Genomic DNA, 72,089 nt, shown 5'->3' on the forward strand with positions numbered 1-72,089 from the left:
CTTCTCCACATGTTCTTCCTTCTACCTTTGTCATCCCTCCTCCTCGTTTCCTTACTACTTCGTCTCTCTTGTGCCATGACTGGTCCTGATTATTTCATTTCTTTTTTTTTTGCGGTACACGGGACTCTCACTATTGTGGCCTCTCCCGCTGCGGAGCACAGGCTCCGGACGCGCAGGCTCAGCGGCCATGGCTCACGGGCCGAGCCGCTCCGCGGCACGCGGGATCCTCCCGGACCGGGGCACGAACCGGCGTCCCCTGCATCGGCAGGCAGACTCTCAACCACTGGGCCACCAGGGAAGCCCCTGATTATTTCATTTCTGGTGGATGTTTAATTACCACTCAAGGACTGTAGGGTATTTGAGGAATGGTGGTGAGGGAAGCCCCCAAAGGAAACAGACAAAACCTAGGCTAACAGTATATCCAAATGGGCAAGTTGGATGTCAGGTGTAGAGTCTGCCCACCCCAAAGCCTGGTCCCTTCCCTTGTCCTCATCTTTTCCGTTCACACCCACTCCTGACCACCGGCCAATGGAGAAGGTGCTTCCATCACGGTGGCTTTGGTGGCAATTTGGGGACCCCAAAAAAGCCCATGCATGAAGCCCACATTCTTCTCACCTGGCTTCCTCTTTTCCATCCAAAGAATTTCCAGGTACGTTTTCTTTTATCTCCCCTCCATAGGTACCTGTAGACATTTCCTAGCACTTTGATTTGGCTGTTGTGTTTAGGAGGTGTAATTTTCTGATGTTCACATGGGCTTATCAGCTCCCTTTCTCCCTGCACCGCCAAGGCGAGTGTTATCAGCACAGCTCTGGAAGCAGCCTCAGATGAGAGGAGCTATGTTGCCACAAAGCTTTCACATGATGGAGTGGCCGGTGCTGAAAGACACATCAAGATAGGAGGAATCCTGAGAATGTTTTCTGTAAGATTAAACAGCAGGAACAGGTCAGACCAGGGACCCACAAGCTAAACATGTAGGGAGAGGAGAAATAGAAACGTGTGATGTCCTTAGTGATGAAGGTGTCAGAGCCCTGTCACTGTATGGCAGTCCTTGGAAAGGATCTTCTCATTTTAGAGATAAGTAAACTGAGCTTCCCTGGATTTCTGCCAGGCTCTGCACCTGTCTGTGTTCTTGAAGGGATATCGCCAGAGGCTTGCAGGTGACCTGAAGGCTTTAACTTTTCTTCTCAAGAAGTGCCACCATAGGCGGGCATGTGGGGAGCAGCTGACAGAGCGAGAGTGTCTGAGAGGGTGTTCAGGCTCATTACCCTCCAAGCCCTCTTGGATGCAGAGAAGACCAGGTCCTGCCCCAGCCTTGAGGGACACTCCTGAGCCCCACTTGGGTCCATTTCAAATTCTGGTGACACTCTACTGCCAGGAAGAGTTTAGGAAGGAAGGGCAGGGACTGGGGACTCTCACATCTGGTCCCATTTCAGTTTGTTTAGGCTGGGGCTGGGTAAACAAAAAGGGAATACTCCCAAGCTCTCAGGGAGGGCGCTTTCTGACCTGGCGCACAGAGACCTGTGTGGGCCCCACAGAGATGGCCTACAGAAAATCTGGGAAGTCCATAAAATTGTATGTCAAATGTTATTGGTATGAGAAATGTACACTACCCCAGGAAGGGGGGCATAGATTTCATCAAATTCTAAAAAGGAACTGTGAGCCCCAAGAGGTTAGCTGTTTTCCTGTACTGCTTCTGAGCTGGGATCTGAAGTCAGACAGACCCGGCTGGAACCCCGGCCTTGCACTGACTGGCTGTACAACCACGGGCACGTTCTCCGTCCTATGTGAACCGCAGGGTCAGAAAAACTGGAAGAGAGATCCTAACACTACTACCTCAAGGAACAGTTTTGGGGTCGAGCAACGCATTGCCCGTGAGACGATTAGCCAAGTGCCGGGTACGCAGCGGTCTTCAGTGAAAATGCGAGTGTGGCGGTGGTAGGGGTGGGGTGGGGGGAGGCAGGGCTCTAGCCTGAACTTGACCTCAACTTGAAGCCCCTTATCTCAGAACCATTCGCCTAGCTGTAGAATGGGTACAGTAGACCCAGCCTGCCCGCTTTACTGGGCTGCTGAGAAGGTGACAAGAGACAGTGTGTGGAAATGGGCTTCGGTGAATGTAAGGCCAGAGTAGTGACACAAGTGGCCTTCACAGCCAGGGCTCGCTGAGGGGTGGGTGTGGGTGTGGTTCCCGGGTCCAGCTTCCAGCACAGGGGTGGGGCTGACCTCCACCAGTGCCAACTCCGCCCTGATCTCCAGGTGGCTTCCCCCTGCTTCCCCATCTCCAGACCTTCACCTTTGATAAAAGCTCAAGGGTAGCTGGGGGAGGGGAGACTGCATGTAATTTAATAGGGAAAATAATTCACGTGCTTATAATGAAATGCGACAAGCAGAACATAACAAGTAAATACACTACAAACTATGTTGCAAGCCTCTAAGGTAACAGAAAATAACTAGTTTTAGTTGCTTTTTTATCTATTATGAAGAATGTCAAGCATCTGACAACAGATTATTTAATAAAAAATACTATAATTTGTGTTTAAGCGATAGCAATAGATATTACATTTATTTTAGTTCTATCCAAGGAGACAGGTTTGGGATTTCTTCAAGGAATTAGGAAATACAAAGTGAGAGGTTTAATGGGCCTGGGAAGAGCGGGCCAAGGGCTGGGTTTCCCTGGGTCTTGCGTGTGCAGACCCCACCTGTTAGGAACACGCGGTGTGCCCAGCCTGTGCCAGCCTGTGTGGGAAACCGAGGGAAATATGAACACATTCCAGGAAAAATATTAGGCACTGGCTGGGGGCTGTGCTGGACACCTTCACACCTCGTCCCTGCAGGCCCCCAAAGGCCTCAGTGCCCCTAGGGAGAGAGACCCAGGACACGTCAGAGAACAGCTGAAACACTAGAACAAGCCTCATTAATGAGCCCCAGCAGAGATGCACAGGTTGCCGGAGCTTCATCCTTGGTGACTGGGGCTGGGTAAACAAAAAGGGAATACTTTTTGGAAACAATGTACATGCCCATCCAAATTGGAAAAATTGGAAACAATGTACATGCCCATCCAAAGGGGAGTAGGGAGACAAGATGGTACATCCCTTACGGAATGCCTCTTGCGTGGCTAAGTGGATTCCCAGCCGTGGGTGCTTGGACCTCAAAAGTGCCACGATGATGGAATAAAAGCAAAGATTTACACTTGCATGTAACCACACAGTATATAAAATTTAAGAATGTGTGTACATGTATGTGTGTGCACAGGTGTGTGTGCATGCATGCTCTGTGTGCTCTGGGTTACGTGCGTGTGCGTGCACATGTGCAAACGTGGATCAGAGGGACGTACAGCAAAGATGCTGCCTCAGGAGAGAGAGGATGGAGTGGAGTCGGGGTGGTGCCAGGACCTGAAATGTATCATGTATCATGTACATGTATGGGGACCTGAAATGTATCATGCAGGCAGCCCCCCAGGACAGGGTTCCGGATTGTTGTTAGTTTTCATATCTGCACCCAATATGGCCAATGTTAATATTTGCTAATTCTGGACGTTGAGGAATCAGGTCTTTGGCTATTCTCTGTATTTTTTACGTTTCCCCAAAAGAATGAAAAATGAAGGGCAAGAGAGAAGTGTACTCACATAGCAGCATAGTTGGGAGACCTCACGGGCGTGGGGAAGGTGTGGGTCGGTGACGTAGCCAGGCCAGGGCCCCGGCTGGCCTTGACATTTGCCTAGAAAGGAAGGGTGCATTCAAATATCACCTGGGGCCCTTCAGGCTCTGATGTGTTCCCTGTGTCAATCAGCTGAGAAGTCCTGTCGGAGCTTAGGAAGGAGGAGGCCAAAGAGGGCTAACTGAGGGGCTGGTGAGCCAGCCTGAGCTGGGCTTGAAGGCCAAGGAGGACTTGGACGAGGAAGAGGAAGGTTGGCGTGTGTGGCAGTGATGAGTGTGCGTTCCCGGAGGAGGGAGCAGCATGAGACTGGGCTCTGGGGAGAGGCCGGCTTGGCCAGTGGCCTATGTGGGAAGGTCAGCGGTGGGTCATCAGGGCAGCAAGATGAGACATGACTCAGGTCACTCTCTCCATGTGGCCGACTGGCCAGGATGAGTCTTAGGCGCCTCTGAGAGCTTCCGCCCATCTCCTTTCCAGCACTGCCATGATGGGATGGCAACCCCTCACCAGACTTCAAGAGGTTTCTCCCAAGTTTCAAGAGGAAACCGTAATCCCTCCTTTAAATGAAACCTCTTAGTTTTCAGCTGTTTGCTCAACTTCGTTGTTTTTCTGTGTTTGAAACACAGTGCATAGGTCTGGGGGTTGCATCGGACCTCCAGAGATGGGCAAGGAGACTTAGATTTGGACAGCCTTCCATCTGAGCCCTAAGAGAACCCCTAAATGACCCCATCCTTTCTGCCCTGAGCAACTAGCTGGCCTGGCAGCTGAGCCACTTTCCAGCCACCAGATGTGCAAGTGCACCAGAGGGGCAGGTCCTTCAAACTCTCTGAGTCTCAGTTTCCATAGGAGTTGAATGGGTGTGCATAGCCCCCACTCCTGGGCAGTTGGGAAGGTTAAACAATATCACATAAGTATGGGAAAGCATTCAGGAAGCTGTGAAGTGCTGTGCGCACACAAAACATAGAGCTACCATCCACGTCGGACCTTGTGAGTTTTCACAAGCAAAAGGCCAGTGTTGAATCCATTCAGCATCCTCGTGTTTTAACTCCAAACAGACAAATGTTCCTAAGAATTTCTCTCACGTGGCTCAATTCAGGCCATGGACTCTTCATCAGACATGACCCTCATGCAGATGGGAGCCACACCTCCCGTCCTGCCCCAGGGCTGTTGCCAGGCAGCTGCACTGAGAGAGAAGCTGGTCACCCTTTTCTCTACCGCAGGACTCATTTCCACTAGCCCTACTCTGCCTACAGCGGCTCTGCCTACAGCGGCTCTCACCTGGCTGACATTGCATGGCAGAAGGAGACTGAAAGTGTGAGGGAACTGGAAGTGATGCTGTCAGAGACACATGCAGAGGACCTCTGGGGAGAAAACAGCCACTGTCCTCAGGTGCCTGAAGAGCATATGTGGGGGGGAAGGGGGACGGCACTTGAGTGGTCCACATCAGAGTTTTGCAATGTGAAACGGACAGCTTTGCAGGTGAAGAGCTTCTGCTCATGGGAGGTGTTCACGCCAAGGCTAGTGGCTCTTGGAGGAGCATGAGTTTCCATCCGGGGTGAGATCTTACTACGTGCCTTGTGTAAGGCTTCCCCCAGACCAGTCACCTAGGACGCTCCAGCAACCAAGCATCACAGGCAGCCCTGTGTATCAAGAGGCAGGGCCCCCTCTGAAACCCAAACAAGCAGCAGCACCCTCTTTGGGCTGGCGGACTCTCTGCAGCTGCAGTCCCAGAACAGGACAGTCACAAATGCAGGTGTGGCTGATTCCGCAGCTCCCGTCCCATGGTCTGCCCAGGTAGAGCCCGTGGCACAGCCAGAGCGATTAATAACCTTGGCACCTGGATGAGAGGCCCTGGCGGGTTTCCCCTAGTCTCTATTTGCCTTCCCAGTGTCTGCGATTAAATTAATCCCCTAATACATAATTAACTCAAAGTCGAAAGGTGAAGTCAAACTTAACCAATTTACTGTTCTGGAGCTGGTTTAGTTCAGATCATGTGATTTTAATTCTTTCCGTGTGACCAGGTGATGGGGAAGGCGGTGGGGGGAGAGGAAAATGCACAGATTAATTCCATTCCTTAACCTCCCTAATGCGCCTGCTTGCTCGCATCGTGTTGCAGACAGCAGATCATCACATGATTTATGGGACTGACCGCTGCTTGCATCTCTCAGGCTAATGACACACACACTAGAGTCATTGATTTGTATGAGTAGCCCCCGCTCTTCATTTATCACAATTTAATGTAAGAGTTTGCAATGCAGAGAAAAAATCCACATGGGAAACATGGGCCCATAGGCCCAGTGCCGCCATCCAGTTATGAGTCATTTGCTGCCTTTTAATATATAGACTATTCCATTCTGGAAAATGCCCCCATAAGGTCATATTCTTCTCCTGAACATCCCGACAATTAAAGTCCCCGAGAAGCGGTTTTAAGATGCATGACCTACCGGCACCTTTGTTAGCGCTCTCTCTCCTGTAATGCATGCTATCGATTGCTCCTGAACTCTCTGGAACCCTTCCTAAGCCATAACCCACGAAAGTTTCCGAGGGCAGCGCTGTACAACCCAAGTGTAGGATGACTGGAGCTCCCGCCACAGGCCAGCCAGGCCCCGTGTGGGCATAAGTCATGGCCCCTTCCCACACAAACACTGTGGGCAACTCCAAGGGCCTCATGTCCCCGAGGGCCAGACCAAGATACCAAAATTAATGGCATTTCAAAGGAGAGCATTTAATTTCTGATTATAAAAAGTAGTCATGAGTCAGTAACTTGGAAGATTCAGAAAAAGAACAAAAGTTCTGATGAACAACAAGAGTAAGGAATTCTTGCATTTCTCAAAGCAGAGAATTTCTCTCGCCCACCTGGGAGAATTGTCAGGACATACAAAGCCTCAGGACAGCCCCGCACATCTTCCTGGAGGGACACATGGATTCCATATTTTAGGAAGAAAAACAAAAGTTTACTTAAAACACACGGACATATTATATAGTAAAATGGAAAATGCACAAATTTTTCAAAATCAAATAGAAGCCTTTGGATAGATGTGCTGATGCAAGAAACTTGACTGTGTCCCAAAGCTGCTCGATTGTGAAGGGGTAGTGGGTGTTTCTGGAAGAAAGTTGGGGAAGTGTGGTTGGTGTGAACCAGGGTCACAGACACAGATGCCTCTTGGCGAAGCCGGCCATTTAGGGGCTGGAGGAGGTGGGACCTGGGGACCCGGGTCTGGAGGACAGCACTGCTCAGCTCCCTTGGGAGAATGACAGGTCCAGTATGGCCCCATCTCTTAACTTTTGAACGTAGCATAAGATTTTGATGTAAAAACAATATGAGAAATCTATACTGTTAAATGACAGAATAATGGAAAGAACATGGCTCAAACAGAATGCCAGAGCCAGGCACTGGCTGTGGCCTGTGGTGTAACTGCCTACCCTGCACACCTGAATTACATGGTCCCCCCCTACCCAGCCCCCCTCCCTGGGGAAGGAACTTATAGCACTTTGGAAAGCACTATATTCCCTGAGCTGCAGTAAGAAGAGTGGATCTTTTGTGGATTTCAGCATGGACAGGAGGTCAGTTTCAATTCCAAGGCCAAAACCCCCCAAATTAGAAATTCTGGGCTTGGAATAAGGAAGAAATAGTTATCTATTCACCATATTAAGAAAAAAAACAACAACAACTCTCAAAATCACACTAGGGCTTTTATCAATCCTTGAATGAATTATTGTTTAAAATAATCAGTCTGAAAATGTCATCTTAGTTCCCTTAGCATTTTCCTGCCGGGTTGGTTTGTGGTGAAGTCCACCTATAATGCCTTACTGTTTTCCTGGAAGCATCGCAGCCCCAGATCTTAGAGAAAGAAGACAGAAAAAATAATGAAACTGTGAACTGAACTATTTTCTTCCGGAAAAGTTCTAGCCTTCTCAGGATTTGGCTATAACATACAGAAACCTAGACCATGAAATGCAGGGTCTGTGGCTCACCCGTCTTTGTGTCATGCCCTGTGCTCTGTGACATGGTGAATGAATGGATGAGCAAATGGCTGAATTATGGCTCAAGAGAAAAGCCAGCAGCATCCCGATGGGAGTGATGGCAGCGATGGGGAGAGGACACCACTTCCTGGACGCCCCCTAGGGCTCACTCTGGTGGGCGGGGCTGGGTGTGGAGTATCAGGGAAGTAGCCCAGGGTGAGGATACCAGTGTCACTGGCTCCAGGCTATCACTCTTTGATTCTAGGGCCTCATCAGTTACAGGAACCTGCCCTGTCCTCCACTGCCCTATCCTGTCCTGAGGCTGTTGGCTGGTGAGACCACTGATTTGTTTTCTCATTGACTGGTTCATTAATTCATTCAACAACTACATACAGACATCTCCTAGGGGCCAGGCTCTGTGCCAGCACCTGGGAATGTGGGGATGGGCAAGGTTCTTGCCCTCATGAAGCTTATATTCTGGAGTGGGGGCAAGGGACACAGAGTTAAGAATAAAATACATCAAATAATTTCAGATGGAGGGAGAGGAACGTGATTCGACTGGGTGGTCAGGGAAGCTCTCTAAAGAGGTGACATGTGAGCTGAGACCTGAGGGGCATGAAGATCTGACTGAGGGCATTCCCAGGAGGATAAACAGTAAGTGCAAAAGTCCTGGGGCAGGAATGAGTCTGACACACCTGGGGAACGACACTCAGTCCCATGTGTCTAGAGATGAGCCTCATCCATTTGAAGGAAAGCTCCAGGCTCCTCTAAACCCCTCTCCACCCAGGGCAGAGCAGACCAGCAAGCTAGGGAGATAGAGAGGTACCCACATACGCAGCCACCTGCTCAGGCTTGCAGTGCAATGCACTAAGGCTAAGGTCTCTCAGAGATGCGCCTCCCACAGGGCACCAGGGGACGCTTTGTGCACATGGGGTTTAAGTTGGCTATTGAAGAGAGAGGAAGAGTCTGCCAGGAAGAACAGAGGATGCGAGCTGCATGCCGAAAGACAGAGGGCTGTCGGGTGTGGCTGGACCACGAACTGGATGCACGTGGAGGGGCTGTAGGTGGGAGAAGAGTTCAGGACGAGGTGGTATTCATGAGGCAGAGAAAGGAAAATTGGGAGCACTCAAGCCAGAGCTGTTGAACTCTGCATGGGAAGAGTTAGGAGCTGTCATCTCCAGTGGTTTTAGGGGCAGCCAGGCAGGGAGCCCCATGGAGCATTTGTTGGGCAAAACAGCTGGATAAAAACCTCCTGGGGCTGGACCTTCCACCCTGAGACAGGACAGTCCAACATCTCTAACAGTACAGACAGTTGGCCGGCACCCAGGACACACCCGGTGAGCCCCTGCTCAGGGATCATGGAATCTCACCCTTGCATACCCCACCACTGCCTTTGGGACGAAGGCTAGTCTCCAGGCATCTGGATGGGCTACTTGGATTCAAACCAATAACAACCACTGCCTTTTCCTTCAGCTGTGGCTACATACCATTGTATCATTTAATCCTCCTACCCACCTTGTAAGGTAAGCACAGTTGCTGCCGTTTCATGTGAGGAAGCAGCCTCAGAAACGCTCATTGGCCAACTCCAGGTTTCACAGCTAACAGGTGATGGAGCGGGACTGTAGGATTCATGCCTTTGGTAGTGCACGAGCTGACTTTGGGTGCCCCAAAGACACCATGTTTTAGCCTGGGCTCTCCCAAAAGCAGAACCTGGGACCAGGGCTTGTGTGCAGGTGGTTTACCTGGGAAGTGATCCCAGAAAGCAGAGATAGGGGAATAGGGGAGGGAAAACAGCGAAAGAGGGAAAACCAATCTGATCTGGAGATGTGATGAGGTGCCCCCGACCAGAAGCAAGACTGGAGGTCTTGGCCGAGGTGGGAGCTTTAGATCAACCTGCTTGCAGCCGGAGTGAGGGCAGGCCAGAGAGGTAAGGCTGGGGCTCAAGCTGGCAGATGACACCAGTTCCCATGGCAGGAACATTATTTTCTTTAGGTTCCTCGTTCAATCCTGGGGCTTCCTGTCACCTAAGACCTGCCTCAGGCTGGAGCCGGGGCAGAGGAGTGAATCTCACCATGATGTATAAATACTGCTTTATGGCATTGTATTATTTTACTATTATCTCCTACTTATGTCAAATGGTTCCCCACTTATGATAGCCGTAAAAAGTTTCTTTTAAAAACCCCTTGTGCATGTAAAAGAAGTAAGTGGATGTAATGAAAATAGTAGTAAACAGTGCAAGAGATGGCCAGGGATGTGGTGAATGTCATGAAAGAGACCCAGGAACCCCAGAAGGAGGGCCTGTGGCCCTGCACTGTGCTTGCTGAAATGACCAGGCAGCAGAAATGACTGTGTGTGTGTCTGATCGCAGCCCTTTAATGCTTGTCAACTGCTCGTGTTCACACCTCTTATGGTGTTTGGGTTGGGTCTCCTGTCTGCATCTCTCTAAGAAATCACTTTGGCCAGAGGAGCTCTGGGCTCTCAGAACATGCACAGGGAACAGCTATGAATGGTTTGATTGACTGATTGATCGGTTATTAAACAGTCACAAGAGGCACTGGGGAGAAGCAGGCCTCTTGAGTAAGTCCTGAGCCCAAGTCTCTGCTCACTCACCAGAAACCAGTGATTATATAGTTACTTCTGCTACTGATTGCTAAAATGCTAATAATATTTATCTGCTAACTCCTCTGGACTGTTATCCCTGTAAGTAGGGCCTGTCTCTTCTCTGCCTTGTTCACCTCCCCGGGTCCCAGTACACAGCGGGAGCTCAATACGTACTTGGGGTATGAGTATCACTGCTTTTAAAAGATGGTGCCTCCTTTCTGTAGGTCTTAGGGGGATGCTGAGTGCAAGGAAAGGGCTTTGATTTGCAGGAGCTCATCCTTCATAGCCAGGGCCTGGGTGTCCGGTGGACTGTTTGGGGGATTCAGTGCAGCCATGAGCATGACAGAGCTCTGGACATTTTAAATCACTGTGCAAACCTGGGGCCTTGGGTGTGGGCCATGATTGTGCTACTGTTACAGTCAAGTCACATTGTAGAATTATAAGCTCGTCTAACCTGCACACATTCAACAAATGCAGGTGCAGAGGGAAGGAGGGCAGAGAGAAACTTTCATATACCACCCTCCATCTGCTGCTGGCACCCCCTGCTAAATCACAGCTGCACCCTCTGTTTGGTCCCTGTGTGTCTTGTCCACACAGGCTGGCTCCCTTCCTGTCCTCAAGCTCCTTCCATCTTGGCAGTCTGAACTCCCAGGTGTGAAGGACCATTCTGGTGGCCCTGTCCTTTCTGGACATCTTGAGGCGGCCTGCGGCCTGTCTGCTGGGACACAGCACCAGCTAGTACTTCTCCGAGGCTGGCCCAGGCCATGGGACTCAGTCTCCTTCTCCCTGCCTCTGCCACTGATAGATCCTAAAAAGCCACTGGGTGGCTGGAAACAGGGCCCATTTCTCAGGGTCCCTGGGGGCCCTCAGGCTCTGGTGCCCCTTCCTGAGCTCCTCACTGCTCCAGCTCAGACAGTGTTTTCCACTCTGGCAGCACACGTTGCTCTTTGGCCTCCCAGTCTCTCCCAAATTGGTACTTTGAGTCTTGCCCTTCCTGTTGGGCCTAGGGTTTCTGGGAATCTAAAGTCAGAAAAAGACACCTTTGTATGCTTTCTACATCTTTATTTCTGCCCTGTGCCTGACTGACAAGAGCACGATGAACTGAGGCATAAAATGAAAGAGAAGGAGAGACAGGAAGGTATTAGGTAACATTTCAGAATATCATCACGCTAGTCTCCTTAGCTAAAACACGCTGTGGTTTAGTTGCTCAAAATAAATTTCATTTTTCTCCCATTTTATAGGTCAGGGAACAGAGGGTTAGTGGGGTTAAGTGACTTCCCCAGGGTAACAGTCCGTGAGTAAGAGGCCATGATTCACAACTAGGTCTGTTTGACCTTAGAACTTACCGTCTCATCGTGCACTAGCTCATCCCTCCAGATGAAAGCTAACAGCTCAGGAAAAGAGGCAGCCAGCAGGGCCAGGAGGCAAGCCCATAGCCTCCATTCTCCAGCAGGCATCCTACTTGGTGTCTGTAGACAGAAGCCCCTCAAGCTCAACATCTGGGGTTTACAGAAGCAAGTTTCCTAAGTAACCTAGTCCTAGTGATTCAGGGAGTTCCCGTTAAGTAGAATTGATTTTTAATTTCATTTCCTTCTTGGGGGAAAAAAAAAATCAGCTATGCCTGCTGGTGTCAAAACAGCTGGGCTCCCTCTGTTTGGCACTATGGTTCATTATGGCATCTGCTGTTGTCTTCTGGTGTCACAGAGAATCAGATCATGAAGACCAAGCAACGGTGTGTGCTCAGAGCTGGGAAACTGTTTACGTTCAGCTCTGAGAGCCTTTTTGTGTTTGCTCCCCAAGGCAAGTTATGTCCCCCAGCTCCATTTGTGTCAGGTGTGGTGGGCCACACACATCATGCCTTATTTCATGTATTCATCACATCACACCTGTTAGTCCCATTTTGCAGACAATGACACTAAGGAACAGATAGGTAAAATGATGTATCTAAGGTCTCACAGTGAATAAATAATAGAGCCAGGATTTAATCATGGACTGTCTGATTAGAGGTACTTTCTTGGCCCAGAATCTTCACACAAAAAGTTAATAATAAAAGGAATACAATATATGACAGCAATCACTAAAAAGGAAAGGAAGAAATGTAAGTGTTCTATTGTAAGATTCTTATAAAATCTGTGAAGTGGCATGAAATTATTTAAAAGTTAACTGTGATAAATTAAAGATGTATGTTGTAAATCACAAAAAAATAAGACCAAGAGGTAGTGGAGATAAAATGGGGATAGAAAAAATTAACCCAAAAGAAGATAAGGAAGCAGGAAAAAAAGAATAAAGATAAATGAGACAAATAAAAAACAAATAGCAAGATGATAAACTTTAACTTAAGCATATTGATAAGCACAATAAATGGCTTAAGCATTGTAATTAAATTAATTTAAATTGAATTAAATTAAACTAAAAAACAAATAGTTTTGGATATAAAACAATATATATTGTCTCAAAGAAGTACGCACTAAATATAGGGCACAGAGAGGGCAAAAGTAAAAGGGCGCCAAGGTGTCCTTCAACAGATGAATGGATAAAACAAACTGTGGTATAATTATACAGTGGAATGACCCTAGTCAACAATTTATAAACGCACATTAACTAAGCCTCAGACTTTGTATGTCTCCCCTGAACTGGATGACTTAGTCCTAATGAATAGAGTATGGAAAGGGGAGGACACAGTGGAGAAACCTGGTAGATATCATCTTAACCAAGTGATCCAAGTTAACATCACCAGTAATGTCACTTGATATCATTTACCCCCAATATGATGTGATGAGAAAGGCAATTTATCTTCTATAATCCCAGTATAATTATGAGAATATATCAGACAAACCCAAACTGAGGATTAGTCTATAAAATACCTGACCAGTACTCTTCAAAAGTATAAAGGCAATAACAAACACAAAAAGACAGAGATTATCTCAGAACAAATGAAATGAAGGTGACAAATGTGAACTTTTGGATTGGGTCCTGGGACAGAAAATACATTAGTGGAAAAATCTGGGAATATTTCGAAAAAAGTCTGTAGTTTCGTTAATAATAATGTAATTTCTTAATTTTGAAAAATATACCATAGTTATGTAAGATGTTAACATTAGGAAAAGATGAGTGAAGGGTATATAGGAAATTTCAGTACTTCTTTCCAACTATTTTGTAAATATAAAATTTTTCCAAAATAAAGGTTTTTAAAAAAATGTTAGAGGATTAAAAATGCTATACCTAACCACTAATCAAAAGAAAAGCTATGGTAGCTATATTTTATATCAGACACACTAGATTTCAAAATAAAAAATATTACCAGGGTTAAAGAGGTACACTTTATAATGTGTGTGTACACTTAATAAAGTTTTAAAATACATTAAGACAAAACCTGAGAGAACTGAAAACAGGAATGGAAGAACTGACAATTATTTTTAGAGATTTCAACACCCATCTATCAGTAATTGAAAGAACAGGCAGACCAACAAAAAAAATTAGTAAAATATAGAAGATTTGAACAACATTATCAAAGTGCTTTAGCCACTTCTGAAAGTGATCTATGTGCATCTCCTCCTAACTCCACGTTCACTGACATCACATCAGTAGCTTAAATTTGGCCACGATGGGAGGATATTTCTATAGAAGTCATCAAGTGCTACAAAGCAAGGCTTTTTCCCTCCAGGGGTTCAGTTAAACATTTTCCAACATCAATCAATCAAAACTAAATGACATTTAGGGCATTTAGAGAACACCCTACAACAGTAGAATACATGTTTCTTAAGTGCTTTTGAGATAGTCACCAAGACAGTCCATATACTGGGTCATAAAACAATCTTCAATAAATGTAAAAGAACTGAAATTGTAAGGAGTATGTTCTCTGACCACAGTGGAACTAAACTAGAAATCAATAACACAAAGGTATCTGGAAAATCCAGAAACATTTGGAAATCAAACAACATGCGTCTAAATAACCCATGGGTCAAAGATAAAATCACAAGAGCAGTAAGAAAATACTATGACCTGAAAATATTATCAACTGATGAACTGAATGAAAACATGTAAAAATAGGTAGGTCAAAGCTAAAACAGGGATTGAGGGAAGTTTATGACATTGAATGCTTGTGTTTGGAAAGAAGAAAGGAAACAGCTATGAATGGTTTGATTGACTGATTGATCGATTATTGATCTTTACTAAAAGAAACTAGAAAAAGAAGAGAATTGAAACCCAAAGTAAGCAGAAATAAAGGAAATAATAATAATATTGTTTTTTTAAAGGATAATGAAATTGATAAAGCTCTTAGAGAGACTGATCTATCAATCAAAAAAAGATGCACATAAATCACCAATATCAGGAGTTAAAGAAGAGACATTACTACATATCCTACAGGCATTGAAGGAAGAATAAGGAGATATTATGAATAATTGTGTCAGTAAATTCAACAACTTGGGTGAAATAACAAGTTCCTTGAAAGATACAAACTACCAAAGTACATTCAAGAAGAAATAGATAACCCGAAGAGCCCTATATCCATTAAAGTACTTGAATTCATAATTTGAACACTTCTGACAAAGAAAACCTCAGGCCCAAAGGTGACTTCAGTGATGATTTCTATCATCGATTTATGGGATAAGCAATATCGATTCTGCACAAAAACACCAGAAAATACAGGAAGAACAATGTCCCAACTTATTTTCTGTGGTCAGCATTAATCTGATATCAAAGCCAGACAAAGGCATTACCATAAAAGAGAACTATACATTAATACACCTCATAAATATGCATGCAGAAATCCTTAACAAAATTTTAGCAAATTAAATCTAGCAAAATATGAATATAATAATGCATCATGATTAAATAGGATTTATCCAAGGAATGGTAGACTAGTTTGAAATTCAAAAAGTAATGAATGCAATTCACCTTTTTAAAAAACTAAAAAAAGAAAAAGCCATATGCAGACAGTTTTGCTGTAACACTTGTCTTGAAATTTCAGTTTGTTTCAACACAATTGACATATCAGGGAACAATTTGAGCATAAGGTGAATTTTGTGTTAGTTTATGTACAATTTTGTTTGTGAGAAACACTAGGTGAATGCAGAAAACTGCACCCAGCTGAAGCGAGCCATGTAGGAATACACAAAAAGCACCAGGCACACACCTCAAACAGCTACTAACTACTATAGTTTACCTCGTATGTTATGTCACACCCATCCTCTCCGGACCAACTGCAGGTCACCTGCTTTTGGTCATTTCCCATTAACTCATAAGATACCCACTTCCACAAACAAACTTTAGATCTTTTTTCAAGGTAAAATGCCATATTTATGGTAGTATCTGTGTGTTTCTCAACCATTTAGCACGAGTAAAACAGTGCTAACATTTTCATTAAGTTCTCGTCTTTTTGTGTGTATCTCTTATAAAGTTTGGGGTGTTATGCCCCTCAATTTTCCTGTAGACTTCCTTGCAAGATTTTGAATAGCATGGCGCTTTTTAGAGACACAAGTCTTGTGTTGTAGCAGAATTGACTGCAATCATCTCAACAGATGCAAGAAAAGTCTTTGAGCCAATTCAGCACCCATGCATGACTTCCTCAGATTAAGGGCATCTATGAAAGGTCTATAGCTAACATCAAACTTAATGATAAAAGAGCAAATGCTTCCCTCAAGGTTAGGAAGAAAGCAAAGATGTCTCCTTTCACCATTTTATTCAAATTTGTGCTAGAGGTCCTTTCCAGTATAATAAATTGAGAAAAATAAATAAAAGGCATACAGATAATGATAATCTATGAAGAAGATCCAAGGCATCTACAAAATAAGATATAATTAATAAATGAGTTTAGCAATGAGCAGGAAATAAGGTCCATATATAAAAATGTAAAACAAACATTAATAAAGTAAAACATTAAAAATATCATTTATAATAGTATTGAGTATTCATTAGGGATAAAATGAACAATGTGCAAGACATATGTTTAAAACTACAAATACTGCTGAGATAAAGTAGAAAAGACAGACATAAATCAAGGGATATACCATGTAAAGATAGAAAAACTCAATATTGTTAATATCCTCTTCCTAATCAGATTGACCTATAGATTCAGTAGAATTTCAATCAATCCCTGTAAGCTTAATTTAGTTTAAAAATTAACAAGCTGAGTTGAAAGTTTATATGGAAATGCAAAAACCCTATAAATTAAAAATAGCTCTGAAAAAAAGTTGGAGAACTTAAATTATTACATTTTAAGAATTCTATAATGCCACAGTAATCAAGACAATATAGTTTTAGTATAAAAATAAATGGACTAGAATAGAAAATTCAGAATGGAACCATACATATATAGTCAACTGAGTTTTCACAAAAGTACCAGGGTTGTTCAATGGGGGAAAGAATATTTACAATAAATCCTGCTAAAATAATGATACATCCACAGGGAAAATATAAATCTCATCTCTTACCTCACACTCTACACAAGAATTAACATTGCTGGAAGAAAACAGAAAAGAAACTCTCTGTGACCTTGGGATAAACAAAATTTTCTTTTTCTTTAAATTTTATTTTATTTATTTTTTATACAGCAGGTTCTTATTAGTTATCTATTTTATACATATTAGTGTACATATGTCAATCCCAATCTCCCAATTCATCCCACCACTACCCCCCCCAAAAAATTCCTTAAATAAAACACGAAAAGCACAAATCATAAAACAAAAAACTGATAAGCCCGACTTACCCAAATTAAAAAATTTTTAATCCTTGAAAGACACAGTTAAGAAAATGAAAAGACAAGCCACAGACTGGGAGGAAATATTTGCTTAGTATATCTGAAAATGGACTTGTATACAGAATATATAAAGAGCTGGTATCAATCAAATATCAGAAGATAAGCAAACGAATTTAAAGACAGGCAAAAGATTCAAACTGACCCTTCATCATAGAAGTTCTAGGGATGTCAAATATTTAACACATGGCAATACCATTAGTCTTTAGAGAAATAAAACCATAATGAGATACTACTACACACACGAGAGAAAGGTAAAATTAGAAAGACTGGCGATACCAAATGTTGGTGAGGATGTGGAGCACCTGGAATGTTCCCTACGTTCCTGGTAGGGATACAGTTGTTTTGGAAAACAGCAGTTTCTTATGAAGTTAATATACATTTATCATATGACCCAGTAATCCCACTGCTAGATATTGACACAAGGTGAATGAAAAGATGATACAAAGACTCGGACCTAAATGTTTATAGCAGCTTTATTCATAATGGCCTCAAACTAGAAACGACCTAGATGTCTACAACTGGGGAATAAAAGAGTGTGTGATATATCCACACAGTGAAACACCACTCTGCAATAGAAGGAACAGGCGAATCAAACACATAAAATGACTAAATCTCAAAACTTGGCTCTAAGTAAAAGAAGCCAGATATAAAAGCGTATACACTGCATGATTTCTTTTACATGAAATTCTACAAAAGGCAAGACTACAGTGACAGAGGACCAGTGGTTGTCAGAGGCTGCGGACAGGGTAAGGAGACTGAATGCAGGGGGGCATGAAGGCATTTGGGGAGTGATGGAAATGTTCTAAATCCTGATCATGGAGGTGGTTACACAGCTGTATGCATTTTCCAAAACTCAACAAATGATAAGCACACTTCAAACAGGTCATACTGCCTGTGAATTATACCTCAATAGGGATGATTTAAAATAAAGCATAGCGGTTGTTAGGAGAGCTTTGGAAGGGGACTTCAGACAAGGACCTCCTGGAACCTCTGTCTAAACAGATATTTGCTGTGAAGAGATCAGCCTTAAGGAAAGCTGTTTGGGCAGAGAGGCAGGTCTTAGATGGCTTCAGGCAATGCAACAAATGCTGGATTTTTCCAGATGAGCTGGTCTTAGAAATGGCGTGTGTGCTGGCAAACACCTGGGCTTTTCCGAGCTTGTGTTTTGTGTCTTCACCTGCAAAATGGGCATGGAACCCACCCTGCCCAACTCACAGACCGTTGTACCAGTCAACTGAGTTAATAAGCAGTAAACTTTGAAGTGCTGTCCATGTGTGAAAGGAGGAATGGGGAGGCCAGTGCTGAAAATGGCAAAGTGAGCTTTAGGTTCGAAGTAAGTACACACAATTTTAAAATTACTGTTGGCATTGAGCAGGAAAGGAAGAGGGAATCTCCTTTCTCCCGACTGGATGTTTTGACCACTTATCTTGAGGCTTCAGTGGGTTTGTTTAGATTTAAAGATATGCTGCCTGCAACCCTCAAGATCAAAGAGAACAAAGCTCCTATGGAAGGAGGCCCTTATAGGCCAAACTAGATAATGTCATTATCCTATAAACAGGTGATAACGGCAGAGCCAGGCTCATCTCAAACTAATCCAGTTCTAATCCCATCAAGGGTCTGGAAAGATGTCAAGGAATAAAAGGCCACTGCCACTTAGCAAGTTGTATCTTGTGAGTGGATTTGTCACCCTTCAGGCCTGAGCATCTGTCTGGTTGTGCAGACATGACAGGCATGGTGGGTGGGGGTGAGCGAGTGAGAAAGTGCTTTCTCCTCTTATGACCGGAGCTGGAGCAGTCTTACATTCCCTGCCACTCCTTGGGACCTGAACTTGAAGACAGATAGCTGACAGCTCTTAACAACCAGGACAACTACAGCAATGAGAATTACTAACAAATACTGAGCTCGTAGCAGCATGGTCTCCTGTACTTTTTTCTATCTTTGGTGAGTGAATCGAGGTTGTGAGAGGCAAGGTACCATCCAGGATCACAGGGAAGTAAGAAGCAAAGCCTGATCCCAGGCCAGGCAGTCTGACCCGGGTGCTCCTGCATCCTCCGTCCCCTATGGGCTGCCGGGCACTAGGCATTCCTTTTTCTGAGCTTCAGTTTCCTCTACCGTAAATGGAGCTAAATTAGGAAATAAAGGGGATTAAATGTGATAATGGATGTCAAGTGCCTTGGAATGCACGTGGCCCTTACCAAATCACTCAAAAAATGTCAGGTTTCATCCCCTCTCGTTAGGCAGGCAATTCTCCAGCCCTGGGGACAGTGACTGTGGGTCTCTAAAAACCTTTGAGCAGAGGTCATGTAGGACATGGAAGGAAGCTGTCCTTCCTGCCGGCTAGACATGGCCAAGACCACTGCCAGTAGAGCTTGTGAACATGAAATTCAGTCTCCACTGTGGGATTTCAAGGCTCTCACTGCCCAGACTGTGACCTCCGTGTCGACAGGGATGCTGATGAAACTCCCCTCTCTGTTCCAGTAAGAAAACACTGTCTATAGCATGGACAGTAGCAGGGTCAGGCTGCCTGGGAAGCCTGGGGGTCCTGCTCTCAGCTCAGGTTTGGGTGCCCTCTGGGATTATACCTGCCAGGCTTCATCCACCACTGGAGCAGGGGCCAGGTGGGGAGAAGAAGCCTCAGTCTTCAAAGACCAGGAATAGGAGGGACCTTCCTGGTGGTGGCTGCTCCTGGGATGAAGAGGAAGCTCACATTTTCCCCTCTTGACAGGTCCATCTGCAGTGTTCAGAAAAGAAGAGGAAGTGACTGGGGCTCCGGTGGCCGTGGTCTCATGGCGGGGGTGGACACAGGTCCTCCGGCCCATGGCCCCTGGCCACCGAGAATCCCCAGCTCTGTGCCGTCACACTAACTGCCAATCTCACCATCTGCAGTTCTGTTCAGTAACTACAAAATGAACATCATCTCAATTAACAGCGTACCTTTAGGGCGTCTCTTCGACAACTCTTCCAGCACAATTGTCCACAGTGTCATCAGGGCCTAATCAACTAATGATGGCTGAAAATGAGGGAGGCCAATCCCAATAAATTCGAAGGCAAGTCATTTTTCTCTTTTAATGCCCCTCTCCCTCCTTCTTCCTTCTTCCCACGGCACAATGCAGTAAATTAATGTCACTGTGGTTATTACAGCACTGCTGCTATGGCAAGTATTCAAGCTACGGTCCTAGAATATTTTACCTCAGCATTTATTTGTCCATAAAATAAAACAGGATTTATGGGATGACTCTCCAGTTTGAGGGCTGCGTGGACAGCAGCTGGGCCACATCCTTACCTCTTCCACAGGTAAAGATATAGGGATGCTCTTGGGAGCAAAAGAAGCCAGGTGGACAGGGTGCCTGAGGCTGGGGAGGGCGAGTCCCCCCAAAGGACCCACTAGCCTCACCTGTGGGCAAAGGCTTCAGTTAAAAGGACTGAAGATGTGGGATTCAGCTGCAGAAGTATGCAGCTTTCTGAGGGAAGGACGCAGACAAATAACTTGCTCCCCCAGCATCCCAGCATCTGGAACCCTGCTGCGCAGGCTCCAAGGAAGCAGGAACCGGGATCCAAGGGTACCGGCCAGGTGGTGGCTGCCCGCTTGCCCACCAGGACCCCACGGTCGTCTCTATTGTCCTCTGCGATCTGCTCAGAGTGCCTGGGTGCTAGCAGAGTCTGCAGCACCAGAGGAAGCAAGGTCCTGGCTAGCAAAACCTAGAAGTGGCATTCATTAAAACACACCCACGTGCGCAAAACTCTTCCCGGGAACCAGAGGCTCCACATTTGAGGATGCGCTCGGAAATTATAATTCATTGATTCTGAAGCCAATCATTTCGTATTTGACTGCTGGCTTAGGAATATTCATATTTTCCACTGCATTTAAATTTCCCTGTGCCATTAAAATCTCCAAGCTCTATAATTAGGCCTCTCCTGATAGATATGGATGAGGTCTCTGTTCTGGGGAGAGCAAGCAGGCGCCTCTGGGAAGCTGGGACTTTGCCGGGAGGGCTTCCCCTCGGCACTGCTCCCATCCTGTTCTCTCTCCAGCTGGAACGTTCCCACCGGCCCACCTTCCACCTGGACTCAGACCAGGCTCCTGCAGACGAGCCACAACCCTCCCCTGCTGCCCCTCTCCCCTCCGACCCTCCGATGCAGGGCACCCAGCCACTAAAATGTTTACTCACTTAAACATAATTTGCATTCCAAAAGCTGTATTCCCGGACTCAGATGATATTTATGAAATAAAGTCCCGCAGGTTACAGCAACCAAAACAGATGTGGCCGGCTACACCACTACATGTATACAAAACTGTGCTCCCGCTCAAAAACAAATAAATAAATACGCAGAAATCTTCTCCAGAGGTAAATGTTATTTTACGAAATGCAATACCACACATACGCCGTTCCTGCCTCAGCGCAGCCCTGTAGCTGGCAGAAAGCCTCCAGCCGCTGTGTGAGTCTCACTGGCCTTGTCCCCTTGACCAGATGCTCTCTGTGAATCACGGAAGTCACCAAGCCTCATGTCCCGGCCACATCTCACCAGTCAGGTTTCTGCTGAGATCGACTAAAATATTGGGTAATGAAGATGGAAAACCAATAAAGGATGGGGGAAAAATAAAGAATTGCTTGGAATGAATTCTGTACGTAATTACTTGCGTTTTTGCTAACTACTGTATAAACAACACTTTTAACAAGGCAAATTGGAATCCTGAAGACAATTCTGCTTAGGGATATAGCTTCAATTTATTATACGGGGATAACTGAAAACTTTGTTTCTGCTGCGTTGCAGTCAATTTCCACCACACGCGCATTTCGAACGTGTGATTAATCATATGAGTGCAGGGGTTGCCAATAGATACCAAAACTCTAAAACTGTAACAACTTGCTCATTTTGTGCGGTCATTCCAAATAGCCAAACAGCCCGAGCCTGTCAATGGGCACCAGGATCAATGTTCTGAGGTCTGCAAAAGATTGATTTTGCTCTCAGAGGATTTCATTTTGCTCATCAACAAAAATACTTGGCTCCCTAAATAATCGGATTCTGGGCTTTGTTGCAGGCCAGGAGAGCTGCCGCTGCCCACCACTGCCCAGGCTGCCACGGAGGGCCTCAGTGCGTGCTAGAACCTCACCACTTGTTGACCAAAAGAACACTTTACTCAGAGTATGGCCACTCCCCCCCCCCAAAAAAAGGAAAAAAAATCAATATCTCAGAATAGCTTACTTTGAACAATTATGCTTTAGTTTAAAACTAAGATGTTTGAGGATGGAGGTGAGGAATGCTCTCCTAACTTAGCTTCTATTGTATTCAGTTTTATCATGGTTGTGTCTCTATATTCCTTTCCTGGTTTATGATCAATTCTCGTTTCTTATGCATAGTTTCTGGTGAACAGCTCAAAAGAAGTATTTAACACGCCTGCTGTTAAATGGCCATTTACTAATAACAGAAACTATACACTGTTCCTTGGGTATTTATCCCTGAAGATAGGTCTCCCTAATAGTGGAGAATGTGGAAGAGCAAACACATTGGCACAAGGGCAAAAAAAAAAAAGGTTTCTACCTAGTGTCTACACAGAACCTTAAAATGTTTGCTTTACCTACTAATTAGTTGATCCTTTTGCTGAGAGTCCAGGCCATTCTTCACTCAGCATATAAAGCCCCTTTGAAAGGAGCCTCTTTTCCAAGGTGGGAATTCTCCCTAGCCCCCCCTCCCCAGCCCCCACCCAGAGATGCCTGCAGCCCTTCGTCTATCAAGCCGCCACCCTCTGATTAGGATGGCTTGCACAAAGGTCTTGATTGACTAAACCTCAGGCCCGATTACATAAACATCAGAGAGGCGCCGAATGCCAAACACCTTTCTCAGGAGAAAAAAAAAAAAAAAATAAGGTGAGATCGCGTCATTCTCTTGCAACCTAAAAATAAATGGAAGGGGCTTCTCCCAGCTTCGGGGAGTGCATATGGATTTCTTGCTGACATTCGATTCTCTGAACTGAATGTCACAGTCACTGAGAACAGTTTAAAAAAATAATAATGCTCGACTCTTATCGTTATTAGAAGGGCAAGAAGAATGAAATATCATGACTATCATTAGGAAACCCTGTAAAACATATTTGTACATTATCTTGGGGCAAATACAAGTGTCATGTGTTACCAGTTGTTAGGCAAAGAACGCAGTAATACAGTGTTCCCCTCCAGCTCTCCATGCAGCTCAGTGCAGGGCAGAAATGATGTGCTCCATGTGTGCAAGGGGCCGGAATGGGCTGCTGTGGGGCATGGGGGCTGGCAGGCCGCCCCAGGACTGGCCTCCCAGAAAGCGGTTGAGCCTGGGATGGACGGAGCAGAGAGAGGGGGAAGGCAGCCGAGGCCAGGCCAAATTTGGAGAAGCCCCAGGCCCCCTCTTCATCAGGGGATGCTGGGTAGTGATTGGGAGCCAGAAAGGCAGGTCTGGTCCATGGTCTGGGATTCCTGTGTCCCTTGGGAGCCCAGATTCCCGAGGAGGAAGCTGACTTACTTCTCTCTTCCCAGACGATGGAATGCCTCCGAAAAGGAGCTTGAGGATGAGGTTGGTGTGGAGGAAGTTTCCAAAGAGCCCTGCTCTAGGAAACCGGACTCCCTCTGCCGCCTTCAGCTTATAGAAGGGTCTGGTTTGGTTTTATTTGTTTTAGCATCAAAAGCCCTTCTGAGAATGTCGTAAATATGGACACGCACGGGTGCCCGCAATAGCTCATGTCAGTGTTGTGGGCCCACAATGCCCCTCAAAATTCATCCACCTGCGCCTGGAAGTCCACGGCTCTCAAGTTAAAAACCTTTGGTGCGTGTGATCGAAAGGAAACTTTCCAGGTCCTGGATTCCGGAGGTGCCCAGCTGCCAGGAGCATCCATGGGGCCCCCTGCTGGATGCATTGCCTGGCCTGGGTTCCAGAGAGCCATCGGCTCAGCAGCCCTCAGGGAATTCAGAGAAGGAGGGAGCTCTCCCTGTCCAGGCATGCAGTCACCGCCTGCATGAGTCCACGCTGGCTGCCCGCGGCTCCCAGGGCCCTCTCTGCCCCTGATGGCTGGACCGAGCGGGAGCTGCAAAGGTCCAGAGGAGCCAGGGAACTGCAGGATGGCACTCTTCGCATCACCACAGAGAAATGTCTGCAACGGAACCAGAGGACCCTGCTTGAAAAACATCCGCCTGCAAGCCCTGGGCCTCCTGGAGGCTGCGGCTCTGACCATCCCCCAAGCCTTCACCATCTCTCAGACTCCTAGCATGGTGGTCTGAGGCTGAGGCTGCACAAAGGTTTTCCTCACCTGGAGGAGCAGCATGGACTCTGGCCAGGGGACGAGGGAGCTGGAGCCTTCGTCTTTGCAGGGAAGGGCTCACAGGGTGGCCTGGGTGAGAGGGCAGCATGTGTTCTGATGGCTCTCCCTGCAGCTTCACTCTGCCTCTGCCCTGCTCTGAGCCAGGACAGTCTGAGGGGACATCCTCAGGCCTGTGGCCTCTCTCCACAGGGGTACCCTTTGTCCCCAAAGGAATGTCATGCTAATGGTGGCACCTGGGGAAATTTGGCAGGAAGTGAGGAATGCATTTTGGGACAGGAGTTCCCTCAGTCCACACCAAGCCTGAGACATTTAAACATATTAAAGCCAACTGCTAAAGGTTCTGTCTATTATGGGAAACCAGAATAGCTCCACAAGCCTCTTGCTCATGTGGGGAAACTGAGGCTCTGGAGTGGGAGGGATGGGGGTGGGGGTTTGCAGCATCCTTCCATGTGGCCTGGCACCCACTGAGCCTCCACCTTGAGTGACGTCAGTGCTTTGGTTCCCTCTGGCTGAGGTCCACAGCCTGGGCTTCAGGTTCTTTGCTTCCAGGACGAAGCTTGTCTCCCCCTGTGGGTTTTGCTGGCACCCTTGGGCAGGCTCTGAGCACCAAAATGCCTAAGGATGTCTCTCGCTAAAAAATGCAGAGTCTCGGGGCCCCCGCAGCCCCACCAGACCCTGCTCTGCACGCTCACATTTGAGACGCACTAGCCTGAAGTTCCTCTCTTCCAGAACATTCACAGCCAAGTCTCACATTAGTAATTGGCTCATCTCAGATCTTTAGATTTTTTTCTCTCTTCTGGTTTTATCTCTAATTTTTCAAACTGACAGTGTTTAATTTCTTAAGCGGTTACCAGCCAGGCAGGTAGGGCATGAAGAGATAGACGGCAAGCTGGCAGCCGGAGGTGCTGGAGGCCTGGAGGGTACTCAAGGCCTCCAGACTCCCTAGGCCCGTAAGCTAGAGCCCTACAGAATCTCCCCTTCCCCACAGCCACGGCTCCCCAAGACCCCATAGCCCTGCACAGACGCCCTCTTCCCCCATATACCCCTACAGTTCCTAACAGTCTCCTACTGCTTCCCACAGACCCAGGACCCCTGTGGTCCCACCACAGACCCCCACTGACCACCATGGACCCCACTGGCCGCAGTGATCCCCTGTGGATCTCTCCTCTATCCCATGGTTCCCACAGCCTCCATAGCTCCCCATGGCCCCCATGTACCCCCATGATCCCCTCCTTTAGCCTCCCCAACACATTGCACATGGGCAACCCTGAAAAAAAGTAGCTGTCTTTCCTGGGGGAAAGTCACTGCGCTTTTGAGCACCCAAACTTTTCTTGTTGCACTGCAGACCCCTTCTCCCCCAACTTTCCCACTCGTTCAGTACACGATGGTAAGTTGTGAAAAATGTGTGAGGACGCTAACCCGAGGTGTTATTTATGAATATGTTATAATTTATTAAATTGTAGGGCACTCGACAACAACTCAGATAAAGAAGCACACTGGAGTGTTACTCCAGCACATGCACTACTTTAATAACCCTTTTATCTTAAAATATTGCCTCCTATCATGCTGTCATGGAGAAGCAGGAGAATCTGTTCACCGTAGAGAGGGGGGCATCTCTCCAACACACTCTACGGTGAATTATTAAAGGAGGGAGAGGCGCCAACTAATCATTTGATAAACACAAGTAAATTATGTATAATGGGTACCTTCGTGGAAAGAGTCTTAGACGGATAAGGAAAATCCTGGGGCCCAAAACGGAACTTTTTCAAGGCAGCCTCTCCTGCTCTCCTCTGTCTCCTAAAGCAGCTTCTGCCAAAACTTGAACTTCAGGCTCTCATTTACCACCATTTCTGGCCATACCTGGGAACCACTGGTACTCTGTTTTATGTCATATTTTTATTTAATTTATATTTGTTCTTTTTTTTTTTTTACTTAAATAGATTTAATTTTTAAAGGAAGCTTTATATCATTGCCATGAATAGAAAACTAATAGCACTTACCATAAATTTGAAATAACCATAAAATAAAACTTATAATGGAAACAAAGCCATGTAATTAAATTCCAGCTCAATATGAAGGTTTGATGAAGCCTGAGGCCTGCTCTCTCTGTTAAAAGGGGAGACTACCCCGTGTTGCAGAGGCATTCAATATGTGCTGGAGCCAAAGAGATCCTTCCTCCCTGACCTCAGACGGACTGAGGCACCCACAGAGGGGACCCCTTCCCTCCAGGGCAGCTTGTGATCCAGCATGGGCTGGGTACCACCGAAACTCCCTCAGGTTCCCACAGTGGTCGTGAACCATCGTTCTGGCGGCAGTGGAGCAAAATCAAGAACAATAATCACATCACTGTTCCCTGAGGCTTTGCCCTACGGGTGAGCAGGGGAGAGTTTGTCAGGAATCTTGGCCGAGAGGACACAGCCCCAGAGGCGGGGATGTGAGCCCTGCTCTGCTCTACGACCTGGGACAAGTCACCTCTCTCTTCTCATCAGAGTCCAGAGGGGTCTGGACCGTGTTAGATCTTCTCTGAGGCTGTCTGCCTTCTCCCAGCCCTGCACTTAGATCCTCCGCATGCAGCAGAACTAAGACAGTTTTTAAAGTATTTTTCATGTCCCTGTGATGCAAAGCCTGTGTCCCTGAGACTGAGTGTGTGAGGCTCCTTCCTCAAACTGGAGAAAGGAAATGTTGGATCATCAAAATGCAAAGCCAAATAAGGGGGGGAAACGTGAACCTAAATGAATCCCTAAACCCCAAGGAAAGCGCAAGCATCTCACTGTCAAAATAGAAGTCTGAGCCGCGTAAAATAGAAACGTCCCCACGTGAAGCCGCGTTCTCCTGTCATATTTAGAGCCCACTTCAAACCAGGAAAAGGGAATGTCAGATCATCAAAATTCACATGAGAAAACACAGCTACAGTTCTTCCTGTTAGCTGCGATTAATACAAACAGTTAGAGAAAGGCTAAGAAAATGAAGTCATACATTATTTTTTTTCCTCATAGGTATAGATTTTATTTGACCTATTGCTTTTGAAATAGAATACCTTCCCAAGCACACTTTACAGGGTAAAACTCAGAGACAAAAGAGAGAAAATGCAAATCAATGCTACATGTATGTTGCTGCATTTGGCAAAATCAAATGAGATCTTTTCATCTCCTTACTGTAGAACAAAAACAGAGCAATATTATGAAATCTCACAGAGCTTTATTTCTCGGCGTCTTTTGTGTCCAGCCTTTTAAATTCAGGTTTTTCTGCCTTTTTTACTGACAAGCCCACAATTTTCAGAAAAGAAAGCTAGCATTAATTAAGACAGTGCCAGATGTAATTTTCTTGGGAAGTAAATTTCTGCGCAACTAAAGGTTACAGAGACCTTTTCACTGTCAAAATTTACTACAGCCTGTGAATGTTAATGTTTCTAATGAAGACATGTTCTCTGTCCCTGAACTTAAAAGTACCCAGAGAAGAAGGCAAAGAGAAAAAAACTCTCTTTGACGAATGTATCTGGGGCCTTTGCATTAATGCAGGAACTCTCGGCCGCCAGCTCGCGTTGTAATTATAGTGTTTGGATAGTCTTGTTTTCCAAACAAGGAATATTGCCGTAAATCGGCAATTTTGCATGAGGAGTGGGATTGTAGTAGGTGTCTTCTGCTACAAATGAGCTCGGAGTGTAATAAGCTTTTACCCCATTAGGCTTAAGGATGTTTGCCTTCTGACACAAGGGCAGGCACTTGGGAAGCAGGCAGAAGACACACATCCTCCACCATGGGGCACCAGAGTCGGCATGGGAGCCCCTGGGTTTCCAGCTCTCTGACCTCCCAGTGTGTGGGTTCAGAAGGCTGCCTTTGAACACATAGATGCCGTTGGTTTCCAGCCAGACTTTTGATTTTGTTTTGGAGGCCTGAGCATTTTCCGTCCAGTCTGCAGGAAAACGACCGTCATTATGAACGGAAAGCAGGCCCCCCACTTCCCCTGAAGCTTACTGTAATCTTGGCTGGAGGTTTCCAGAGTGACAAGATGGCAGGACCCAGCCTCAAGCCCACTTAGTGATTTTTCCTCTTCAATAAGTTGAGCAATGGGGTTAAAAGATAGTCATTTCATTCACCTAGCAATGTCTTTTCCAGGAACGTCTCCTAAGGAAATAGCTTGCAACGAGCACAGCGACATTCTCCATATATAAAGACAACAACAAGGGGTAGAAAAATAAAAGACTTAATGTGGAACAACATAAGAATGAATAAGTAAATCATGATATACCCCTAAAATGGAATAGTATACAAGCATCAATCTTGCCAGTAAAGAAGATGTTTCGATCAAAAGGAAGACATTTATGTTATATAACGTGTGAAAAGCAAGATAACAAAATTTTGTGATTTCAGTTTTGTAAAAAAAAGTGCATAAGATGAAGACTGGATAAAAATATTTCAAATTGTTGGTTGTGGAAGCCTCTGGTGAGCAAGATTGCAGATACTTTTCTTTTTCCTAATTAACAGAAGAAAAATTTTGAAAATCTTCCCAAGAGTGTCTTTTTTTTACCATCAGGAAATGTCAGATAGGGTCATCAGGACTGAGTCAGAATCCCATTTCAACATGCACCCTCTTGAGCCTTAAATTCTTTACAGTCTGATTTATCATTGTCTGTCTTTCTTCCAAAGCAAGAGTTGGCAAACCTTTGGTGCGAAGGGCCAGATAGTAAATATTTTAGGCTTTACGTGGCATACGGTCTCCCTCACAATGACTCAAGTCTATCATTATAAGCGTGAAAGCAGCCGTGGACAGTACGTAAACTAAAGAGCATGGCCGTGTTCCAATAAAACTTTACTGACAAAAGCACGTGGCGGGCCATACTGACCAGAGGACAGTTTGCCAACCACTTTTGAAATCAAACCAATGTTGTACTGTTGGATTACATCACACAAGCATAATGCTCTAACACCTCCAAGATATCAGAGAACAGCACTCCCATTTTATGGATGAGGAGACTGACCCCAGAGAGATGAAGAGAGTCATAGAACAGTTCCTCTCAGAGATGGCAAAAAAAACAATAGCACCCCACCTTTCTCAAAGTTTTCTTCAGCTTAGTCATGCAATCAGCCTATGAGCTATAGCCCCGGGCCCCTCTCAGTCTGGTGATTGGGGGTTTCAAGTCTTGCTTTGCATCATGTGACCTTCCCTGAAGGCTGTCAGCGCTGGTGGGCCCCCCCCATTCCTGCCCCTCTTCCTCGTCCTTTTGGAGGACTTGGAAGGTGTTTTCTACAGCATGTCTCTGATCACCATGAGAGCGCAGTAACCAAAAGTCTTGGCTGACCTGGCACAGACTCAATTTTGTCTGTTGTCCCATAATTACTCACTGTGCTCCCTTTCACTCTCAAAAGTGCCAGGTTTGCACGATAAACTATACGATCACCTCCCCAAAGGTGAATTTTGTCGAGTTATATCCTGTGCAGGAGGAATCTAAGAGCATTCAACCATTCATACAACTTACATGTAAGAAAATAAATTTAAGAAATGAAAAGCAAAAACTTAGAATTCAGCAACGTGGCTGGTACTGCACTGTTCAGGGTATGGGGTCCATGCCTGCGATGGGGGATGCAATAGTGAAGTGTCCTCAGATCTCAAAGTGGCCCATCCTAAGAGATGTCTGGGTGGTCGTTTTGACTGTGTTGAGTTTTGACATGTGACTTTGAACTCTAACTTTCTTGTTTATGTCTTTTACTCTTGCCCCTGGGTCCATGCCCGCCCCCCACCCCTCCACCACCCTGGCATGTTCCTGTGGCTTACCCTGCATCTCAGGGTCTCTCAGCTGCCTTTTTTGGAATCCTCCCCCTCAGGACCTCTTTAGACAGGGGAGTCAGTAGAAGATGTTTGTGGAATGCACATGCCATCTCCCGAATGAGCACACTTATTCAAAAAGAGACCAAAGACCATAAGGGCATCCAACAGCCAGAGTGAGCTGTACGACCAGGGAAGAGAAAGGAGGAACAGACGAACAAGGGAAGCACGTGCAGTACTTTCCCTCCAAAATTTCTCTATCCAGTCGGCATGATTCTGGGGAGAGAGGAAAAGCAGGTGGAGAAGGAAGACTATAGAAACATCTGACCTGGCCCAGAATTCACAACTTTCCACAAGACCATGTATCTCAGACCATGGTAAATGTGGTACCCAGACTATTAGTGTCTGCATCACTTGGGCCCTAGTTAGAAATGCAAATTCTTAGCCCCCGTCCACAGGCTTATTGAATCTAAAGCCCTGGGGATAAGGCTAGCCCTCCAGGGGATGTTGGTGTATCCTCCTCTGGGCTGAGAGCCACTGCCCTGGGCAGACATCAGGGTCTAATGAAGGTCTGGGGGTTCTCGTCCTCGGACAGAGCAGGTATAAGGTGCACATCGAGGGGAGAAGGTGTTTGAGGTTCAAGTTCCTTAAATGATGGTCAACGGCCAGACTGACATCAAACACTGCTGATTTGCCTGAAAAGCCCAACAGTCCGTGTACCTGCAGACACAGCGTGCAGCTACATAGACTATAACTGTGCACAGAGCTACACGGATTGTGCACAGAGATGGCATTGGTGTCACTCGAATTCCATGCTCTGTGAGATTTTCCTGAGCATGGTCAGGCCAGCACCTAGCCCAGCACAAAGGTAAAGAGGCCACCCCCAACCCGCCCATGAGAGCCCTGCCCTCCCAGCTTGACCGTCTCCCCAAGCTCAGGTTACTAAGGAAACCACCATGTGCCTTTGTCTACACTCGCCACACGCAGCTCTCCTCATGAGGCAAGGGGCTCCCCGGAACAGCTGAAGACAAAGTGTGAAACCCGTAAAAATGACAAGCGGTCACACCCCACCTCGGTGGAGCTGTCCGGAGGGATCTTTAACTCTGGGAGGCAATGCAGGCGAGGAAGAGAGAGAGAATTTGAGATTGGGGCTGTTTGATTCACATCCCTGGGTTAGCCAGAGGGTTCCATGTTCCTCTGCTGCAGGAAATAGGGCACAAAAGGATAATTTCTGCTAATGCATGTCCCAAGGCTCTCATAGTAATTGCGGAGGAACGCAGGTTTCCCCAGGCTGCTCCCAGGTGGGGCATCCTGACTTCAGGGTGATGAACGTTAGGGACAGGGTTCGAATGGAACAGCAAACTTGCCTGCAAACCTATGATTGTTTTTCTTTCTGTGTTTTTAAAAATTCATATTTGGATTTCACATTCCACCTCTATCTCTATTATTCAAAAGATGTCCTTACACCTGAAACTGACATAATATTGTATGCCCACTATATTTCAGTAAGAAAAAGAATAATGAATTAAAAAGAAATCTTATTTCTTCCTCCTTCCTTCTCTTCCTTCCTTCCTTTCTTCCTTATGCATCCCAGCCCTGGTAAGGTGACTGAAACACTCAAGTGGGTAAATTACAACCCAGATGAGTCTGGTGGGGAGACTCAAGGGTGCAGAAGTACATTCTGTGTGGGTCACACTCCCACCCGCTCCCAAGAGTAACCTCTGTGCAAACTCCCAATCTCCATATACATGTGTAGCGTGGGTCTTGGGTTATCTCTGCAACTCACACATCCTTTTGGCAAGCAGCCTTTGAAATCCTTTTCTGTGCCAGCTCTGTCCTGGTACTCTGAGAGGTATACAGTTAACCTGGCCTCAAGCATGGACAGCACCAAACGATGAGACCACCAGACTATTGGCAGGAAATTCCTTAAGAGGAGGGAGTAAAGTGTTGGTTCTCCTGGCTCTTGGGGAAAATTCACCAGGTAGAAGAAATCTCACAGAGCTGGGATCTCAGTCAGGCATCTCCCTGAGCATCCTCAGAGCAGTGAGAAGAAAATGATTCATTGTGTCACAGCCTCTTCTCTCTGGCCAGTCCCTGACTCACTTGAAAGTTGCAAAGAGCTTGCAGTAGAGGCACAATGGATGCTGGAGGTGGAGATGTGACCCCAGGTCAAAACTCCAAGGAGAGGACTTGCCCATGAGTCATGAAATATGGGTGGAGAGGGTCACTGAAATGGAAAATTGCTCCATGCCCGTGGAAAGGGCAGACTCAGAGAAGCTGAGGAAATGACACCAGTGAGTTCACCTCTGGATGTTAAAATGTAAGTGCCTGCTCAGGACTTCAGAGGATGCTGTCCAGTTGATGCTGCACCAGGATCCAGCCAGGGACTAAATGGTGTATTTTCCTTCATTTCTGTGAAGATAAAGGGCCCCTTCCAGCCATCGGGAGGACCTAAAGAGGCTCCAAAGACACAAACCCCACCCATGGCTCCATGGACTAGGGGATGCCCTTCTCTCTGCTCACCATCATAGCTACTTCTCCTGTGATGGGGGAGAGCACAGGAGTGGATGGGGAGGACACCACCCTCCCCAGACACATGCCAACACAATGTGAGACTCACAGTGAAACTAACATTCACTTTTGCATGATATACATGCTTTTTAAATTATGGTGCAGCTTTGATGATTCTTGTCAGCTTGGAGACCACTCTGACTCTTAGCTTACTTTCTGCTGCCCAGCCTTCCTTGGTCTAGGGTAGGTTTTTGCTTGTTTAAGGTTAGTAAAACTCTCTCTAGTTCTTGTTCCCCAAGCACTACAGGCCTCCACCCCAAATGTAAAAGGGAGGGACTTTGGGGCATAGGGAAGTAAAAGGAATATTATAAAACTACTTTAGCTGAATATTTTGCTTTTCAAACTGCAGCTAACAACTTGTTGATTCATTCCTTCATCTCCCTTACTTAGAAATAGCCTTGGCCTCCACACTAATTCCCACAGTGGATCTCCCATTTTCAGCCAAACAAAAAGTATTTCTTAGTTGCCTCCAGTATGGCTTGTTTTGAGGCCTAAAGGCTGAAAACTGCACACAGAGAAGAGAGGACCAGCTCTAAGAAGTCCTGGGAAGGACTCATTCCAGCAAGTCATGACTCTAAAGGGAGGAAAGAAAGAGAAGTTGAGAGTTGTAGCAGATGGGGCTGGCTATGGGCCAGAAAGAGTGTAGACACCATCATCAGCCTCATTCACAGTGAGGAAGCTGAGGTCTACAGAGGCTAAATGACATGCCCAACGTCATATAGCTGGCAACTGAAAGATGAAATCCACAATACCCATGCTCTTAACCACTGCATCATAAGCTCTTCCTCCTACAGGAAGCCTTCCTGATTGACCCCAGCTTCTTCCGTACTTCTCTGGACTTGATCACACTCTCGCAGCCTTGGGTGTGCCTAGTTCATGGTCTTGGGCACTCCCTTTCTCCTTGGGGCCACATCTGGGCACACATCTGGGTGTGGGGGATATTCGGGACCCACTTGCCAACAGGATCAGCTGGCCGACTGTTGGACATGCTCCATACCCTTAGTCTCCTAGGGCAATTTACAAGGGGGATGTGGGGCAGGAGATGAACTTGTGATCTTTGAGCTCATTGGAGCCTTTAGAGGGAGGGCTGTGGACAGCACCGCTGGCTGAAGAAGAGAGAACTAGCTCTGGGGTGAGGAGAGAAAGGAGAAAGAACTGTGAGGGGAAGGTTGAAAGATAGATAGTCCATTAGATTTTCATGGTAACAAAACCCAGCTGCTCACAAGGTATCAACACAAGGCAGAAAATGAACAGAGAGAGAAGTAAGGGGCTGCAGGGCAGGGAAGTCCTCTCCACTGGCCACTGGTAGCACCCATGAGCGGCAACCAATGTGGCCGGTGGTTGGGTGGTGAGGACTACTGGGCCTGGGGTCTCTGGGGAGCTCCTGCCTGCCAGTCAGGACCTTGCAGCTGTGGCTGAGGGCAACCATGTGGGGGAATCTACCCCAAACGGCCAGACTTCCTTTCTTTATTTTTTATTTTATATTGGGGTATAGGGGTATAGTTGATTTACAATGTTGCGTTAGTTTCAGGTATACAGCAAAATGGTTCAGTTATACATATACATGCATCCATTCTTTTTCAGATTCTTTTCCCATGAAGGTTATTACAGAATATTGAGTAGAGTTCCCTGTGCTATACAGTAGGTCCTTTTTGGTTATCTATTTTATATATAGTAGTGTGTGTCTGTTAATCTCAAACTCCTAATTCATCCCTCCCCGCCACCTTTCCCCTTGGGTAACCATAAGTTTGTTTTCTATGTCTGTGAGCCTGTTTCTGTTTCGTAAATAAGTTCCTTTGTATCGTCTTTTTAGATTCCACATATCAGTGATATTGTATGGTATTTGTCTTTCTCTGACTTACTTCACTTAGTATGGTAATCCACGTCCATCCACGTTGCTGTAAATGGCATTATTTCATTCTTTTTTATGCCAAATGGCCAGATTTCTTAAATTTTTCAAGAGAAATTGCAAATCTGATTCTTTACGTGGAATATCCCAGTTTCAAACTTCATTAATTAATTGAAAAAAAGTGAACATTCTATAAACCAAGTGAGAGCTTTGCACTAGGTTAAGCCTGAGGCGTGCCAGTGTGTGGCCCTTGATCAGAGGCCAGTCTTAACCACGCCCAACGATCTCAGAGGGACCAGAGAACAGTAGGTTCAGGAGCTCAGCTGCCAGCTGCCAGAAGCTTCCTTTTTGCAGAATGTTGCAGTCACAGTGAGAGGGCCTGGTCAGGAGGCCCTTCTCCTTGGGAGTGTCCTGCCGCTCCATGCCCCGGGAAATGTCCCCTCCAGGCCCCAAGGCTCCTGTCCTCCATCCTCCTTTCTGCCACCTGACGGGGCCACCTGTTCTCAGCAGGTGCGGGCTCCCCAGTGCCCAGGTCCCGAGTTCACACTGCACACGCCCCACCCCGGGCACTTCTCACTGCTGCTTTCCCTCCAGCTCTGTCCCCAGCAGGATGTCACGGCGGCCTGCCTGACAACCGTCAGCTTGAGGTGTGGACATCTTCTCCTTGGTGGCTTCCCCTTTTTCGTTAGGCTTGACAATGCGTTTTTCCAAGATTAATAGTGCAGGAGGAGCCAGGATATGAGGCTTTTAGCGGTGACAAACTGCCGGGCCCAGGCGGCTCTGGAAGTTGTGTGGCAGCAGGGACAGGCCAGTGGCAGAGCCCCTGGGGGGGCTGGAGGAGAGGGAGTGATGGTCTCATGTCCATCAGAGCCTGGATCAGCTAGACCCGGGGGGCGGGGCGGGGGTGTGTGTGGCCACTCATCCTTACTCTTTCCTGCACAGCAAAGAGAGTTGTGCTCAGTGCCACGTGACAAGCAATACACACACACACAGAGCCCCCAAAGCCCCCTGGGTGGCCTCTGAGACTAGACATGCCGTGGGTGATGGGTGCGCTGCCACTGGGGCACAGCTCACCGGGGGGTAACAAGAGGCCATGAAGCCCAGCTCTTCAGCTTGGCACCCCAAGCTCAGGCACTTCTGCTCTGGGCTCTGTTTGCTGCTGTGCTTCTGGCTCCTTCTCCGGCTTCCCCAGGCCCAACCACAGATTCTTCACAGGGTCTTGAGGGCTTGGAAACACGAGAACGCAAGGATGTAGCCCGATCTTTCCATTCTGCCCTGGCCACTTCCATTGCTCTGGTCCCTACTAACTGCCTTCTGCATCTTCCTCCAACTCCCAAAACAGTGAAGCAGGGATTTCTAACTGCTCAGTCTGGGAGGGGAGGTGTTTGGAGTATAATCAGGAAAATTCAGGGGACTGTATTAATTCTCAGGAATAGTATTTTACCCCACATCTAACACCATCTTCACACATATACACATGTACATGTTCAAAAACACACATATAAACATGTATGCGCACACTTATGCATGCTAAAATGTCCTTGCATGCACACATACATGTGCACACATGCACTCACAGACATCTACACCCAGCACATGCACACACACATACTCTCTCTCTCTCACACACACACACACACACACACACACACATACACACACACACACCCCTGCCTTTTTCCTTGGGAGCAAATTCTGACCCTATCTCAAGTTCAACATGATCCCTAAGCTGAAAGGGCCTTTTGAGACCGTGAGACTCAGAGAGGTGAAGGGTTTTTCCCAAGGCCACACAGCCTTTTAGGACTTGAGCTGAGCTTGAAATCCTGACATACCCAAGATCTTTCCCCAGATGAATTGACTCCTTATAGTTTTAGGATAAAATATTTCCCAGTTTACATCTGTTACCTATTTTAATCTTCATGATTCATTTAAGAGGTCATCTTCATTATTATTGTTGAGTTCATATTATGGGTGAGGAAACTTAAGCCTAAATGGGAGAAGTTACTTACCCAAGGTGTGGAGCTGATCATTAAGGTAGGGATTGTCCCCAGATGCCGTGGCTCTCAGTTTTTCACCTTGATGCATCTAGCAGCCACTTCCTCTCCTAGGGTACTGGGTCATCACCCAGCCCATGGAAGTCCTTTTTTCTTCCCTCATCCCTATTCCATTGGAATAGTGCCTGGATCTTTTTCAGTGACACATAAGAGCTGTGTGACCTTGGACACGTCACCTCAAATAGCTAGCCCTTCATTTACCAAGCTATAAAATGGACAAGGAGAGTGATAGTAACTACCTTTCAGGGTTTTCTTAATGACTAAACAATACATACATATGCACCTATTTTTCAAACTGGAAAACATTGTACAGAAATGTAGGAAAGTGTTACTGACAACTGCTTTGAGGTATTTAAGGCAACTAAGGCACAGATGGTGTTCCTCCTTCATGGAATCTCTCACTCTGTCATCTGTCTGCTAAATCTAGAAGACAGCTATCAAAGCTAATAGACAGATGACTGAAGGCAAGAAGATGTTTGCAATTTCCACAATTGACAAGGGACTTATATCAAGACTACAAAACAAATAGAAAGATGGCACCTAATAGAAAAATGAAGAAGCATATGAATAGGAAACTTAAAGAAGGGGAAACCCAAAAGCTGCTCAGCATATGAAGAAACATTCAAAGTCATTAGTAATCAGATAAATACAAATTAAATTAACGAGCTATTACTTGGCAACTATTAGGCAAAAATTAGTAGCAGGCAATGCCAAGTAGGAGCAGGAATGTGAGGACAGAGGGGCCTCTTGAGCTGACAATGGGAGAGTAGGCCCCATGACCCTCTGTGAGTGCGATCTGTAAGATTTAATCAAGATACATAAACTGAGTCCATATGCTTCAACTATCTTTTACTGCATAACAAGCCATTGCATACCTTAGTAGCTTAAAAAAACAATCATCATTTCACTCGCCAGTCTTCAATTTGGACAGGTCTCAGTGGAGAAAACTGATCTCTAATTTTTGTGGCATCAGCTGGGCTGGCTCAAAGGCGGAGTGGGGGATGTACTTGATAGCTGGGGGCTGGAACCATCAGAAACTTACTCCCTCACCTGGAACTTGTTCCTGGCCATCAGCTGGAATCCTAGTTGATGCTGTCGGCAGAAGTCCTACATGCCACCTCTCCATGTGGTTACTGGGCTCCCACTCAGCATGGTAGCTGGTTCCCAAGAGCCAACGGCCCCAGGGTCAAGGAAGAAATGCATGGCACTTCTCTGACCTAGCTTCAGCTGGTACATAGTTTCATTTCCACTTGATGCTAGTGCTTGAGGAAGTTACGAAGGTCCGTCCAGGATCAAGGGAAGAAGACATAGATCCCACCTCTCAATGGGAGGGGTGTCAACATCACATCGTAGAAGAATGTGTAGATGGGATATGTTGTGGTGGTCATTTTTAGAAAATGCTATCGTCTTGATCACAAAGAAATTCTCATTCAGATCTCCAGGAACTGCATGGGAATGTCACTGCAGCATGGATTTGGGTAGAAAGTTGGAGGTAAGCAGATGTCCATCACTGAGAGGGCAGAGAGGTGAAATACCACAGTACACAAAACAGAGTGTTTCACTGAAGCTGGGGATTAGATGCACTCACGATGTCAGTGGTTCATTAAAAATATATATGTAATATATATATTATGTCTTATTTTTAAAAGGTAAACAGTAACACAGTTAAGATATAGAGCTCAATATTATTTGCATAAATTAAAAATACCTATACACAAAATAAAAATACATATTTTACAAGAACATTTACAAATGAAACATATGCTTTGAACACATTACAATGGCATCTCAGGTTTGGGGGAAGGAAATGGGTGTGGGGAATAGAAATAAAAGGAAATAAATACTTTTTTAAAAAAAGGGTACAAACCCAGATATAGATGCACGCTTACACAGTCATTTGATTTTTGACACAGGTGCCAAAACAATATGATGGGGAAAGGGACGTCTTCTCAACAAATGGCACTTGAATAGCTGGATATTCATATGGAAAAATTGAACCTCAATTCCTACCTCATAGCACACACGCAAATAATTCATTAAACACAAACACAAATTATGAATTAAAACACAAATTATTTTAAAGGGAAACAATATTTTTGTGAACTGAGGGTAGGCAAAATGTCTTTGATACAGCACCATGAGCAATAACCGTAAAAGGAAACCATGGTGATTTACAAGTCATCAAAATGATAAATTTCTGCTCATCAAAAGAAACCACTCATAAAGGGAAGCACAGACTGGAAAAAATATTTGTAAAACATATATCTCACAAAAAATTAGTGTGGAGAATTCTCACAATTCAATAATAAAAGGACAAATAACCCAATTAAAAATGGACAAAGTATTTAAACAGATAATTCACAAAAGAAGACAAATGATGGTCAATAAATGCATGAAACAATGCTCAATAGCGTTCATTTTCAGAGAAATGCATATTAAAACTGCAATGAGATACCACTGATTGCCTGCCAGAATGCCCAAGATTAACTCTAACACTACCAAATATTGGCAAGGTGTGGAGAAACCAGAACTCTCATGTATTTTTGATAGGGAGGTAAAATGGTATATCCATTTTGGAAAAAAATTTGGCATTTTCTTGTAAAACTAAAGATACACCTAGGCTAGTTACTTATTAAGGAGAAATGAAAACATGTTCACACCAAGACTTCTTCATATAAGCTTGATTCAAAAGGTGGCCATGGCCTAAAAGAATGGATAAACAAACAGGTAATTTATTCATATAATGGAATTCCACTCTGAAATAAAAAAGAACACAGTACTGATATGTACAACAACGCAGATGAAGTTTTAAAATGTTATGTTGAGTGAAAGAAGCACAAAAGAACGCATATTCGATGAGTCCATTTATATGAAGGTTCAGAGCAGAGAAAACCAATTTATGGTGGAAAAAAGTCAGAACAGTGGCTGTCTCTAAGGAGTGGTGTAGAGGATGAATTAGGGACATTAGGGATATTTCTGGAGGACAATAATGTTCTATATCTTGATAAGTGTTAGGGATATGCTGGTGCATGTATTTGTCACAACTCCACAATAAATACATTTATTATTTGACATTTCATTGTATGTACATTTTTATAACAAAAGAGCAAAAGAACTGAAAACAAATATTGAAGTATTTACAGGAAGGTGTACTGAAGTCTGCAACTTACTTTAGAATGCACCCCAAAAGTAGATTCATTGATGGGTAGAAGTTTGGATCGATGGATAGATGATAAGAAAAGCTATAGTAATGTACTGAGGTAGAATATAGGTGGAAGGTGTACAGGTGTTCACTGTAAATGTCTTTCAAGTTTGCTGTATAAAACATTGGGGGGAAAAAAAAATAAAAAGCAACACCTAGCACTGACAGCCATGATGAAATGCCTTGAGCCAAGGACTATGATTAAGTCAACCCTGTGTCTCTAAGCTCCAAAAGGAAAAATAAAAAAGCTAAAATACGTGTTTTGAACTAAACTATCAGATATTTGACAGTGGTAAGAATGGGTCTCTCAGTGGGACATGGGGACCCATGGCCATGCCGGGAGTGAGAGCCAGCCCCACAGATAACTGACATGAGCTCTATCCCACCTGAAAGGGTCCCATAACCCAAGGAAACACCTCTGGCTCTCCAAGGTGCCCTGGGAGCCAGAGGCAAACCCTGCAGTGACATGGGGGAACAGCTTCTTACAGAGGAGCAATTAGAACTCAGGGAGCAGGTGTGAGCGAGTGGTTCCATTCACCTAGAGTCTTGTAAGAAAAGCTGCGTGTTCAGCCAAGAAAGGCCAAGGCTCTCCTCTGGGCCCCAGAGAGCCCGGTTCATGAGCATCTGGCCACTTGCAAGTGCTCTGGACAGGCATGCTACACCCAGGACTGGTAACTGACACCACTGTGTCTTAATAGGAAGCACTCAGAAAACACTTGAAGGATGAACGAATGCCTGGCTGTTTGCACCAATGGTGCGGAGCAACACGGCCAAGATGGGATTCTCTTGGCCTGAGCACTGGGACGAAGGGCTTGGAATAGAAGTCGGGAGGATGGTCAAGTTTTATGATGCGATCTAGTTTTCCACATTTGAAAATGCTTTCTCATTGTACTTGGTATTTTTAAAGGCCACCAGCTAGATGGTTAGAAGAAGCTCCAGAAAAATCCATCCTCTTGGAGATGCTTTTATGTCCACTTTATAATTGGGGGGACTCAGCAGTGGCATGTCTGTGGTTTCCACAAGTTTCACAAGGATGCCAGTGGCAGAGCTGCATTGCATGGTCACAGCAAGAGTTGAGCACGGACCTTCGATTAGGTAAGTAGGACTATTTGTGTCTGTAGTATTCTGCTTACCATGGGGGGGATTGCTTCATCTCTTTTAGTCTCAATGGACTCATCATGTCTGCCTTGAAGGCTTGGTGTGAGGATTAAGTGAGATCATCTATGTAAGTCGTTCCATAGAGAGACAGACACACCGTGGTTCCAACTGGGTTGGTCCAACTCCTTTCCAAGGGCTCTGAGAACTCTCACATCATCCAGGAAATTTTGCTGGTATTAGACCATCTTACTCACCCAAGAGGGTTTGGTCAACTGATCCTCTGCTCAGATGTTGGGGGTAGAAGTCCAACTTTGTTTGCTGTGGATGCTGCAAAAATAGCCCTACTTTTTGTTACCAAAGTGGTAGCCAGTGGAGCCATCCACCTGATTTTTCTCTTTATTTTGTATCCTCATAAGATGAGCATAACCAGAAGGAATATCACAAGGAATCACTTTTACCCTCTTCACAAACCAGAAATCTGAATTTCATGGGCCCCAGCCTTCCCCACTGGTCAGAGGAACAAAGTGCATAAATGTTTAAATAACAGCCCCCAATGCAAAGGAGCTAGAGCATTTTGCCACAGAAATCAATAATGCCTGCTCCCCTACCCAGCAAATGAGAGCTCTGCCCCAACATGCTGATCTCCCATTAATTCTGGCCGACCAGCTGAGCTGAGGCTATGGGCACGCCCAGAAATTTTGGCCTCCAACCTTTGGGGGGCAAAGCCAAACCTCCCCCCAGAGGTTAATGAGGCGATTATGTTTCTGGTTAAAGATGAGAGCCGTCAAGGCCACTGGGTTCATTATAACATTTAGAGTACAGAGCGTTCAATAGTGAAGGGAAAGCACAGAAAAGAGAAGCACAAAATGAAATCAATGGAGAGAGAGACCATTCGCATGCCACGGGCATAGGAATTGAGTTTCCTTTTATTTTCTGCTTCTTCCTCAAAATCTTTCTACAGATGCACACACACACACAGTGTTCTCTGCTCTGTGTTCCCTTACTCGGGGGAATGTGTTTGGATCACATATGAGGCACTCTCCACCAACTCGTGGGCAAACCCAGGCCCTTCACCCTCATTTCAGTTTAGCCATCAGTTGGTTCTTCCAGGCTCCAGAACTGGTCCCCAAAGGGAGATAGTCAAGCCCCTTTCTGTTCACTTGTCCATTCATTCACTAGGAACATGGCTTCATGGAGCTTACCTCCTGAAGAAGAAATTGACATTATAGAAACCTAAAATCAAATATCTCATAACACGAGCACAGAAATAAGAAATCATACTAATTGGAACATACTTAGCTTATGATAGAAAAGTTGTGTGAACTATAACAAGGGACAAAGTAAGGGAAGCTTGTCTAACCTTGGGGTCAAGGATGACTTCCCCAAGGAACTGAAGTTTCAGAGGCCACAGATAAGATTAGTTGGAAACAAAACCTAGTATGTAAGAAAGGGGATGAGGCAAGGGGGATGGAGTGAGAGAAGCATGCTGTGCAAATGTCCTGGAGTGGAAGTATGTGATGGTTAATGTCAGGCTGGAGGGCAGTGGTGTGGGTGTGAGGGTTGACAGGGGTCTGCATATTCCTGCCTTTATGAAAAGTGGGTCTTTATCCTAAGAGCAAAGGGAAGACCCCCAAGAATTGCACCCAGTATTCTGAAATAATCTGGAGGAAAATAGGCATCAACCAGGCTTGGTGATGGTTCAGATATGTTAAGGGGGAGGTTTGATCAAGATAGAGGTTTCTCAAATAACTCTTGGATTTCTGTCTTTACAACTGGTCAGAGCTGTTCCAGGACAGCCTTTGTCAATATCCATCAGTGTGACCGTGGTAGGTCCAAGCTGGCTCTGTGATAGCTAGGACTTTCCAGGATGTTTAGCAGCTCTTTCCAGTGCAAAGGGTGAAAGAGAAAATTTTCATGGTCCTGATATCTGCGGTGCTCACAGCATAACTTGGGAGACCCTAAAGAAAATAGTTTGCAGGTTTTACAGAACTTTAGAGGATGTGTAGCCGGTTGACATCGATTATTTTCGATGCAGCTCATTGCAGATGGCAGCAGGAGTGTGAGTAAGCACGTTATCATCATTGTTTAGAGATAAAGCAACCAATATGCAAGGTCCAACCCAGGTGGCTTCCTCATCAGCACAGACCTCGGCACAGTGTCTGACACATAGCAGGTGGTCATACATGCTTGTTTAGAAAGAAGTGGCCTGCTCAAGATCACATAGTGTAGACCTCAGGCTTAGAATTTCCTTCAGGTCTTCAAATGACTTCCCAAATCCCTGCCCCCATGGCATCAGACTCAACCCATTTAGGGAGGGAGCTACGAAAAGCAGGCCATGTCAGGGACAAGTGCCATCAGGCTCAAGAGGTGTGGCTGGGCCTGGAGATTTGTCCAAGGTACTCATCAAGTGCAGGCTAAGAACTAAGGACATTCCTGGTGCCAGGGTCCATGTGGGCTGTCATGGGAAGTAAAGAAATTGTCCAGTTCCAGACAGAGGGAGCAGCTCACCATTGATGGAAGGGGACCAACATCCCAGCCTAAAGCTCTGTGTTACCTCGCCATATACCCAAGTCACGGTGGCCCTGCCTAATTCACTCTTAAGGATTAAGTCCTAGATGTGAGACTAAATCAAGGAATACGTTCTTATAATAAGGTTCTTGATATATAATCGACAAATTGCCTTCCAGAGGATTTTACTAAATCACATTATGACCAACATAGACATGAAAATACCATTTCTCCATACAGTCATCACATAGAATCTTATATGTTTTTATAAAACTCTGCCATTTTATAAATTAAAATTGCCATTGCATTGTTATTTAATTACTTCTGAGTGTGATCATTTTTGTATGTGTATTACCTATTTGCATTAATATTCTATAAACTCTTTTATGTTCTTTGCACCCCTCACCTCACACCACCCTGATAGAGAAGATATGTGCTTTAAAACATTGTTGGCCTCTAATCTGCTTATAAAAGTAATACATGCAAGATATAAGAAAATACAGAAAAGCATAAAAAGTTAAGATTGCTAGTATTCCCACAACTCAGAAGAATCACTAATTGATTTTGTTTCCTGGTAGGTAACTAGTTGTTTTTTTTTTCTTTCATTGATTTTTAAGTAATTTTTAAAACATGAAGGAAATTAATTCCTTATCTATAGTGTTTTTTAAAATCCTTGTCTATTTGTTTTTTGTTGTTGTTGTTTATGATGGTGATACATTTTTACATAAAATGCCAGTAATGTTTACAAAGTTTTATCAATCTTTCCTCTTTTCATTGCTTATACTAACTTTAGGTTTTGGAAGTTCTCCCTAAACTTAATTGCTGTTATATTTTCAACTAATTTTTGAAATGTAACTCATTAATTAATCTAAAATAGGGTTCGTTATAGAAAGGGATGTATGGGTATGATTTGAATGTCTTCCCTGATTAGCCAATAATTTCCAAAGTCATCTTTTCCTTTTGGTGAGTTGCTTGTTCTATCATAAATTAAATGCTTGCATACACTAGGGAAGATTTCTGGGCTATCAATTCTCATCCATTGATCTGTCCATTCTTTTTGTCAATACCACATTGTGTTAAGCACTGTGGCTCTATAATGCATTTTAATATCTGTTACTGCAAGTCCTACTCCTAACTCTTCCCTAAAAAAAATATGTATCTCTTCTTACTTTATTCTTCAAAGGAATCTCATAGCAGTTTTGCTAGTCTATATCTATATTTATCTATATCTATATCACATACACTTTGACACTGTGATTAAACTTCAGTTTTTTGGAAAGAGCAGACAACTTTAAAAAGAAGACTTAATAACTAAAAAGCAAAAAGAACACTCAGTGTGTGTGTGTGTGTGTGTGTGTGTGTGTGTGTGTTGTGTAGCAGGCATGCACGGGGCTGTGTACTATGTGCATAGGGAGTTAAGGTCAAATGAGGCACGCAATCCACAGACCAGCTGGGGGAGTCAGGCTGTGAACAGGTAGTGACATTCCATGGCACTGAGCTATAAGGGCGATAAGATATACAAAGGGAAACTCCTGAACTTCCAGCATCATCCAGAGGCAAGCCTGCTGGTGGATGGGAAGGGGCAGGAACACCAGTGACCCTATTCATCTGTTCACTATTGAGCATCTTTTGCATGCCAGACACAAACCCTGCCTCATGGGGCTTCCAGCCTAGAGAGAGACGTAAATGAGTATGCAGGTTGTTTACGCCCTGTGATGGATCCTCTGGAGGGCCAAGTGCAGGGTGCAAAGAGGGGCTCACCCAGGTCTGAAGGAAAGGGGAAGTTTCCCAGGGAAGATGGTTCTTTTGAACTGAGGCTTGAAAGGGAGTAAGAGGAGGTCAGACAAATAGGAGTCAGTGGAAGAGGAATGTTCTGGGCAGAGGGCAGTATTCCTGAGTACCCAGAGGTGAGAGAGAACATTAGGGCTGAAGACAGTTGGGAAGAAGGGCTGAAGCATCAGTTACAGAGAAGACAGAGGGAGAGAACAGGAGGCAGTTGAGCAGGTGCCACAGACCCTGACCAACGGCACTTGAATTCCTTCTTGAGACATTCTGGACTTTTCCTAAAGGCAAGCTCCCTTCCTGACTTTTGTTTTCCAAAGGGCTTAGCTCCTTGTGAAAGAGGAGAGATGCAAGTGTTTTGAAGACGGGGATGGGGAGGGTTAGGGGCAAGAGACAATGGAAAGTTGGAAGAGGGTGGTGGTTAGGGGTTCTGGATTGCAGAAGCAGGACCACAAGGACTCACACTGTAGAGCAGAATGCCTGCACAGTGTCCACAGACTGAACCCTTGTCCCAGGCTCTGTGTCTTGGGAAAGACCCTGTGCCCAAGATGGGTCAGGATTTGAAGATGTCCTTCTTCAGGGATTGGAGAGCTTGGGTGAGGATCTAATGGGCTTAGATCAGGATCAGACTGGAAGTTCCTGTATTATGGCTCTCAGGTGAACCTTCAAGATTTTAGTGTGTCCAAAGGAGTGGAGGAGACAAAATAGTTAAGATAAAATTTCCCAACAGCCCTGAAAGATGGAAACTCAAGTCAGATTTGTTTTGATTTAATGAAGATGACATTTTTTAATATGACATTTCTTGCACATCTGAATTTGTGGAATAAGGTTCACGTACAATATTCAAGTCTCCTATTACACAAAATAGGAGATATATAGAAAAATAGAAAACAAATATCTACATACCCAATTCTTAATGCCAACTACTGGTAAAATTTTGATAAACTTCTAGATTTTGCTATTAGGACTTTGGTTTTAACTTGGTGTATGTATATCTTATAGTTCTAACCATACTGTAAATATAATTTTTACCTGACATTATAAAATTGGCATTTTTCTCTGTTCTCAGAAAGCCTTGATAGAATAAATCACATAGGAAAAAGATGTATACACTTAACTACATGATATTTAAAACATGCAAATATCAAAAGTTACTACTAAAAGGTAAACAACTGTAGATGAAATTTGCATCAAACAAGACAAGGAGTTAATGTTTTTTATGCAGATTATTCACACGACCTGACATGAAAAAGGTAAAGAACTCAAAAATATAAAAACAAGCTAACAAGTGAAAACTTGTAAAAGAGGAAATACATTTGGTCAAGATAGAAAATTGTTTATTCTCACCAGATTTCAAAGGAATACATATTAAAACCTTGACATACCGTTAATCATTTATCATATCAGAAAAGATTTTAAAATATTTCATGTTCATTGTTTGGCAGTGTGGGGGTGAATGATACTGTCGCTGACACATGGGCTTATAAATTGGTTTAAGGTTTTGGGGAAACTGGCATTTTGTATCAAAAGCCTCACATTTTTTCTTTCACTCAGTAATCCCACTTCTGCTGTTTTCACCCTAGGACATAATCAGAGGTAACCACAAAGATTAATGCCCAAGCATGTTTATCATAGCATTATTTATAATGGTGAAAAATTGTAAATAACCTAATGTCCATCCAACAGGATTTGGTTAAGTAGAGTATTATGCAGTCATTAGAATTTCGAAAACTACATAACCACATAGAAAAATGATTTCTCCATTTTTCTCATTAAGTTTCTTACTAAAATGCAGAAGGACATTTGGAAGTTTATCCTGTTTTCCACAAATGGGATGAAACATGTATTTATCACACTTGAGCGCTCCTGGCTTTGGAAACATTAAATTTAGACACCCCCGAAAAAGTGCACAGCCCTCCCTGGCATTTGACACCCACTCAGTGAAGGCCTAAGCTCTATACCCAGCACCCAGGAACAAGTAGAAGTCATGGCATACTGCTTCCTTCTGTCCAGTCGGCTTGCTGGGCTGTTCCTTCCCCACTCCTGCACACAAGCTTAGGAAATCACTCTTGCCAGCAGAAAAAAAATCTTGAAATAGCCTTAACTCACAAAACAGTCTCAATTCAGTAACTCAAGGAACCCGTCCCATGTGATAATTAGTTTCCAACTTCTTACACAAGCCTGACTTCTCCCAGTCACCAGCCCCCACCTGTCCCCAAACTGCTCGTAGTTGAGTTGTCAGGGGAGTCTGCTTTCATGCTCACCACACTTCTCACCTTCAAGTCCATGTTTCTTGGTCCTGTGCAGTGGAGGAGGGGAGAGAAGAGCTGAGGGCTCAGGGAAGTTCTTATCTGGCTGGCAGAAAGTTCAAATTGACTCTGGCTTTTGAAGGCTGCTTTTGCCAGTTCTTCTCTGAAGATCTTTTCCATTAAGTGGGTGATGCATGACCTCTGGCTGGCCACACTCTGCCTCAGCCCCTGAGTTTCTGGTGGTTCATCTCCAGGGAAGGGTACCTGCACCTTGCAGGTTGGCATTCTCCATGCATGGCCCACGGGGAGGTACTCCTGCCAACTCTGGGGAGCCAGGTTATTCCAACTCTGCCCAAGTCAGCTGACACTTATCTCTGTCCTCTGGGTTTCCCAGGTGGAGGTAGACACCCATGTCCAGACTGTGGGGCACACACTAGGCTCCCCAGGTGACCCCACTGAAGGATTTCTCTCCTGTCTTCAGGTGAGGTTGGGGGAGAGATATTGTAGGCATCACCAAACTTTTCCAAAGAAATCAACTAACAGATCTCATCCGATCTCTTCTCCTTAAGCCTTCGTATATCCTCAAGGTGGTTGAGGGCTTCAAGAGTCATACAAGCAACAGATTATCAGACACTTCATTTGAGACTTTTGCAAGATGGCAAACGTAGCATCTACTGTCTTGATGCTTTATCCAGTTCTGAGAGAAGGAAACCCATCGTAACATCCTGAAGCAACCTTTCTTCATTCTCTTTCCCTCATGCATCTAAAGCTTTAGTCACATCAGACTAACAGTTCCTCTACATGCTCTTTTGTGTATCCTTGCTCTTCCCACCTGACAAGTGCCTATCCCCTGCCACAGGTGCTTAGTGCCTTCCCCTTCCCCAAGAGTCAGCAGCAAGCCCCCATCTGCTGTGCTTTCTCAGTACCATCCTCAGCTACAGAACATGGTCTGCCAGGTGAAAGAGTTAGGGTCTGCCTTAAGTAAGCATAAACTCTGGGAGGGCAGACTCCACGTTTTCATTGTCTCCACAATCCCTACAGCACATTGCTCAGCACCTGGCATGTAGTAGGTGCTCAGGGAATGCTTGCTAAATCATGCCCTTTACCTTGGCTGTGGTATTTATAGGACTGGGCTGTTTAAGGTCAAATAACAGAGGGGAGAGTTGACCCCAGATGGTGTGAACGCTCATATGGGTCCAGGGAAGGCTGAGGTCGGAGAATAGATATCAGTGATCTGTGCCATCCTGAAAATTCAGGGAGGCAGAGACCCACCAGAGCAGAATTTACCTATGGGATTAATCATAAGGCCCAGGTTCTGGGAGATTAACCAGACAAATGAAGTGCAGTGGTCAGAAATGGGGGCGACGTTAGCTCCTCAGAGAAAGGTGATGGCACACCTCAAGATTAATGTCTCCTGACCACTGGGTCTATTCAGGGTCTACTGATGTCATATTTCTATTCACTCATTCATCTTGACTGCCCTCCTGTGCAGTCGGAAGCCAGGAGCTGATTGCAAAAAATTAGGAAGGCTCCAAGAAAACCCTCAGGCCCTTCAGACACCGGCTGTGACTTTGAGCCAGTATATAAAATTAAATAACTTGCTTCACCGGTTAACCGACAAGAGCTAGAAAAAATCTGAGTGTGCCTTTTCCACCTCCCAGATTTGGATTGGGTTAGAATTGTGCATTCCTGGATCCGGTGTTTGCATGTGGAGGGTAGAAGAACTCAACCAACAGAGATAAACAGGATCTACCAGATGGCAACAGTGGGGGAGGGGTGCAGCCTCTGTTTGCACATGGAAACAAGCATGGCAGGCACTGGAATTTCTCTGTAGGCATTTAGGACAGTAATCTGGCTGCAAGTGGGGACAGCACACTTCTCTGGAAGCTGTCCTTTCATGGCAAGTGCACAGTTTTTACTTAGCATCTTTATTTAGGGTGGCTTGTGGGTGGGGTCAGGAAGGAGGTTGATAAAGATGAAGACTGATGCTCCCCAAGTTCATCTTGGTATGACCACAGAAAACCTGCTCCATAGAAAAGTGTGGTGAGGATTGAGAGATTACCCAACAAATCAGTTAGTGAGGACAGCCTGAGTTGAGTCAGCTGGGCTGACTGTCTTCTGAGATCTTTGCCAAATGGAAAAGGCACCTCCTGCCCCTTAACTTTAAGCCCAGAGTATGCTCAGGACACCGTCCCCCACCCAGGAAGCAGTGGCCCACATGCATCAAGCTCTCCTGACCTGGAGGGTGACTCTGGAGTCTGAGACCTGGATGGTGATCTATGCCCCTGCCTCTGGAGGATCAGGGTAAGCTCCCATGGTGGAAGGTGACAGTACAGAAGAGCTGAGACAGGGTCCTCACAGGGCCCGCAGGCACACTGAGATGGACGGGAAGTGTATGCTTGTATATATGCCCACTTTTCCAAAGAGAACTCACTTCTTCTCCAGCTTTTACCAGTGTCACCGTGGAGTCTGTGACCCCCACTGAGTAAAGAGTCCTGGTGCCCTGTTTCCTCAGGTCTTCCTGGGGTTATCTAATCTCAACCACCTAAACTATTAACTAGTCCCTGCCAGTGGCTAAGGTTTCTTTCTTGTGCGGCTTGGCCCTGCCCCAGCTTCTCCTCATTTACATCTATCCAGGCTTCTGTGGGTGCAGAGAATTTCTCATTACTGGTTTCACAAAATGCCTCTGAGACTTGAAAAGGACATATTTTCAAGGTTTTAATCTCCACAAGACCACCTGATGCTCTGGCGTCAGCATCCCTCCCCTAGAGATTGACTCACTCACCCTCTCCCACCAGGAGTTTACCTATGCAGGTTTGCTTTTTCAGTAAAGTTTTATAGGATGCTTTTTTCCCCCCATCCTATAGGTCTTGCACATTTCTTGTTAAATTTATTTCCAGGTAGTTTATGTTTGGGAATGTTATAATAAATGGGGATCATTTTTTATTACATCCATCAGCTGGTTATTTCTGATCAAATAGTGATTATTTTTCAATTATGTAATACGCTACTTTCCTCACTTCTCATTAATTTCAATGGCTTATCAGTTGATTCTGTTGGTTTTTCCAGGTAAGTAATCATATTATAAGCAAAAATGTATTTAAAAAATCGTATTTCCTCTTTTCTGAAACGTATTCTCTTTTTAAAAAAATTCTGTGTGCTTCTGTTTGTGTGTGTGTGTGTGTGTGTGTGAGAGAGAGAGAGAGAGAGAGGCAGAGACAGAGACAGAGAGAGAAACTCTTTTTCCATTGTCTAGAACAGCTAAATTACAGTGAAATTATCTATCCCCTACAGGATTGATAAATCTTGCCTGTAAAACCCTCTGATCCCAGCATCTTTATAGAGCTATTTCTTTGACAATATTTTTCTATTTGTTTAAAGAGTCTCTGGTTTACTTGTATTTTCTAGATTTTCTTAAGCCAGTTTAAATGTGTTTTCCCTGAACATTATGAATTTTACGCAGTTTCCATATTTAGCAGAGTTTTTCATAGAAATCTCTTAAAAGTCTATATAAATCCTCTTCATATTTGTGATTATGTCTTTATTCTCAATCCTATTTTGGTCTCATTTTTCTTTGATTAGATTTTTTGGTTTTGAATATTTTATTTGTCATTTCAGAGAACCCAATCTCATTTATTTAGCAATTCTGCTGACTGCATATTTATGCTTGTTATTTCTGTTAATTCCTTCCTCCTACTTTTCTTATGTTTTCTTGTTTTTTTGCTGACTTGTTGAGTTTAATGGTCAGAGTGTTTTTATTTTTGTTCTGTTTAATAAGAAAAACATCTAAGATTATTACTGTACTAATAAGTACAGCTTTGGCTGCCACGCATACATTTTCCTATGCTGTTATCTCATTATTTTTCAAAGAGTTTATATTTGTAGTTGCAATTTATCTTTTACTGGGTTACATAGAAATATGCTTATTAAATTTCAAGTAGTTTCTCATTTAAAATTATACTATTTATATACAGTCTGTTGCATTGCAATCAGAGAATGTAGCCATTACAATCTGTTCAAGAATTTATTCGGGTATTTTAGAGATCTAACATAATTATTATTGTAAATATTTGTTGGGCACTGGAAAAAAGCAACAAGCATTATCTCTGCAGAGTTTAATACATTACTTTAAATCAATGCTATCAATAGACTTCTGTGACTTTGATATATTAAGTGAGCAAATAAAATATGGTACCAAATCAGAAAAATACAGCTATATTCTACCACTGATGTTGTTTCTCTATGTTTACCTCTATGTTTCTAACAGCTTTGCAGTATATGTTTTGACTTAATGTTATTCATAACAACAATAATAACAATAGTAATAATAAACATGTATAAACATGATTTAGTGAAATGCTAAAAACTGCTGAGCACACTGAATGCCTTACGTTTTCCATTTTCACAGCAAGGCTATGAGGATTGTCCACAGTTTACAGATGAGGAAACTGACACTCACAGAGGGCCTCAGTCAGGGTTGGACTAGCAAGATGGAACTTTATTCTCTTCCTGTTTTGGTCCAGAGCTGGTGTTATGGGGGCTTCAAGCCATCCCAAGTGCATGGGCTCCTACTCTGTGTACTGCTACACTCATCATACAGATCCAAACCGAGGCCTGGTGGACTTCAGATTCAGGGTAGCTATCCTACCTCCTTTTTGGCTAGAAGGGAAACAGAAAAAGGGCCTCTCATCCTTAAGGCCATCAAAGTCCCCCCGACCATCCTTGTTGCTGAACATGTAACGACCCTTGAATTTAGGGAACTCTCACTCCCATCCAAGCCTTTGTTGAGGCTGAAAACCTAGTGATTCGGGCCCAATCTGCAGAGGTGTGTCACAAGCCATCCTCCCAAGACATTGTCAGCCTCTTCAGGCGTTGCCATCAGTCACCCTTGTTCTCTTTCAGCTCTGAACTTACCTTTGGGAAAGCAGAGGGCACATCCTCTTTCTCTCTGTCTCCTCTCTGGTGCCCATCACTAATGTTTGGCATCATCACATCAGTGATCTCCCAGGAGAGTTGGGGGGACCACATGTACTGTAGACCACTTCTCTTCTGACCCACTGTCTACCCCCGAAGCAGTGCCCACTTTCATAGGATGATGGAGGGAAGAATAGAGGAGAAATACACATACACACACACACACACACACACACACACACACACACGCAATTTCAATAAATTAGCCTGATGCTCAAGAAAGACCTGCCAAGAAAACTTGGAAAAGAAAGAAGTATGTTTCCTAGGAATTTCTGGAATTATTATTATTCCAGTCCTTTTGAGAATAACATCTTTTGTCATTATCTTTTCTAGTCGATGATGCCTAGAGGTGAGGAAAGCTATCGATTTGGAGATCTTTGTTCTTTAATCTCATGCTGAACTCATGTATTAAGTCTACTATTTAGAGGCAGTTTTGTCTTTTCCTTTTCAGTTTTACACCTCTTACTTTTTGCTGTCTGGCTAGAACCTTCAGAACAGCATAGAGAGTAGTAGTGACTGCTAGCATTCTTGGCTCTGACTTAAACAGGAATGCTGATACTTTACTGTAAAAAAAATACTGGCTGTGGCTCCTGATTGTTACTTTAACAAGGATCTTCCCTACTTTGCCTAGCTTGCTGGTAATTTTTATAAGGATGGATATTAAACTCTATCATCTGGGGCTTCCCTGGTGGCGCAGTGGTTGAGAGTCTGCCTGCCGATGTCTGGAACACGGGTTCGTGCCCCGGTCTGGGAAGATCGCACATGCCGCGGAGTGGCTGGTCCCGTGAGCCATGGCCGCTGAGCCTGCGCGTCCGGAGCCTGTGCTCCGCAACGGGAGGGGCCACAACAGTGAGAGGCCCGCGCACCGCAAAAAAAAAAAAAAAAAAAAAAAAAGGAATATAAAATCTATCATCTGTTGTTTAATCTATTAAATCAATTAATTACAAGATAGATTTCTAATGTTAAATCAGTCTTACCTTCTTGAGTAAACCTGGTTGGTCAAAGTGTACTATTATACTAAATATAAACAATATTTATATTATTGCCTGAATAAAGTCACTATTGTTTCTTTGAGGATCTTTGCATTTATGTTCATAAGTAAGTCTGACATAATTTTTTCTTTCCTTTTCATTGATTTGAGATTGTTTTAAAGCTCTTTTTCTGGTTTGGGTGTGAAGTTAAGCTAGGATCACAGAATCAGTTGAAGAGCTTTAAATTTTTGTTTTTACGATCTGAAACAGTTCATAACGTATATCATTTTAATTCAGTAAAGATTAGTAGAACTTACCCATAAAGCCACCTGAGCTTGATACATTTTTAAAGATTGTTATGTGACTTCCTTTCATTTTATTCTATGGTTATTCATATATTATGGTAGTCCATCTCATCCTGAGTTGATTTTCACCACTTACATTATCTTTAAAAATTTGATTGAAATGTTTACATTTATTGGCATAAACCAGTATATAGATTACTCATAACTTTTCATAATATTGTCAGTAGCTATGTATCTGTCCCATTTTTTTCTAATGTTTATTTTTTCTCTCTTTTTCTTTCTTGATTAGTCTTGTGAAAAGTTTTATTTTTTTTTTATTAGTCCTGTTAAGCAAGCTTTTGGGGTTGTATTCATTTGTTTAAATTTCTATGTTAGTGAGTGTTCCCATTATCTTTATTAAATATGTTCATAGAATTTTGATTTATTTTTTATCTATTTTCTAGCTTCTTGAGTTTTAGGTATGCTTCTTTTACTTTTCAATCTTCTTTATTTTCTGCTATGTGCATTTAAGACTATCCAGATTCATGTGAGTACTCACAGACCTTCACATGCATTGTCTTCACTGACATTCATTTTTAAAGAGTTCATACTTCCTTTTTATTTGGACTTTTATTTGAACTTAATTTTTATTCCAGGGGTTATTTACTAGTAGTAATAATAAAATTAATAATAACAATAATAATAGTCAAGGCGTTAGTAATAGTTTCTATCGTTGACAGCTGTGGAGGTTTTTATTATTTGGTGATTATTTTTATTGCATTTAGTCATAAAATATACACCTGTATATTTACATTTTATCCTTTTTTGATTTTCTTTGTGTTAGTCTTTATGAAAGTACAGGATTTATTTCAAAATACATATTCTCTGCTTAATTTGTGGTATGATTTGTGTCTGTAAAGAAAGATTTATATATATATATATAAGAAGTATCTATGAAATCATACATATACATTAAATTTCTCATGCATATATTTCTTTACTGTCTCAAAACTCTGTTGATACACTAGTAAAATAACTGAAATAATAATAACCCATAAAGATAAAGAGAATAGAAGAGCAATCAACACTGTTCATAGATAGAAATTGTTTCAAAGATAGCAAATAGAGCAGGGGTAAATAACACAGAAGAACCAAGGAAAATGAAGCCTTTGTGCCAATAGAGGAGAGAGCAGTGAAAAAAATTCATTTCCCCCAGGACTCTAGGAAGGTTTGGGGTTTGGCAGCACAGTTACCAAAGTTGCACATCTGTACTGAGCAGTTAGATGCCACCCCCCATGCCTTTTCCAATCTCTTGGTCTTCCATGTGTAGCCAAGGATATATCCCATTCCCATCTCTACAGGAAATGGGAGTTTTATTACATTTAGAATTGAGAGGCTCCAGATGTGGGGAAACCAGATGTAGTTGGGAGAGAAGGTACTAAATTGAAAACAAAAGGAAAAAGTAAATCCAAATCCAGAATGGTCACATACCACATCTCTTCCCTTGCCCTCTTTCCAGGGTGTCAGCAATTCGTATAATGCCACCAGATAGTATGTTAAAGGACTATTTTCTGGACAAACCGAATGGATACAAATAAAAATGTTTACAAGGTCTGTCATTAGGGAGCTTTACAACAGAAAGACAAAAACGCTGGCAGCCTGATTGCACCACAGTGGAGGCCCATAATGGTGATCTGATGAGGACACTTGGAGCTTCTAATGAGTTTAAAGCTTTGCTCTTAAATATGAATAAAGAGCCCAAAATCATAACACATGTGAGAAAACTCAACATGAACGACACAGATCAAGACAAGGAGGGATACAAAAATAAAAACAAATAAGCAAACTAAAAAGAACTTAGTGGAATAGACAATAGATGGGAGAATATAAAACAAATAGATGAGTAATAGAAAATAAAACAAAAACGTTGAGTAACAGAACAGAGAAGATGAGACATGTGTTGAGTCTATCCAAGAATTCCCATAGATGACCAGCAAGAGAAAATTCTGGGGAGAACATCGATGAGAAACTGGCAGATTGGCTGGATCCATGAAACACTTAACAGAATAAACAATAATAACAGAAGACCTATGCCAACAACATTATCACCTAATTTCAGAACACTAAGGATAAAGAGTAGATCCTGCGAGCTTCAGAGAGGGAAAAAAACAAACAGCAATTAAACAAGACAAAAAAAAAATAAAGCTCTGTACAAAAGAATAGGAGATGAGATTAAAATTATTCATCTCCACCATAACACCGTAAGCTACATGAACAAGCTCACAAAAGGTTGTAGGAAGGAAGTTTCTGGGGTAGGAGAACATATGAAGTGCTCAGAAATATGTCTGAAGACTTGGAAAAATACTGCCATATATTTGACAAGTCTTCTGGAGCATTTATCAAGAAATGACTCTCAATGCACAGAACACTAAGTAATCAGAAAATAAAACAGTTGTCAACGTCCCAGAAAACCAAAAAGTTGTACAGGAGAATTATTGTATACTGCATAGTTAGGCAGAAAGCAATATGGTTATATTAATATAAACATTAATTACTGATATAACTACAGTTTGTGACATAGATATATTGATTAGGTGGAGGAGGGAAAATGGGGAGTGGCTGCAGAAAAGCAAAAAAAATGTAACTAATAAAATAAGAAATCAGTATATAATATGTAACACTCATGACTCAAGAAATTTGCATTAATATAAGCATTAATTAGAAATGGGCAAAATCATGAAAAACAATTGTTTATGGAGAGCAGGAATGCAGAGGAGAAAAGGGGCAGCAGAGTACATTAACATTTTTTTAACCACACAATTTTTATTTTAGTAAAAATATAAAATATTTTAAATAGTTATGAACATATATATAGCTATATTTATCATCAACTTTGTTAACTGTGTTAATAACCATCCTTATCAGACACATGATTAGTGACAAAGTATTTACACAATTCACTGGGAATAGGATGGTCATTTTAAAAAATGGTGATGGGTCAAGTGTAGATAGATAGATGATAGATAAAAATGAATATTGATCCCTGTAATGGTTAATTTTATTTGTCAACTGCACTGGGCCATGAGGCACCCAGATATTTGGTCAAACATTATTCTGGGTGTGTCTGTGAAGGTATACCTGGATAAGACTAACATTTGAATCAGAAGACTGAGTAAAGCAGATGACCCTCCCCAATGCAGGTGGGACTGATCCAATCTGATGAAGCCCTGACTAGAACAAAGGGACTGACCTTCCCATAGATATCAGTCACTGACTGACTGTCATGAGCTGAGACATTTATCTTTCCCTGCCTTTGGACTTGAACTGCGACTTTGGCTCTTCTTGGGTCCTGAGCCTGCTGGCTTTCAGACTAGAACTTACACCATCAATTCTTCTGATTCTTGGGTCTTTTGACTTAGACTGGAACTATTCCATCAGCTTTCCTGGGTCTCCAGCTTGTCAACTGCAGATCTTGGGGCTTTCAGCCTCCATAATCAGGTGAGAAAATTCCTTATTTTATATTTTATGTATATAGATATGTTACTAGTTCTTTTTCTCTGAAGAACCATGACTAATACAATCCCTACCTCACACAGTACATGAAAATTAATTCAATATGGATCATTGAATTAAAAATGATAATTAAAACAAATCAGGTTTCTAGAAGGAAAAATAGGAGAAGATCCTAATTCTCTTTAAGTAGGCAAACATGACTTTCCCAAAACCAAAAATGTACGAACTGTAAAAGAAAAGACTAATGTATTGGACTTCATTAAAATTAAGAATCCATGTTCATTAAAAGATATCATTAAGAGAATAAAAATTCATGCCATAGACTTGGAAAGGATATTTCCAATGCAAATATCCAACAGTGAACTCAAATTCAGAGTATAAAAAGAACTCGTATAAATCAATGAGAAAAATTCAGATAACCCAGCAGAAAAACAATAAACTTGAGCAGACACTTCATAAAGGAAGATTTTAAAATAATCAATAAACACAAAAAAGTACTTAATTTAATTAATCGATTAATCATCAGAAAAATAAAGATAAAATTCAATAATATACTGCTATACACCCACCAGAAAAGCTAAAATTAACAAGACTCACAGTATCAGGTTCAGGGGAGGATGTAGAACAGCTGGAATTCTCTTAAACTGCTAATAAGACTATAAATTAGTAAATCACTTTGAAAAACTATTTAGCAATACCTACTAAAGCAAAATATACATATGTCCCATGGCCCAGCATCTGGATTCATTAGTTTTATATTTCCCCCAAAAATGAGTGGTTATGTCCACCAAAGGTAAGCACCACAATGTTTATAGAAACACTCTTCATAAAAGCACACAAATGGAAAGACAACAAGAGGTATCCATAAACAGTAGAACACATAAATACATTGTCGTGTATTTATGCCATGGAATACTACTCAACAATGAAAAGGAGCAAAATTCTGACAGACACAACAACATGGATGAATTCATAGACATAAAGTTAAGTGAAAAGAAATCAGCACAAAGGAGTACATACTATATAAAACAAGCATAACTTCCCCAACTATTCTTGGTGCAGCAATGACTGGGATAGGGCATGAGGTAACCTACATTACTGAAAATGCTCTATATCTTGATCTAGGTGAAAATATATGGGTGTATACATATATAAAAGTGCATCAAGTTATACATTAAGATTTGTGTGCTATACTCTATGCAGTTAAACTTTATTTAAAAAATACCACACACACACACACACACATAAACATTTAGGACCACTTGACCAAAAGTCAAAAGAAAAGTAGACAATGGAAAGATTCTCACACGTTATTCAGATAATGGAATTAAAGCAGCATCAGTTTGAACCATATGATACTGACATTTTTGTTGAAGAAAACTGGTAGAGTAATAGAAATTTCATAAAGTTTAATATAATGAGTTTAGTATGATTGATAAACAGGAAACTTGGAGAAAATGGATTAAAATTTAGAGCATATCAACAGAGAATTAGAATATATATAAAATAAAAAGAAGAATCCAATGGAAATTACAAAAATATAAAATAACTTAAGGTTTTTGGTACATGTTACATTGGTATAACTAAATATTAGAAACAGCAGATGCCAGGATTAGTTGGGATTTTTTTGAAGAAAGATCAATATATAATATCTAAACTCAGTACAAATATTGAAAAGAATGGAAAATACATGAAAGAGCATTGAATACATGTATGAGATGTCATGTGAGCCACAGTCAAATAATCCAACATATATGTAATCAGAATCCCAGAATTAAAGTAGTAGCAGGGACTATAAAATGATATGCAAGGTGAAAATGGCTGGATAATTTATAAGATTGTTGAAAGACAGATTCAAGGAGATCTGTAAACCCCAAGAAGAATTAACACAAAGAAAATTGCTTTGAGGCACAACCTAGCGTTCTGCTATAGACCAAATAAGAGAAAAGCTTAAAAGCAGTCAGAGGTGGGGAAAAGAACATTATCTTGAGATGAGGAAAATAAAAGATTGACAGCTGTTTTCCTGACAGAATGACAGCAGGCAAAAGACAAGAGAATGGCCTCATTAATGTGCTGAGATAAAATAAATTCCAACCTAGAATTTTATAACTGGCAAAAATATTCTTCAAAAATAAATGTAAAATGATGATAGTTTCAGACAAAAACCAGGAGTATTTTATCTCTGGCAAACCTGCACTGAAAGAAACATTAATGAGAGATCTTTGGTCTGAAAAAAATTATATATATCCTAAAGGGAATCACAGAAATGCAAGAAGAAATTAAACACACAAAGTCAAAGGGTAAACATATAGATGAATATAAATGTACATCGACTGATAATGACTGTGTAGAACAATAATAATGTCTTGTGGGGATTTAAACATGCAGAATTAAAATACATGACAACAAAATTGCAAAATGCAAGAGAGGGTCAATGGACTGAAAATGTTCCACATTTTGAGCATTATCAAGGAAGTGGAAAAGTAACAATTTGTATCAGATGGTAATATATCAAGGAATGTAATTGTAATCTCTAGAGTAACTACAAGAAGAATAAACTTATAAACAAGTAAGTTAATAAAGGAGAGAAAATAATGAAAGGTTTTTGATTAACTCAAAAGAAGTCAAGAAAAGAGAGGCAAAGAAACATGGAACAAGTGAACTACAAGAAAACAGGTACTAAATTGGAGGATGTAAACACAAATAAAGCAGTAATTATATTAAATATAAATGAGTAAGTATTCCAGTTAACAAAGATAGTCACACTGAATGTAGAGACAAAATGTAATTATAAGCTGCTTAAAAGACTCACAACTTTAAGCATAAGAATACATAATTGTTACAAGGATGGGAAAAGACATGCTATGCAGACCTTAACCAAAGGAAGCTGGTGTTGCTATACTAATACCAGACAGAATAGATTTAAAAACAAGAAACACTACTAAAAATAAAGACATTTCATAAAGATAAAGGGATGAATCCAAGGGACAGTATCACATTTCTAAAGTAAATGCACACAAAAAGTTAACTTCAAAATATAAGAAGCAGACATTGATCGAATTTGAATTAGAAATAGAAAACAACAATAATCAGAAAGAATGACCTTGAGAGACTCAATTTAATGTGGTGAATAACCTTTATAAATTTTATAATTTTATACTCACTTTTCATTCTTGAAATGAAACTAGTTTGGTCATTTTACATTCTCTTTTTACATATTTTTTGGAGGGAGAAGGTAGATTTTAACTCCATATTCATAAGTAAGATTGACCTATAATTTTACTTCTCTGTGTTGATCTTGTTGTGCTTGGCACATGAAGTAACTTGGGAATTGTACCCTCTTTTTGTTTTCTGAAGGTGTTTATAAAGATTTTGGAGTATTTGTTTTTTTTTTTTTAAACATCTTTATTGGGGTATAATTGCTTTACTATGGTGTGTTAGTTTCTGCTTTATAACAAAGTGAATCAGCTATACATATACATATGTTCCCATATGTCTTCCCTCTTGCGTCTCCCTCCCTCCCACTCTCCCCATCCCACCCCTCCAGGCTGTCACAAAGCACCGGGCTAATATCCCTGTGCCTTGCGGCTGCTTCCCCCCAGCTATCTACCTTACTACGTTTGTTAGTGTGTATATGCCCATGACTCTCTCTCGTCCTGTCAAAACTCACCCTTGCCCCTCCCCATATCCTCAAGTCCATTCTCCAGTAAGTCTGCGTCTTTATTCCTGTCTTACCCCTAGGTTCTTCATAACATTTTTTTCCCCTTAAATTCCATATATATGTGTTAGCATATGGTATTTGTCTTTTTCTTTCTGACTTACTTCACTCTGTATGACAGACTCTAGGTCTATCCATCTCATTACAAATAGCTCGATTTCATTTCTTTTTAAGGCTGAGTAATATTCCATTGTGTATATGTGCCACATCTTCTTTATCCATTCATCCGATGATGGGCGCTTAGGTTGTTTCCATCTCTGGGCTATTGTAAATAGAGCTGCAATGAACATTTTGGTACATGACTCTTTTTGAATTTTGGTTTTCTCGGGGTATATGCCCAGTAGTGGGATTGCTGGGTCATATGGTAATTCTATTTGTCGTTTTTTAAGGAACCTCCATACTGTTCTCCATAGTGGCTGAACCAATTCACATTCCCACCAGCAGTGCAAGAGTGTCCCCTTTTCTCCACACCCTCTCCAGCATTTATTGTTTCTAGATTTTTTGATGATGGCCATTCTGACTGGTGTGAGATGATATCTCATTGTAGTTTTGATTTGCATTTCTCTAATGATTAATGATGTTGAGCATTCTTTCATGTGTTTGTTGGCATTCTGTATATCACCCATTTTTGGATGGGGTTGTTTGTTTTTTTGTTATTGAGCTGCATGAGCTGCTTGTAAATTTTGGAGATTAATCCTTTGTCAGTTGCTTCATTTGCAAATGTTTTCTCCCATTCTGAGGGTTGTTTTTTGGTCTTGGTTATGGTTTCCTTTGCTGTGCAAAAGCTTTGAAGTTTCATTAGGTCCCATTTGTTTATTTTTGTTTTTATTTCCATTACTCTAGGAGGTGGGTCAGAAAGGATCTTGCTGTGATTTATGTCATAGAATGTTCTTCCTATGTTTTCCTCTAAGAGTTTTATAGTTTCTGGCCTTACTGGAGTATTTGTTTCTTCATTTTTTGATAAAATCACCTGTGCCTAATGTTTTCCTTGTGGGGAGATTTTTAAACTATTGATGCAATTTATTTACTTGTTACAGGACTATTAAAATTTAATATTTTTTCTTTGATCAGAGTAATTGATTTTTAAGAAATTTGTCCATTTCATTTAAATTTCCACAATACTGTCATAAAGTTGAAAAAAATACACTCTTCTTTTAATTCCTGTTTGATCTATAGTTTTTCTTTCCTTTTTATCCCTAAAATTGTTTTATTTTATTTTATAAATAAATAAAACAAAAATTAAATAAAAAAAACAAAAATTTTTGTTTGTTTTATTTTAAAAAACCTCTGTTTTTTAAATGATCCTTCTCACTAGATTTGGTCTATTTTTATTAGCCTTTTAAAATAACCAAATATTAGCTTCTTTTAAGCCTCTCTAGTACAATTTTAGTTTTATTTTATTAATTTCTATTCTACCCTTAATATTTATCTCTTTTCTGATATAAATGATATAAATTTATCTTTAGATGCAACTTTCTTGCCATTCCAGCAATTATGAGATTATATAACTGTACATAATTACAGTTAGTATATGATTATATAGTTATACAGCTATTATATATGCTATATATGAAATTTTTATATCTAGTGTAATATGAAATTAATTATTTAAAAATTTTGCATCTTGCTGCTTGTGTTTTATTTTTATAAATATTTTATTTATTTATGAAAAGTTCTCTTAAAGAGTGTTATTTTATTAATACGTTAATTCAGGTTTGTTAGTTGTTTGGTTGAGATATTCTATAACCTCAATGATATTTTTTACTTAATCTATCATTTAATAAAAGGGGTGTATTAAAATCTGCTGGTTTGATGATGGATTTGTTGGAATCTCTTTTTAGTTATGACCATTGTTATTTGCATATTGTAAAGCTATGGTATTAAATTCAGAGGAGCTTAGAACTCAATATGGGGTCATACTTTTTATATTCAGTAATGTGTTTCTAGTTTTTCTAAGGTTCATATTGCTACACCAGCTCCATTCTGTTTGATTCGTGCTTATCTAGTGTATCCTTTTTCATCATTTTACTTTCAACCTTTCCAAGTCTGAATGTTTTAAGTGTTTCTCCATTATTTTAATTTTAATGCAACCTGAAAATCTTTGTCCTTTACCCAGAAACTTTAGTCCATTTACATGTGTTGTGAAATTTGATATAATTGGCTTTAGCTCTACAATTTAATTTTTTTTTCTTTTTTACTCCTTTTCTGTTTTTTTTCCCTCCTTTTATGTATTTTTAATTTAGATGATTGATTTTATCCTGCTTTTCCATCTTGTAGTTAATCAGTATCTTTATCCTCTTCCAAAATAATGCAATCGTCTTAGAATATTTAGCACCTACCACTATTTTAACCCAGTATTTTATTTTTTCTCAATTTGTACTGTACATTTTAGAAATCACAATAGTTGTTTTAAATGGTCATTGTTTAATTAGATCTACCCACATATATACAATTTTCTTGCTCACCATTCCCCCCTACATCTCAAAACGTTTTTCTGTATTATGAAGAATGGCCTTTAGACATTCCTTTTTTAACAGCTTATCCTTTTAAAACTCTACAAGCCATTCTTTGTTATAATACATATTTATTTCATCTTCATTCTTGCAAGGTACAATTTTATACTCAGAAGTACTAAGTTAAGAGCAATTTTTCTCAGAATGTTAAGGTTATTTTTCCATTTTCTGGCTTCTAACATTGCTGCTGACAAGTCGAATGTCACTGTAATTATCCTTTCTATTTATTGTTTCTGTTGTTTCTAGTCACTTTTATGGTTTTTCTGTTTGTCTGGAGGGTTTTAGAGATGTAGATTTATTCATACTCATTCTCTTTGGGAGTAGGTGAACTTCCTCAATCTGATGATTGGAATTTTTTATCAATTCTGAAAATTTGCAGCCACTATATCTTTGAATATTGTCTCTCCTCCAATTCTCTTAATATATTTATTCTGGAACTCTGAGGAGGCATATGTTAGATTTTCACACTCTATTCTCTATGTCTGCTTAATCTGTGCATAAAGGTTTTAATTCCTAGAAGTTCTACTAATTTTTTCAAACGTTCCTGGTAATTTTTTTACAGTTGCTAGTTTCATAGTTACACTTTTGAAACTCTCCTTTATTTATTTAATCCTAATAAACACAGTTTTAAATATTCTGAATTTTATCATTGTGGTATCTATGGGTTTTGAATGTCTGATGATTCTGTAGTTTGTATTTTCTGCTAATTCTTGCTATGGTGGCTCATTTCCTCATGTGATTTGTAATTTTTGATTATGAGTGCATGTTCTCCAGAATTTTATCTATTGGAGTTTTTTGAAACGTAGGTTTAAAGTGGTTCTTCCGAAGAATATTTCATTTAGCTCTGCTAGACACATATGTATATTGCCAACCTGAAACTACTTTAAACTAAAGTTTCTTAGGGAATTTCAGGCCACACTGGTAGTGTGAATTCCAGTCCCAAACTCATGCAATGATTTATATTAAAAAATTCTTGGAAGAATCTTTCTTCTTTTTATTCCCTCCATCTAGAGCCAAAGACAGAAGGGTATTTCATTTTCTCTGTGGGGTGTGTTTTTTCCCTAGTTTGCTTTATAGAGTTGCTGGCTATACATAGCTGCCTCTGATCTGACCACCCACCTTGAACATGCACAGATTTTGTCTCCCTACCCTGTTTAGGTGGCTTTTAAATATTCTATGCCACATTTTTAAATCTTCTGCAGCAAATTTTTCTTTCAACATTAAGTCCACCATATTGCTAGAAAAAGGTGAGTCTAGTTCTACTGTTCTTTTACCCCAATACTGCAGAGTACAAGTTAGAAAACAGCCTAATCTTCATTCTATTATAATTGTGTTTCTCTCTCCTTTCTGGAGTTTTTCTTTCCCTTTGAAATGAAAATTTTTCACCAGAGTTATGTACAGGAATTGATTACTTTTCATTAACCTTGTAAACATCTAGCCATGTGAATCTTCAGATTTATGTCTCTATTCATCCAAGAGATTTATTCTATTCTATCTTTGATAATTGATTCAGTTATATTTTTCCAGTCTCTTCTTTAGGAATATCATTGTTTTTTTTGCTTTTTGCATTTTTTTTTTTTTCCTCACTGTTTCTTCCTATACCTCAAACCTTTTTTCCTGGGATTATGAATAATGTATATTTGGATTATTGAATATTTGAAAGAATATTTATATATTTGTTTTATCTCCTTATCTATCTTCTTGACTCTTAGAACATCTATCTTCTTAGTCTGAAAAGAAAATTCTGCACTCATAGAGCTTATTGTGTTTGTTCTCTGTATCACTGGTTTTACTTTCTTTTGTGTCACTTCTGCAATTTAATGCCTCTAATGTCATTTTTACCTGCACTTCTTGTTTCTTTAGTGACTTTTCACTTCTTTACTGACTTTTCGAAATTCAGGAACCTCCCGTTACATTTCAGTCTGTTTGCTCACTACCATATCTTTCACCTCATTTTACAGAGTTCTTTTTTTTTCTGAATTTAACTGAAAGCACATGGTAAACAATACAGTATATTTTAAGTATGTTATAATTGCCATATTCTTCTGTTTAAGTAATGCAGAGTCTTTTCATAGGTGCCATTTTTGGTCACATTATTCAAGCTAAAACAAGAAGACATCTATCCAAACTAGGTATATGCCCCAAACAGTGTGAGCGAATTCTCCTCTGATCCCTCCCTCACCACCTGGATACTTACAGATCTGAAATTGGAAGAGGAGTTGACATAGTTTACAAATCTGCTTTGTCATTATGCAGCTAGAGAGGAGTAGGAAGTATGCTAGGAGACAGTCAAAGCAGGGAAATTTCAGTTTGCTACAGTTCCTTCTCTGTTTTTGCTGAAGATTAGCTTTCCATGTGAAGTTTTCAGTTTAGATCTGCATCTACTTCTAGTGTGGAATGTCATTTCATCTGGCCTATTTCCTGACCCCACAGTTCACTACCTTGGGAAGGGCCACAGTCATCAGAGAGAGACTTTTATATCTGGGATTTTTGCATTTGCTGCTTTTGTTCTTACCCTTATACCCCCTGGAGCAGCTACTTTCCCAGGGTATCAATCTACAAATAGTTAAAGGACATGGAACTCACATCCAATTCATGACCTACCCACACTTCTGTTCTCACCACTTAAAGTGCAGACATTTGGGTAGATACTGCCATGATCTTCTCTATTCCCATGACACCTACTGCTTTCTCAAAAAAGCAGATGTATTTTGGGGGGTCATTTCCTTCATTTTTTATCTATCTGTGCTATTTTTAGTAGTAATTTCTTGCAGTTTCTGGCCTATCCACAGTGCACACCTTCTCTATTTTCCAGTGAAGTACTAGTATATCACTCTTCCTTTAGTCCTTTCATCATTTATCAGTATCTGGATGGGGAACGTTAAACATGTAAGGTCATCACCTTCATTTACCCAGAAATCTTTCTTACTTAGAACTCTGCAGATTCTCACATATTTAATAAATATTTACAGAGCACCCATCATGTCAGGCACATCCTAGGCACCAGGAACACATCAGTGAACAAAGCAGACAAATGTCCCTAGCAGAGGAAGTGGGTAATAATTAATAGACGTTGCCAATAAGGAAATTATATAGTATGTTAGAAGGAGATTTGTGCCATAGAGAAAGAGAGAAGGGTGAAAGGGGCAGAGGGCTCAGGAAAAGACTCATTGAGAAGATAATGTTGAGCATAGGTTGTATATAGTCAGGATTCTCCAGAGAAATAAAACCCATAGGAAATATATAGACATATAGGAAGAGATTTTTTTTAAGGGACTGGTTCACACAATTATGGAGGCTGAGAAGTCCCATGATCTGTTGACTGCAAGCTGGAGGCCCAGGAAATCTGGTGGCAGATTCCAGTCCAAACCCAGAACCAGGAGAGCCAATGGCATAAGTTTACTTCTGAGTCCAAAGGCCCAAGAACCAAGAATGCCTATGTCTAAGGGCAGGAGGAGGTAGATATTTCAGCTCAAGCAGAGCGAATTCCCCCTTCCTCTGTTTTTTTGTTCTATTTAGGCCCTCAACAGCTTGGATGATACCCACCCACACTGGTGAGGGTGATCGTTATTCTTCTGATTCAAATGCTAGTCTCTTCTGGAAACACCTTCACAGACATATCCAGAAATGATGCTTTACCAACTATCTGGGGACCCTTTAACCCAGTCAATTTGACACGTAAAATTAATCACCACAAGTGTGCAGGAGGTGAGAGAGTTGGCCACATGGGTGTTTGAGGGACGATTGTCCCGGCCACAGGGAAGAGCTAAGGTGAATGCTTAAGGACCAACCTGGAGGCCAGTGCAGCCGGAGGAGAGGGAGTAAGGAGGCAGAGTGACGACGTGGGGTGCATCATACAGGGCCCTGTGCGTATATTGAGATACAAGGGCTCTGGTTGTTACTTAATGGGAACCATGGTAGAGTTTTGAAGAGGGGAAGGCTATGACCTTTAAAGGCTACACTTTAAAGGATCACTTTGGCTGCTTCCCTGAGCACAGAATTCCTGGGATATAATCAGAATTCCTAGAACCCAGTTGCTGGCCCTTGAGGTCACTGACTTGATTCTAATTTGTGGTGCTCACCCAAGCTGCATGTGAGAATCACCTGTGAAGCTTTTAAAACCCCAGTGCCATGTCTGTACCCGAGACTAATTAAATCAGAACATCTGGGGTGTGTCTCAGGCATCAGTGCTATGAAGCCAAGGTTGAACACCACTGTTTTCAAAAAAAGGAAATCTTCCTTGGCCGCCCTCGCTGAACTGTGGGTTGCTAAAGGGGAGGGGCCATGTTTTATATTTGGTTGCATCCATTGGCACATCATAGAGATGAATTAATCCATGAAATGTCAATTTCACCAAAATGGGAACCCAGAATGGTGATGAAAGCATGTGGTCTTCCCAGCCCAGAGCTCAGAGAGAGGCTTCCACAGGATTCTCAAGAATGGTTTTTCAACAGAAGCTTCACCATTGACAAGAAAGGAAGAAAGAAAGAGAGAGAGAGACAGAGAGAGACAGAGAGAGAAAGAAAGAAAGAAAGAAAGAAAGAAAGAAAGAAAGAAAGAAAGAAAGAAAGAAAGAAAGAAAGAAAAAAGGAATTTCTAAAGATGTGGAAAAGCAGTCCTTCAGTTTTGCCTTGGGTGTGATTATACCAGAGATGTGATGATGCTGAAGGCCTTATAACTTGCCTCAGCTAAGAAGCTAAGAGACCTTGGTGCAAGGCAGGGCTGGGGGTTTCCTCATTTTCCCCTGTGGGCCCAGACTTGCCCTCTGTAAGGGCTCATTTGCTCAGAGAGGCCGAGGTCCCACCCCAGCCCACAGAGAGCTCCCAGCTGCTGCCACCACCTGTTCCCTGCTGCCACTGCATTGTGAAATCTTAGCTTAGGTCATCCTGTTGGGTTCATCCCAAGGTCAGGCTCATCCCCCAGGAATGCAATCCCTCTGTGGAGGTCTTTCACAGCCCACAAGGCCCCTTGCTCATCTTCACCAGCTCTGCACAGCAGTGCTGAGGCTGCTAGGTAAATATCATGTACCCAGGTGTCTGAGACTCTCCACCCACTCTGAAGGCTGGCTGTTCTCCAGCACTCACCTGGTTCTCCCAGTGCCTGGAGCTCCACGTATTCAGGAGGCAGAGAAGAGCTGCAGTCCCAGCACATGGCCAAGGGAGCCACCTCCAGGAGCACAGGGAGGGGTTGGCCTAGACCCGTGCTATTCGATACTGAGCCACTGACCACATGTGGCCACTAAGCACTTGAAATATAGCTAGGGCAACTAGGAAACTGGATTTTTAACTTCATTTTATTTAAATTCAAATTAAATGACTGATACTTGATTCAGTTACTGAACATTTCTAAGTATGTTTAAATATGTTTGGAACAGCTTAGGTATTTGACTCTACTTTTTCAACTGTAAATTTTGTGAAATCAAATACAGATCAAGAAAAATGTAACATCCAAATTGAGATGTATTGTAAGTGTAAAGTACACACCAGATTTTGAAGACTTCACAAAAAAACAGAACATAAAATATCTCATTAATAGTTTTATATTGATTACATGTTGAGATGATAATATTTTTGCTATCTTGGGTTAAATAAACATATTATTAAAATTAATTTCACCTGTTTCTTTTTCCTTTGTTAATGTGGCTACTGGAAAATCTAAAATCACATGCAAGGCTCACGTTATATTTCCGCCAGATATCATCAGACCTTGTCTATGGAGAAAGACCTCCCACCAACCCTACGCAGATGGAGAATAGTCCAAGTAGGTATTCCAGACCACGAAGTAAGCCAAGAATAAACCAGCTCAGGGCTAAGAAACTTCTTCCTTAGATAGGAATTCCTGTTCCCTCTTTCCCTCCTCCCTAAATAAATCCTGTTGGTTTCAAATGGATATGGAGGTGGAGCTTGGCTATTTCCTGCATGGAGTCTGCCTTGGGTATCAGGAAAAACCAGAACTGTCACCCATGGGGGTCCTGGTACCTACCTCACAGTGGGTACTTTAAATTCATATATTTTTTTAATGGTTTACTTGGGCCATTAAAAAAAATTCTGATAAGATATTTAAGTAGTACATAAACCTATAGGATAACACTTGAAAGATACCCTTTACAAATATACCTTATGGCTTTAATTCTTTAGCATTAATGCCATAATTTTCAATACACTGATCCTAGAGTTGCTTTTCTGAGTTAGCTTCACAGCAGATTTTGTCATGTCAAGCCAAATGGAGCCCCATTACTCTTTTTAGCAGACACATAGCCTTTCCTTTTATGGATATACTTGATTTTTTCCCAATTAATGGACATTTAATTTTCCATTTTCTTTCATATTACAAATAATGCTCTAGTGAACACTCCTTTACTTACATCTTCTGAAATATGTGTGACTCTTATTTTAGGATTCCTAAAAGTGAAATGTTGGGCCAAAGGTTAGTCATAGTTTTATTTTGATTCTGATAATAAAGTGCCTCTTTATCCACATCTCCACCAGCATTTTATCAGTCTTTTCTTTTTCCATTCAAATGGGTGTTCACTGGTGTTTGTGAACATATTCTCCAGGTTCCCAGTGAAATTGGGGGATTCATCCTGTGTGCAGTGACCAATTGTATACAGTGTGTGAATTATTTATTATACTCTTTCACCCATTTTTCTTTTAGATAGTTTGTCTTTTCTATATAGAAGCTCTTTATACATTTTGGGTATTAAACTTTGGCTAGTATAAATATAGTAAATATTTTACCTCAACTGTCACATTTCTTTTTTTTATTTACTTTTTAATTGAAAAATAACGCCAATCTAGAAACATAAGTAAAAGTGTTGGGTTCAATCAATTATCATAAAGTAAACAAATCCATGTAACCACACCCTAGGCCAAGAAATAGAACATTTTACATACCCAAGAAGCTGCTCTCTCACACCTGCCCCATCACCATCTGGTTCCTCCAAGCAAAGGTAATGTGGTTTCAAAGCAACAATAACTATCAAAAGATGAGTTTTGCCTTTAGAAAATTTATATAAAGAAATCATGCATTCTCTGTTTTCTGTGTCTGGCTCTTTGTTGCTGTTGGTCAGTATCATGTTCGTGAGATTCATTCACATTGTGCCATGTAGCTATCTTTTGTTCATTTTTGCCATTGTATATATAGTATTGCATTTAATAAGTATGCCATACTGTATTTACCCATTCTGCTGTTTTTCTATTGGTGTACAGTTGACGTACAATATTACGTAAGTTATCGGTGTATAATATAGTGATTCACAATCTTTAAAAGGTTATACTCCATTTATAGTTATTATAAAATATTGGCTATATTCTCTGTGCTGTACAATATATCCTTGTAGCTTACTTTATACATAGTAGTTTTTGCCTCTTAATCCTCTTCCTCAATCTTGCCCCTCCCCGCTTCCCTCTCCCCACTGTAACCACTAGTTTGTTCTCTATATCTGTGATCCTATTTCTTTTTTATTATATTCACTAGTTTGTTGTATTTCTTAGGTTCCACATAAGTGATATCATACAGTATTTGTCTTTTTCTGTCTGACTTACTTCACTAAACATAGTACCCTCTAAATCCATACTAGATGCTGAAAATGGTAGAATTTCATTTTTATGGCTGAGTAGTATTCCATTGCATAAAATATACGACATCTTTTTTATCCATTTATCTCTTGATGGACACTTAGGTTGCTTCCATGTCTTAGCAATAGTAAGTAATGTTACTATGAACATTGGGGTGCACACATCTTTTCAAATTAGTGTTTTTGTTGTTTTTGTATATATACCCAGGAGTGAAATTGCTGGGTCACATGGTAGTTCTATTCAGATTCTGAGGTGATGTGCCTATTGCAGAAACATGCCACATGCCTCTGCAGTGAAGATGAAGTTTGCTGGGGCCACTTCAGAACCAAGAGGGCCTGCCACTGCCATGGGAATGCTGCAAGAAGCCACGTCGTTTCCTGCTCAGCTCATCACCAATTGGGGCAAATCCAAGAGAAAAACAAAGACCCTAGTCCTTCCTCCATCCTTGCAGCCTCCTTCAGTGACCCCTATTGTCAGAGCCTGACACAGAGCCAGCTGGCAAAGCAGACATGGGGTTTGCAGAGCCCAGCTCCAGGATTACAAAGTAGGGGAGAATAGAGTGAATTTGAAGCCGAGAGGCAATAAGTTAATAACTGGCATGGTTGTGTGTCATTTTGTATTGATTTGTAGGACTTCTTTGTATATTCTGGCAACAAGTTGTTTATTGGCTCTTTGTGTTGCAAATATATTCTCCCACCCTGTGATTTATCTTTTAGACTCTTTATGATGTCTTTTGAAGAACAGAAGCTTTTAATTTTAATGTAGTTCAATTTATCAATCTTTTTTATGGTAAGACTTTGGATATCTTATTTAAGAAGTCTTCTCTACCTTAAGGCTATAAGAATATTCTCCAATATTTTCCTTAGAAATTTTATTGTTTTCTTTTCATGTTTAGATTTACAATCTGTCTGGAATTGATTTATGTATGGCTGGTGTGAGGTAGGGAGGGAGTCAAGTTGCTTTTTTTCCTTATATTGTTATACAGTTAATACCCAGGAGTATTTCTTGAAAAGGACATTATTTCCCCACTGCATTGTGCCCTTTGTCTTTGGTCAAGTGTCCCCATATACCTGAGTTTCTCTCTAGCCTCTCTGCTATTGCATTGGCCCATTGCCCAGCCTTGAACCAACACCACAGGCCTAATTACTGTAGCTTTATAATAACTCAGAATAATCAATAGAATGAGTCCTCCCACCTTCTTTT

The sequence above is a fragment of the Phocoena phocoena genome, chromosome 20, assembly GCF_963924675.1.
Source record: "Phocoena phocoena chromosome 20, mPhoPho1.1, whole genome shotgun sequence".
Classification (NCBI taxonomy): domain Eukaryota; kingdom Metazoa; phylum Chordata; class Mammalia; order Artiodactyla; family Phocoenidae; genus Phocoena; species Phocoena phocoena.